Below are 72,089 nucleotides of genomic sequence, written 5' to 3' on the forward strand. Positions count from 1 at the left end.
GGAATAAAAAATAACAAGAAGGTAGAATTGAACACATGGGCCTCACCTTAATGTACGCATTGTATACCACATGACATCTATTTTACCATCTTATTTTAGAACATGGGCAATGGGTCACACCACAGAAAAATAGTAGTTATTAAACACCCACCATTAAAAACTCCCTAGGGTCCACCGCAAAGTTTATTTGCCATCCAAACCGCTTCTAAGGTTGCATGGACATATGAAAGGAAAATATAAATATGTTCTTAGTGACCAATCACAAATATTTTGATTTATATCTCTTTATTTTGCTGGCCCACAAGCTTGCATGGACATATGAAAGGAAAATATAAATATGTTCTTAGTGACCAATCACAAATATTTTGATTTATATCTCTTTATTTTGCTGGGCCCACAAGCTGGCAAAATGGATTGCTAAAGTGGGTATACAACACATACATCGAAGTAAGGCCGAAGGACTAACCCACCATGGTGTGACCCTTTTTAATTTTTTATTTTTTTTGTTAGCTTGTTAGTACACAAGCATGTCAGTACACAGACTCCGTGTTAGCCACCTCCACTAGAGATCGATACCAAGGCCTCAAGTGTTGAAACGAGGTATCTCCACTCAGTCTACCAGTTGAGCTATGGATCGGGGTGTACTATGATGTGACCCTAGACTCACCTAATATGCTCTAAGGGGAGAAGATTATGTGAGGCCAACTGATAAGGCCCCGATTTGGCCAACTTTGGTTGGGCCCACCCATTTCAGGGCAATAATAGTCCAAAATTACTTTCAAACATAAAGTCATTTCTAACAAGCAAGTGGCCTAATCATATGGCCCAATGTTAGGCTATTTTGGTGGGCAATGAATTAGGTATTACTTTGATAATGCCTTTGTGAGTGTTGCCATAACCATGGGGCCCATTTTGATACATATACCCCTGTGTATCCATGCCGTCCATCAGTTTTTGAATTCATTTAAGAGTGTAGTTCTAAAATTGATGCATATTCAAATCTTAAGTGGATCACATTATAGGAAATAGTAGTCATTGAACACCCACCGTTGAAAACTTCATAAGGTCAATAATGTTTATTTTCCATGTAATTGTTGATACGAGTAAACAAATATCAGTTCAATCCCAAAAGTTTTTTCAGTTCTCAGGGAGTTTTTAATGGCAGGCATTCGTTCCTTGCAGTGTGGTCCATTTGAGAATTGGAACCATTTCAATTTTTAGAAGCATGCCCTAGAATGATGTGGAAAAACTAATGGATGGCGTGGATAGATAACACATATATTAAGGTGGCCCCATGATCAGGGCAACACCCAGTAGGGCACAGGTTAGGTGAGTATGGGGTAAGAACTTCTTCGTTTCATCTGGGAGCCTACCTAGATGAATAGTTCATACATGCACGTCATCCATCCGTTTCCTTACTCATATAACGCCATGGGCTTAAAAAATGAGGTAGATCGAAATCTCAGGTGGCCCACGGTATAGAAAGTGTGGTGATTGTTCAATAAAAATGTTTTATGGGCCACAAAAGTTTTGGATCAAGTTGATACTCGTGTTTTCCCTTTATACAGTTCCGTGTGACCTCGTCAACAGATTGGATGGCAAATAAACATAGCCCTTGGGAAATTTTTCTGCGGTGGGCATTCAATGACCATTGTTTCTTGTTTTCCAACTGAGCTCTGTATCTGCTTTATTTTTGGAACCATGCGCTAAAATGAGCTGTAAAAACAGATGGACGGTGTGGATATACAACATATACATCAATGTGGGCTCCACGATCAGTGACTCACCTACTCAGCTGTTACCGGACTCACGTAATCCGCGGCCCACCCACTCACGTGTTACCCGAGTAACCACCTAATCGCAAAGGGCTTGGCTACTCCCTCTTCCACTTGGTCGTTAATCTGGGGGGCCTCACCATGATGTGTTTGTTTCATCCATACCATCCACCCATTCTTCAAGATCATTTTATGGTATGAGACCAAAAATGAGTTTGATCCAAATATCAAGTGGACCGCACAGTGTTAATTGAATTCCTACCATTAAAAACTTCTTGGGGGTCACAAAAGTTTTGGATCAAGCTGATATATATTTTTCCCTTCAACCAAGTCTGTATGACCTAATCAACAGGTTAGATGTCAAATAACCATTACAGTGCGCCCTAGGATGTTTTTAATGGTGGAAATTCAATCACTACTGTTTTCCCATGGTGTGGCCCACCTGAGATTTAGATCTATCTAATTTTTGGGATCAAGCCATAAAATTATCTTTAAAAATGGATGGACGGCGTGGATAAAATAAATACATGATGGTGGGGTCCACATAGCACCAACCACTAGCCACCTGGCTGGTGGCGACGTCACTGGCCAAACCGCGTCCCACATTCGCACCCGTGAGGGCCTGGCGTCAACGAGTCCCACCTCGAGTTGGTTGAATCAGCACGTGTACCACTGTCTACTCGCAGCTTAAGCTGTCACAGGTGTAATCTCCGCTATAAAATCCCGCCAGGCACTCCTCGCTACCGTGATTGAGTTCTATTCTTCTTCTCAGAGAATTAAAAAGACCTTTTTTCTCTTCAAAATCCTGAAAATCCCAACTCTCCTTCTGGCAGAGGTTTTCTCCCCAAAATCCTAAATCTCCCTCTCGCAGAGAAGAAGAAGAAACTTCCATGGCGGACGGAGCACGGAAAACTCTGCAGCCATGGAAACACCTCGACGGTAAGGTTGTGTTAGTGACGGGCGCTTCCTCCGGCCTCGGCCGTGAATTTTGCTTGGATCTTGCGAAGGCCGGATGCAAGATCGTTGCTGCCGCTCGAAGAATCGACCGATTGAAGTCTCTCTGCGAAGAAATCAACGGATTGACTTCTTCCTCTTCCGTCAGATGCGCTGCGGTGGAGCTCGATGTCACTGCAAAAGGCTCCGTCATCGGAGCGTCCGTGCAGAAGGCGTGGGATGCATTCGGCCGGATCGATGTCTTGGTTAATAATGCCGGAATTAGAGGTGATTTGGATTTGATTTTGTGTTTTTAGGGTTTTTTAAATGATTTTTGGATTCGTTTCGGTTCCGTGAAATTGTTTTGACATTTTGATGTTTTGGAAGTGAATTCGGTTGATTTTGAAGTATTCGAAGCCAGTTTGTTTGATTTTTGGAAGTGAATTCGGTTGATTTTGAAGTATTAGAAGCCAGTTTGTTTGATTTTTCTTGTGTTTGGACTTTGAACCCCTCCTCTCTAGGGATAATTGTAAAGGCCTCCTCTCTGGTTTCCGTTATTGCAATTAACTCCCCTCACGTCAGAAGAACCTGAGCAAAAGACAAAAATACCCACATTTGTTCGCGCACGTGGGAGTCACTGTTATGTATAAATGGTATCCAACCCGTCCATAAGGGTCCCTCCGCATTAAATATTGGACGCTAAAAGAATCAGGCTAATCCATTCATCGGCTGGGCCACGCCAACCCAAAAACCTTCAAATCTATGTGGTGAGCCACCTGATGGTTGGTTCAGCCTATATTTTGGGGTTTCCCATTTTCATGATGGAGTGACCACGATGAATGGGTTGGATGTCATACACTCACTATGGTAGGCCCACCCATCTACAATTGTTACCTTTGAGCGGGGGTAAAATGGTCAATTTTCATGGAGTGACCACGGTGAACGGGTTGGATGACATGCACTCACTATGGTAGGCCCACGCATCTACAATTGTTACTTTTGAGGGGAGGGTAAAATAATCAATTTTCATACACTCCTATGCTAGGCCCACGCATCTACCACTGTTACCTTTGAGAGGGGTAAAATGGTTGATTTTGAAAAAAATAGTGGCGCTAATATACCATTTGCAGAATATGTAACGGTTTTGTAAACCAGAGAGGAGGTATTTGTAATAATACAAACGAGAAGGGAGGTGTTTGCGACTGTCAGAAACTAGAGGGGGGGTCTTGTTGGGTAGTAACGAGTAGGTCCAACGATGCCTATTGCCGTATCTGTCATCTGGTTAGACTCCATAATCAGTTGAATTTCTTTCATCTTTTGAGTAAGATCTTCTTGAGTAGGTACCAATGATAACAATTTAGTAGGCAAATAGATACTCAATTTATTACACCTTTAATGTTGAAGTGACTACACTGATGGGTTGGATCTTGGATGACATACACTCACTATGGTAGACCCACACTTCTTAAACTAGTTTCCTTTGAGAGAGGGATAAATGGTCAATTTTGAAAGGATAGTGGTGCTAATAGACCATGTGGGGGAATCCGTAACAAATTTGTAAACCAAGGGAAATGTATTTTACAATAATCCAAATCAGAAGGGAGATGTTTGCAATTGTCAGAAACCAGAGGCGAGGTCGTGTTGAGTAGGTCCAAGGATATGTCATCTGGTTTGACCCCATTAGCAGCTGAATTTCTTTCATCCTTTTAGTAAGATGTGCTTGAGTAGGTATCGATGATAACAATTTAATAGGCAAACAGATATTCAATTGTGAAGATATGCCTTTCTATTGAGGTGAGCCGGTGAGCACATGATTGCATCTTGTTGTCTGCAAACCAGAGATGATTAGCAATGATTATGTACAGCATTAGAAAAAGAGAAGGTATGCTATTAAGTAACAGTCAACTCAGGAGTCTCACAACAATTAGATTAGGCCACATACTAAACTCATTTAGGGAGAGATTTATTATTTTAGAATCCAGTATGAGATTTTGTTTTTGAGGGAAGTCCCAGAGTGATGCAGGGAGATCATCCAGATCTCCTGAGATATTTTTTCCATATTTTTTTTCTTCTTTTTTCTTTTTCTATTGTTTTTCTATGAGTAAGTCTTCAAAGTTAGTACCGGATTTGATTTGATCAATGCCAAGTGTTGCAATGGATCATATGGGCTATGATTTACAGAAATAATTTAGGCCCTGTTTTAGTTAACACTAATTATTACTGTTAACAGTGATAATGAAATGTATCAGAGATCTTGATCTCTAATAGATAATTACTATTAAACTCATTATGTATTAGAGATCAAGATCTTCTGACAGGGCCTTGCAGTTATCTAAAATGAGATGTATAGGAGTCTACCAAACAGGGTCTCAGTGGTTGCTTAGCTTTGCTGTATTGATAGTGAATGGGGGATGATTAGGTTAAACTTACAGTGACTGACGGGGAATGACACAACTGGAAGTCAGATCTACTTTGATTGGCAACTAATGTTTCAATAGCGTGGCTGGATGTACTTAGATTGATGGTGAAGGGCACGGTATTGGGTTATATATGCTCTGGCTGATGACAAAGTTTGCAACAACAAATTGGATCTTCTCCGATACCAAGTGGCAAGGATTTTCATTGACAAAACACACCACACCTCTCACAAGGGAATTCTTTAAGAATCACCCGGAATAATCAGGATTTTTTTCTAAAGATTTCTGAAATCAAAAGCATGGAGAGATTGATATATATATATATATTTTTTTTGAAAAGGATGGAGAGATTGATGAAGGATATTTTAAACAGAATTCAAGCTGGGTGGATGAAGTTCTGAGTGTTGCATGACCACTAAATACCAATGAATTTGTGTTTGATGGCCATTCTTCCAAGATGTCATCATCATCATTTGTCAAGGTCTCCCGAGATTTAGGGGTAATTTTTATAATTTAGCTATTTGGACAGTGATGCTATATGTGGCAGAATATTGTTCAATTTGGAGACTGATAGAGAGATAAAATGATAGAGAGCCGATTGAGATGATTACAAAACTCGAGATAGCCCCGACAAAGAGGAGATCTTCAATTTTGGGTTGAAGGGCCCAAAAGGAATATGAAGGAACAACCTGAAAGCATGGTTCAAAATATCAGCTAATGTGTATTGTATCAGCCAATGAACATTGATATTTCTGACATGAGTTGGGCAAATGGCTTGGGTTGTGGGTTTGCTCTCCACAGACATGAGTTTGATTCCCCTCCCCGTGGATTACCCAATGCACGTGGTTGGCGGGTGATTGCCTGCATTTGCAGGGAATAGTCTCGCTCAAAAGCGGGTGGGGACACCCTGCCATCGTTAAAAAAAAAAAAAAAAAAAAACATTGGTATTTCTGAAAAAACGTACATGATGCATTTTAGTATGCATCTCTGATACATGACTAAATTGATAATTAAAAATAAAAAAATAAAAATAAATAAATAAATAAATAAAACTAATAGTGACACAGCTGGAATGTGGTACATATCAGGCAATACATACTGACACTTGCCAGTTTTGGAGCTCTCTGCTATGTGTTCCATTACTGATTTTCTGAACCTTGCTTTAAAGGACTTGGATAGCTCCTTAAACAAGAATGATTAGCGAAACATGATTCATAGAGCTGACCGAAAATAGCTTGGGCAAGGCATTAATGATTAATCATTATCATCTAAGCCTTATCCCAAGTACTCGGTGTTGGCTACATGAATCCTTTTCTGCCATTCCATTTGATGATGATGATATAATATACATTAAAAAAAAATTTCTAATATTTTCTAATTTACTGAAATGCACCAAAAGTTTCATAATTAGATACTAGAGATTATCAGTCGTTACCAAGGAACCAAGTTAGTTCATCACAACATTTTTTTAATATCTATTAGTTTTTTAAATATCAGTCACTAGGGTGTGTAATAAAGTTGTGAAATAACATAATGACATCCTTATCTCTAATGCTGTCATACAAGTAAAAGCATAAAATCTTATGTTCTTTACAATCAAATTTCATGCAACCAAGGTGCATTCGAGTAGATCTTATTGGGTAAGTTATCAAATACGCCCATTATTACATCTTCCAGGAGTGCAAAATCTTTAATCTTTGTTTATATAATTTCAACTATAACGATATCAAGATTTATTTATTTATTTTTTATTTTTCACTTTGCTTTTGTAAATTTATATATATATATATATATATATATATATATATATATATATATATATATATATATATATATATATATATATATATATATATATATATATATATATATATACCCACATTTGTTGTTCATGCATTGCATCTCACTCATGTCTTAATTTTTATTCCGGTGTTTGGCTAATTTATGAATTGTTTCACTGCCCTGTGGCTTGTAACTTTTATGCTCCAACATTAAACACGGAGCTCTAACTCCAATTCTGTGTGTATAGGCAGTGTGCATTCCCCACTGAGTTTGTCTGAGGAGGAGTGGAATAATATTATTACAACTAATCTCACAGGATCCTGGCTAGTATCCAAGTACATCTGTGAGCACATGCAGAAAGCAAATCAGAAAGGGTCAATAATCAATATTTCATCTATTGTGGGTCTTAACCGTGGACAGTTACCTGGAAGCCTTGCCTATGCTGTATCGAAAGCAGGTGTAAACACCATGACCAAGGTACCTAACACTCAACTGATTAACTGCTCTCATGCCCTACCAGATTGCTTTTACTTCAACATTATTTTTTAGAATATGGGAGTAATTTCAGTGAGGAATCATTGTTCTTGTGGTCATCATGCCTAGGCACTGTTAATTTTTTATAGAACGATTAAGGATTTCATTTGTGGTCATGCAGCATGGATGTGGCTATACTGTCTGAAATTCATTTTTTAGTTTATTTATGAAAATATGAAAAAAAATTAAAAAGAAAAAGAGTTGAAGTCTTTTTTACTATTATATACACAAAATAAGGCTTCAGTAATAAGCAGGGAGAATTTCTTTTGGTAAAGCTAAGTATATCTCTTGAACTTTGCATTACTGAGCGAATTGTCAAATACATAGGACCTAATTTGAATGCTGTGTTTCCATATCAGATCTAATTGAGTGCCAACCATTTCTCATTCCCATTTTGTCCGCAGCATGCCTGAATTTAGCTTTTGATTATTGGAGATGCTTATTCAATACCTCCCTTTAACGTATTTCTTAATGTTCTGCTTACATTGGTTATGGACATGAAGTGAATCTACTAGTGTATTGCCTGAGTGTTTGCTTCTGCTTCTTCTTCTTCTTTATAATTTTTTTTTTAAAAAAAAATTATTGCTCAAATGCTTCTGCTTAGTTTAAAATGGCACATTCTTACTAGTAGGGGTGCAAATCAGGTGGGTAGGGTCAGGTTGAAAGTCAACCCGAGCCTAACCTGACTTGAAATCGAAGTCCTCTATGCTTGACCCAACCCAACCCAACCCAAATACATGTGATTATTCCCAACCTGACATCAGTGTTCGAAATATTGGTATCGTGTTACGTATTGCATTCTTGGGATACAGATACGCATCAGTTATCACACGGGATATATCGTTTGTATCTAGTAATTTATCGCACTTTTTGGGAAACATGGGGAAATATTTGGAAATTATTGAATTTTTCAATGAAACTTCAGGGATTGTTAAAAAAAGTCCTTAATACCTACTTTTAAATCATTACATCTCTAAAAAGAAGTGCATATAATAGGTTTCCTTTGTATAGGGTCCTAAGCTCTACGCTCATTGACTGAACTAATGCAATTATATCCAAATTGAATGCATAACATTTAGAGTGTATGTGATGATCATTTCATCAAACACTCTTAAATACTTTGAAATTAGTTTCAATTGATAACTAGTTAAAGGAAAATTTCGAAAAAAATTAATATTTTAATAAATTTTAATTTTAATTTTAATTTTTCCCAAAAATAACAAGGAGTTAACAAATTAGTAAATCAGCCCTCATACATGCTTGATTTCATGTTTGGAGTGCAACGTTACAAGCAATTTGGGAGAAATTAAGAAAATTTTGAATTTTCTCCAAATTGGACCACCTACACTCAAATTTCGAAATTACATTATATGTGATGATCATTTCATCAAATACTCGTAAATACTTCAGAATTAGTCTCAATGAATCGGAAAGTGAAAATGCTCACCGGATCGAACATGCGGGATATATCGATACTAGTTGTGCGTTTCGTATCGCACAGGTGGGATACAAGCCATAACATGGGATATATCGGCTGATATCGTCGATATTTAAAACATTACCTGACATGACCCAACCCAAATTTGCTCAATCCAAACCCAATCTGAATTCAAAATGGTTTGGCATTTCCCAACCCGAACCTAACCCAAGGACCTTGAAAACCTGATCCAACCCGTCCTGAACTCGGATTGGGTTAAGGTTAGTCCTGGACCCAAGTTGCAGCCCTACTTACACGTTTTCAATCCATTCGCTGTGTGTGCCCTTTTATCAGTTTGTTGTGACCATTTAAATGCATTGAGTATCGATTGTTCTGTTTGCTATTTTGAATGGTGATTGAAGAAACCTGGTGTCGTTGGAACAACAGGTCATGGCTATGGAGTTGGGGGTGCATAATATCAGAGTCAACTCAATATCACCAGGAATATTCAAATCTGAGATCACTGAGGGCCTTATGCAGAAAGAATGGCTCAACACTGTCGTCGAAAGAACTGTCCCATTGAGAACATTCGGCACGTCGGATCCGGCACTGACATCACTTGTTCGTTACCTAATCCATGACTCGTCAGAGTATGTGACAGGCAATATGTTTGTTGTGGAAGCAGGCGCAACTCTTCCCGGTGTGCCTATTTTCTCGTCCCTTTGATCTCCATCTGTTCTCTTCTATACATTTACAGGCAGTTATGTTCTAGACTTGGGGATTCGAACGACAATGGCTGGTTCTCCAGCTTGATTTATGGCTTGGGTAGATTTCTCCGCAGAGAATTGTTTGATGTATTTAGCCCAAATATCCTGCATATGTATTATCGCCATATCTATTGATGAAGACGATCAAATTTAGGTGCTCTCAATATGCCTTTCCTTTGCCTGCTTTCTTACTGCAAACATTGAGAACACTTAGATTGCTAGGGACTCCCATTTACTGGTGCTAAGAGCCCATGAGGATGACGTTGATGATCATGATTCATCCATGAGATTTTGATTTTGGTGAACTGTAACCATGAAAGTTGTCCAAAGATCAAAAAGTGTTAAGGTAAGGTAAGGTGCATTCCCTTTTATCTGTTGACACTAACAATTCTTTCAGAAGCAACCGTAAGTTTATGGCCACCACTTATCACATTAAGGGCCCGTTTGGATCTTAAGTTGCTTAAGACAAGCTACTTATTCCACAAGTAGCTTACATTAGTTTCTACTTACTAAGAAAAGTATGTTTGGCAAACAACATATCAGCAACTTTTAAAAAAAGAGTAGAAAAGCTAAAAAAATTAACTGATGTGATTATTTACTTTTAAGTAAAAAAGTTACTTATAACTAATCATAAAGCAAACTTACTTATCTGAAATAAGTCACTTCTCTACTGCTGTAAGTAGAAAAAGTAACTTATTTGGTGGTATCCAAACGAGCCCCAAGAGAAGTTTGAAAGTGGCTGCTGCCGCAGGTAATTCATTTCTGCTCAAGGTAACACTCTTTAAAGGGTCCTTACTCTTGCTCGGGTGGTAGACTCTCAGGAGTTTCAACTCCCGGTCAAGGGTTCGAGTACCCATAGGTGGTGAAATTCCACTAGCGTGAGTGTGTGGGGTGTGTGTGCGTGTGTAAAAGAAGAAAAAAAAGAAGAAGAAAAGAAGGTAACACTCTTTAAAGGCCATGTCAAGATGGTTTGGGACATCCTGGGAATGGAGGGGAACTGATACTGCCCAAGTTCTGATTTGCTGTTCTTCTGTGCATTTGGAAAGCCTTGCAACTCCTTGTGCGGTCCGGTTGTTGAAACCGTCGTTCTCTTTGGGTGGTTCTTTCCATTAAGTTGGCTCGATCACACTCTCTGGTAATCTAGACCACTGGTCCTACTGTTGATAGACCATATGCCATCGACCTCTTTGAGAGGAAAATCTTAGCTGCTCTTAGTTTTAGCCCACAAATAGATGGTTGATGGGGGAGATAACAGGAAGTGTCAGTTCAACTAGAAAAAGTCCAAGGGATGGTGCATGGAAGTTCAATGCATTTTCCTCCTCACAGTACACGTTGTGGTCATGTCTAGTGATCAGGACTTGTTCTCGTGGGCCAGCATGTGGATGGAACGTATCACAGAAAGCGATAGGCCTTGAGCTGGGGTAGTCATCCGCTCAATGGCCTACAACAGGAATGGTTAAAGAAGTGGGCCACATTCAACTAGTAAATATATCACCAACTGGATGATCGGGCTTTCATACAGTCACTGTGATTTTTTTTTTTTTGGCCATTATAGCCCATCCATACGATGGTCCACCAGATGAACAGTCCGGATCAGCAATGGGTTCTTCTATGCTTCTGTACGGCTACATTAACATGCAAGAATAAGGTCCAGACAGTAGGTATTCTGGCGCAAAAACATGGTCAGTCCCTTCATAGGGTGGGCCTCACTGACTCATATTTTCAATTCTGATAGGTATGGGCATGAGTGAATAATCAAGACTATCAGTCCAAATGAGTAATATTCTAGACGACGTATTGCCTGAAGATAATTCAGACTGGCCCCAAAGCCTCGTTACTGGAAGAATTTAAAAAGTTCAAACGTGTAACCCGAATTTTATGCATTGTCTTGTGGTTTACGGTTGGCACTGAGGTGGACTGACTCAACGAGTCCCCTCGGGACTTGCCTGAGTCAACTCGTTTTGATAGCCCTACTGAGTCAAAAGTGGTGTTCACTCAGTAAGGGTTAAAATTGAATTGCATTTGGTCCATTGTAAATTCCATTTTGAAGTCAATGGAAAGGATTGGATTGATTATACAGTACGATCTCTGGTGGTTTTGAAATCCAATACATGTGGACCCCAGTGTTGATGCATATGTTTTATCATGCCGTCCAGTCATATCCATGACACTCAAAAGTTGTTTATGAATATAGATGACTGGCATCAGTTGCGGAATCTGGTACATTGATTATAATTCTACCGTCTTCCAAACACAATGGTTTCATTTAAAACAGAACTTTTCTTAAAGAAATAATTAGAGAAAATGAAAATACCATGGTCTTTCTAAATATGAAATTATTGTGTAGTAACGGGTTAATTCCATCTAACCACCCAATACTGTGTTTCAAACAGGCTTAGATGTGCGATTACATGTTAGGCCTGGGGCAAGAAATTCAGGCTGACCGGTGATTTAGGTGGACCATACTGAGTGAAATAGTGATGCCCACCCTTGATTTTTACAGAGCTCACAATGCTTATATAAAATCCACTCCATCCATTTGATGCCACACGAACACTTAGGCTGTAAGCCCAAAATTCAGGCCCATTTGTGGTTCAGGTGGACCACACCAGGGGATGGAGAGTGAGTGTTGCCAGTTTTTAATTGTGTGAGCTACCTTAATCATGGATGGAGCTGATTTTTTGGGCCATGATCCTTGCATGGTGTGATGCGCCTGGTGGTCTAGTTGGATTTCACATAAACACCAGGGTGGGGCTCATTCAAGCCAGCCAGGCCTTATCCCAAATTCCCAATAACGCTACTATGCGTAGGCATTTAATATCATTAATTAATAAGCTGGTTGGACGTACAACCGGTTGCACTTGAGAGCTTCTCCACAATAATTTTGATAATAATCATATAGAAAAAATTCTTTGGTAGAGTGTGATGGATGATAAACGAGCACTTATAATTTACTTAGAAATTGCAAAGGTGGTAGACAAGTCAAATTAAATAGCTTTCTAACCTATATATACCGGTTTAGATGTTTCAAAAATAAAACTTGCATCTATTTAATTATCTGAGTTGTCGATATTTATTGGAAGGAAAATCAAGTGTCCATGAATCATGGGTTAGAATTGTGCAACCAATCTAATTTTCAGACTCAAAACTAGGTGACACTGAGTTTCAAAATTTAGCCAGTTTGATATAAGTCAGCGCCTGCCACGCGTACCATTTGGAAGTGCCGCATATCAAGCATCATATGCAGTCCGTGTATCAAATAACTCCCCTTATGTCTTGATGCGGCCTGCGGGCTTTACATTTGTATAGATAGCATGGCTCGGCTAAGGATATGCGGCTCCATGTATTCCTTTATGGTATTAGTGCGGCTCTTTGGCAAGTTTTCATTTATTCTCACAATTTTGCTATGTTATAGGCAGTCACCGCTCTAGTGCAGACCTTCCTACCACATAAATCAAACTGCCATATCAACTTTCCATGCTCAAGATTCCCTTATAAACAACTAAATCTGGAATTCATTTCGAGCCTTGACTTTTTTGATAAAGTCTTCCTTCTCTCAGCTAGTGCACCATTTTCTCTAGTCAAGGGGACTACCGTGCCTACCCTTCAGCTGGCCCTTAGACAGCGTGAGGCTGTCTAAATGACTAGCACGGCCGCACTAACTGCTTGATAGCCCCGCAACTTACTATTCACTTGGCGGGCCTTACTATTCACTTAAGGTGGCTTACTATTCATCTAGTGCTGTCCCAATTCACTTATTGTGGGTTACTATTTATCTTGTGTGGGTCACTACTCATTTAATGCGCGCGGGTCACCATTCATTTAGTGCGTATTACTATTTATTTAGTGCAGGTCATTACTCATCTAGTGCGGGTCACCATTTATCTAGTGTGGCCCTGTAAACTCAGTTTGGAATTTCTTTATTACACTCGATTCTCTTCTAAGTAATTAATTCTTCTTTCATAGTATGAGTTATCCATTTAAAATGGCTAAATAGCTTCCTAAATAGCTTCTTCATTAGCTAAGTGATTCATTCATGACATCACTATCCAATTACTATAGTAGTAGTGACTTTATTTGACAGCATAGCTCTAATTGATATCAGTGCTTATCATTTCATACTCCTACGCATCATAATGCATCTCATATGTATCTCGAGGCTTTCTATTTCATTATGATATACCTATCAATGGAGGTTTTATAACCCGAAAAAATATATATATATATATATATATATATGTGTGTGTGTGTGTGTGTGTGTGTGTGTGTGTGTGTGTGCATGAATTTAAGATCTATTGATGGTTTAAACTTTTTCGTAAAGTAGGCATACTGCCAAATATGCAATATCATTGAGCCGTATAATTCTGTTGTTTGTTTTTTTTTTTTGTGGATTTCTTTTTTATTGGTCTTGTATTAAATAATTCCTTTCAATTGCATTTCAATGACTTCACTTGATATAGTCTTATTGACACTTGAGTCAAGGATTCTCTGCTCAAGTTTGAGTTAATCCCAATGAGTCCATTCCAATTTCTCCGAGTTTTTTAAAGTATATAACTGGAACTGTTTAATTGGGCTAATATATGTCAGGTGTACAATTTCAAAATTCTTGAGTCTCAAACATAATCCTCTGCCTGATTATGAAGTAACTCTTCATTTTCACTTTCTTATCAACTTCATTTGTTGGAAAATATTTCAAAATGATAGTTTGAATTTAAAAAAACAAAGAAAATCGATTCAATCAGGCTGAAGCCATGCGTTGGATATGTTGTCTTTAAAGAGTTTTTTTTTTTTTTTTTCCCCTTTTATCTAAGTTTGTTGATGGGACATGTGGTGAATCTCTTTTAAGAGTCAACAAGCCTAATAAGTTTTGCATGCAGCAATCATGAAGAAAGCAATTATGAAGAAACCTCAGTAGGAACTCGTTCAACATAGTCTTTCTAAAATATTTTAATTTGAAGTCCTAACTTGTTAGGAATGAGTAAGGAAAAGTTTTCACCGAGTTTATAAACTTACCAAGTTGGCTCATTGAGTCGTGAGCTGAACCACATGGTGAAATGTGTTTAAAGCCAGAGAGAAGAGGGAACGCGTTCGCTTCTGCTGCTGATGAAATGATTCTAGCAAGCGTTGCTTATATAAGTATTTGGGACTAGGGGTTATAACTTAGGTCATAAATAATATAAGCCTTTTAGCTTTGAAACAGTTAATAATTCATTTTTGCCTTCGCACCATCTCGCGATAGAACAACCACTCTTTCAACGTGATGTGCACTTGATAAATGCACCACTATAGCCACACTGCCCACACTCTCATCCTCGCATGCACGTGTGCTCTAGTACTCCCTCAGGTTTACTCAACTGGTAACTTACACTATAGCGTGCTTACATCCTTTCTTTTTATCTCTTCCCTAAATGAGGCGGGACAAAAAAAAATGTAATAATAATAATAAATCAAATCATTCTGAAAATATATATATATTTTTTTAAATCTTATATTTTATAAAACTAAATACAACATTTTTATGTCTACTCTTCCGTGCCCGCTGGATACCATGCCACATTGGTAATTAGCCTTGGGTTTGTCCCACATTGAGAAAATGCAAGGCCACACTAAGGTCTTGACATCGATTCCTTAGTGGGGTTGGCTAACAGTGAAGTATGAACTGAAATTGGGTGTACTAACAAGCAAAAAATAAAATAAAAACTCACGGGTTTTAAAATTTTTTGAACTCATACCTTAAAATGACCCATGGATATCACGGTGGGCCCCTTGGATCCGAACTAGGTACAGGCGATGGTTCTACCCACTCCGCGCCCAAGAGAAAGGGGAGCACTCACCTTTCCATGTGTTGCTCAGGTGTAATTAGCATTCTTTTAAGGTTATTTTGAAAAAGGTTTTGCAGAAACCACGGGATGGACAGAGTCAATTACACAGATCCATAGCTCAACTGGCAAATTGAGTGGAGATATTTCGTTTCAACACCTAAGCTCTTGGCATCGATCCCTAGTGGGGTGGCTAACATGGAGTGTTTGTACTGACAAGCTAACCAAAAAAAAAAGAGTCAATTACACACACATCACGGTGGGCGGACGCTTGATTGTTGTACACGTGTGAAACGAGTGTGGTACAGTCATACAACCCACGTGTTTGCGGACACCCGCACAGATAAACACTCCAAATTGATAGGAACCTAGTGGACGGCCAAAGTTCAAAGTCTGCTCTAATCTTAACCATGTGATTTCTTTGATGAATTGGAGCCTAATCTTTTTAAATTTAAACTATCCATTTGACGGATCCGTTTGAATCGTCCAATCAGTATCCTTTCGGATATAGTTCATAAATAATGAGCTCTGCGATTTGGACGGTATGGATTTGCGATGACATATGCTCCGCTATACATACGATGGATGAAATTTCACAAAAAGTTATCAAACTAATCACCACAGTTTTTTTTTTTTTTTTTTGCCGATGACGTTTCGATGCGAAGAACGACTTCTGAGTTCTAACGCTCTCGACTCAGCAGTTGCTATTTGGTACTCTTTAGCTGCTTGGTCGCTTGAGATGGATGGAGGGCATCGTGTCACACATGCCAACAAGGCATGCATGAGAAATATCAGGACCGTTCATCAAGTAAGTTGCATTACAAGAATGAACCATACCAAAATCAATCACGTCATCAGGTAGTCGATAGTTGTACATTAAACATGGACGGTTCCTTTTTTTTTTTCTCTAATTATTTGTTTTTAAAGCTTATTAACCTTATGAGCGGTCCTGTCTAAGAATTGCGTTAGGCATGCTTGGATTCGACCCATATGATGAATGGCTTAGTTCCACATCTAGACCGTTGATCTGAAGGTACATGCAATCGATGATTATAATCCTGGATTAGTAGCCTAAATAAATGGCTCCCCGCAAAACATTTTCAGTTTGATATGGTACGGTGGATCCGTACCTGTACGGTTGACGCAGATTGTGTGGTGACCCTTGCACCGCCCACGCGGATTGTATCGAGGCTCTCACCACCCTTTACTGGGAGTGAAGATTCTATGGTGCCCACCGTGATATATGTGTTTAATCCACTCCGTTCATCTGATTTTCCAGCTCATTTTAAGCATGAGACCAAAACTAGAATATATCCAAAGCTCAACTGGACCACACCACTGAGTGGATAAAACACACATTAAGATGGGACCACAGAGTCTTCACAACATGGTAGAGGGTGTTGGATGCTTAGCCACATTTAAATTAAAGAAAGCACGCAATTATGCCACTTTTCCATTGGACCATGGGATTCTCTTCCGATCCTGGGGGAAATTTGCGTCCACATATACAAGAATTGCATGTAACCTGTGTGGTTGGAGGGGATTTTAGTACCTTTTAAGCCTGGTAAAAGAGCATCTTGTGCATTTAGTAGACATAGAGCCCTGTTAAAAAGAATATAATCTTCATTTCACGTGATAATTAATTTCTGCTTTCCTTCGAGGCTCATCTGACAAACACACCTGACCCACGGTTGGTGGGTCATGTCAGCTCGTATTCCCTTCAAACCTCCCACTCACAGGCAATTCTCATACCTGTCTCCACCGTGAAAGGGTCGTGTCATCGTTACTTCCTCGTAAAAGTTGTAGCCTTATAATCATGGTTACGGGTAAAAATGGTATGATCACTCGTGGGATTAGCTTGGACTCACAAACACATTTATGGACCAAAGGGATCTTAAACAACCATATATTTCAGATCAATATGAAGGAGAGCAAATACGGAACTCCCGGGCCTTGACCTCGGCACAATACTTTTCAGATCTTCTACTAAGCTTATCTGGCCTCAGCTCGGCCTCAGCCTGATTGATCGAAAAACTTGGCTCAACTCGACCCCAACACTTATCTGATCAAGGGCTCGGCTCAGGACGGCCTTGACCATCCATTGCATGATCATATAGCCAACCACGTCAACACTTATCACCTACGCAAATCCTGTGTAACGGTTGAGGAACTTATGTAAAGACTATGCTTGAGATCGAGAATCGTCTCTAGCACATCTACACTATAAACAGGGATTCGTCTATACTAAAAGGTAAGTAGAATCTCTCAACTACAATCCCTCGATACTAATAAACTCAGATTCTTTGCCTAACTTCGGCATAAGAGGGTCCCTTACTCTAGCAAGGATTTTTTATTTTTTATTTTTTATTTTTTTTTATTTTTTTGTCTTCTTCCTATGTAGGTACTCAAAGGTCTAAAAAGAATGGATCAAATTTTTGCATCAACAATCATCATTAGAGATTTTAACAATTGAATGTTGGATTTGATTACGAGCCATCAAATATTATCACTCACTCGGAAAATGTTTCTTATGATTGCTTAGGCAGCACAAAATCAGGCCACAAATGATTCGAATCTTCATTTAAGATGCACCCAGGGGTGGAAACCGGCCGGCCACTCACTGGGCCATTTTTCCTGATGAGTCAATCCAGCCCTATATTTTCAACTGGCCTGGCTGGATCATGGAGCTGGGCTTACTCAAAATTTTTATATTCGTGGGCCCAAGCCAAATCATTGTGGTAGCCACATCACCGCACCATGGTAGGGGGCAGCATATCCTCTCAAAGCCCTTACAAAAGCAGTCATAATCGTTAGGCATGCACCCAAGTTAGCATGGACTGCCATAGGGAGCCCTTGCAACAAAAAAGTTATCTGACCTCATGAAATCCAATCCGTCCATCATTTTCTAGCTCTCAGGAAGTTTTTAATGGCAGGCATTCGATCCTTGCTGTGTGGTCCTTTGGAGAATTGAAACCATTTCAATTTTTGGAAGCATGCCCTAGAATGATTTGGAAAAACTAATGGATGGCGTGGATAGATAACACATATATTAAGGTGGGCCCCATGATCAGGGCAACACCCAGTACGGCATGGATTAGGTGAGTATGGGGTAAGAACTTCTTGGGTTAATCCCTCACCTACCTAGATTAATAGGTTATACATCCACGTCATCCATCCATTTTCCTACTCATATTAGGCCATGGGCCCAAAAAATGAAGTAGATCGAAATCTCAGGTGGCCCACACCATAGAAAGTGTGGTGATTATCCAATAAAAATGTTTTATTGTCTACAAAAGTTTTGAATCATGCTGATACTCTTCTTTTTCCTTCATTCAGGTATGTGTGACCTTGTCAATGGAATGGATGGCAAATAAACATAGCCCTTGGGAAGTTTTTTTTACCATGGGCATTCAATGACCATTGTTTCTTGTGCTCCACCTGAGATCTACATCTGCTTTATTTTTGGGACCATGCACTAAAATGAGCTGTAAAAAGAGATGAACGGTGTGGATATACAACATATACGTCGACGTGGGCCCCGTGATCAGTGACTCACCTACTTAGCTGTTATTAAGACCAGTTTTTTCCATGAGACACCCAAAAAGGAGAACTAATAAAACTTTGTAAACACTTCACAAAGGTTTATATAGAAAGATCATCATCCTCTTTATGAATGTAGGTCATAACCACAACAATATAACATGATAAATGATTCATTTATCTCGCATGGTCCAGTGATAGGGAGGAATAAAAAATAACAAGGAGGTAGAATTGAACACATAGGCCCCACCTTAATGTAGGCATTGTATACCACACGACATCCATTTTACCAACTTATTTTAGAACATGAGCAGTGGGTCACACCACAGAAAATAGTAGTTATTAAACACCCATCATTAAAAACTCCCTAGGGTCCACTGCAAGGTTTATTTGCCATTCAACCTGTTACTAGGGTGGCACGGACATTATGAAGGGAAAACATAAATATATTCTTAGTGACCAATCACCAATATTTTCCATGGTCTAGTCAACTAGAGATTTATATCTCTTTATTTTTCCGGCCCACAAGCTGGCAAAATCGATTGCCAACGTGGGTATACAACACATACATCCAAGTGGGTCCCAAGGACTAACCCACTATGTTGTGACACTAGACTCACCTAACATGCTCTAAGGGGAGCAGATTAGGTGAGGCCGGACGAGATAAGGCCTGATTTCGCTAATTAAGTTTGGTTGGGCCAACCCACGTTAGGTCAATCATAATAGACCAAAACTACTTTCAAACATACAAGTCATTTCTAACAACAACAAGTGGCCTAATCAAATGGCCCAATATTGGTGGGCAATGAATTACGTATTACTTTGATAATGCCTTTGTGAGTGTTGCCATAACCATGGGGCCCATTTTGATACATATACTCATGTGTATCCACGCCTTCCATCAGTGTTTCCAATTCATTTAAGAGTGTAGTTCTAAAATTGATGCATATCCAAATCTTAAGTGGACCACATTATAGGAAATAGTGGTCATTGAACACCCACCATTAAAAACTTCATAAGGTCAATAATGTTTATTTTCCATGTACTTGTTGATATGAGTAAACAAATATCAGCTCAATCCCAAAACCTTTTTTAGCTCTCAGGAAGTTTTTAATGGTGGCATTCAATCCTTGCTGTGTGGTCCATTTGAGAATTGGAACCATTTCAATTTTTAGAAGCATGCCCTAGAATGATGTGGAAAAACTAATGGATGGCCTGGATAGATAACACATATTAAGGTGGGCCCCATGATCAGGGCAAGGCAAAGATTAGGTGAGTATGAGGTAAGAACTTCTTGGGTTATTCCCTTACCATGGGAGCCTACCTAGATGAATAGGTTATACATGCACATCATCCATCCGTTGTCCTACTCATATTAGGCCATGGGCCCAAAAACTGAAGCAGATCGAAATCTCATGTGGACCACACCATAGAAAGGGTGGTGATTGTCCAATAAAAATGTTTTATGGGCCACAAAAGTTTTGGAACAATCTGATACTCGTGTTTTCCCTTCATTCAGGTCTGTGTGACCTTGTCAACAAATTGGATGGCAAATAAACATAGCCCTTGGGAAGTTTTTTACGATGGGCATTCAATGACCATTGTTTCTTGTGCTCCACCTGAGATCTATATATGTTTTATTTTTGAGACCATGCCCTAAAATAAGTTGTAAAAATAGATGGACTATGTGGATATACAACATATACATCGATGTGGGCCCCATGATCAGTGACTCAACTACTCAGCTGTTACCCAAACCAGTTCTTTCCATGAGACACCCAAAAAGGAGAACTAATAAAACTCTGTAAACACTTCACAAGGGTTTATATAGAAAGATCACTGTCCTCTTTATGAATTGTAGATCATAACCACAACAATATAACATGATAAATGATTCATCTGTCTCACATGGTCCAATGAAAGGGAGGAATAAAAAATAACAAGGAGTTACAATTGAACACATGGGCTCCACCTTAATGTACGCATTGTATGCACACGACATCCATTTTACCAACTTATTTTGGAACATGGGCAACGGGTCACACCACAGAAAATAGTAGTTATTAAACACCCACCATTAAAAACTCCCTAAGGTCCACTGCAAGGTTTATTTGCCATCCAACCTGTTACTAAGGTCACACGCACATTATGAAGGGAAAACATAAATATGTTCTTAGTGACCAATCACCAATATTTTCCATGGTCTAGTCCACTAGAGATTTATATCTCTTTATTTTTCTGGGCCCACAAGCTGGCAAAATGGATTGCCAACATGGGTATACAACACATACATCGAAGCGGGGCCCAAGGACTAACCCACTATGCTGTGACCCTAGACTCACCTAATATGCTCTAAGGGGAGCAGATTAGGTCAGGCGGACAAGATAAGGCCTGGATTTGGCTAAGTTTAGTTGGGTCAACCCATGTCAAGTCAATCATAATAGACCAAAATTGCTTTCAAACATACAAGTCATTTCTAACAACAGCCAGTGGCCTAATCAAATGGCCCAATATTAGGCCATGTTGGTGGGCAATGAATTAGGTATTACTTTGATAATGCCTTTGTGAGTGTTGCCATAACCATGGAGCTCATTTTAAAACATATACTTATGTGTATCCACGCTGTCCATCAGTGTTTCCAATTCATTTAAGAGTGTAGTTTCTAAAATTGAAGCATATCCAATTCTTAAGTGGACCACATTATAGGAAATAGTGGTCATTGAACACCCACCATTAAAAACTTCATAAGGCTAATAATGTTTATTTTCCATGTAATTGTTGATATGAGTAAACAAATATCAGCTCGATCCTAAAACTTTTTTAGCTCTCAGGAAGTTTTTAATGGCGGGCATTCGATCCTTGCTGTGTGGTCCATTGAAGAATTGGAACCATTTCAATTTTTGGAAGCACGCCCTATAATGATTTGGAAAACTAATGGATGGCGTGGATAGATAACACATATATTAAGGTGGGCCCCATGATCAGGGCAACACCCAGTACGGCACAGATTAGGTGAGTATGGGGTAAGAACTTCTTGGGTTAATCCCTTATCCTACCGAGATGAATAGGTTATACATCCACGTCATCCATCCGTTTTCCTACTCATAAAAAAATGAAGCAGATCGAAATCTCAAGTGGCCCACACCATAGAAAGTGTGGTGATTGTCCAATAAAAATGTTTTATGGGCCGCAAAAGTTTTGGATCAAGCTGATACTCATGTTGTCCCTTCATTCAGGTCTGTGTGACCTTGTCAACTGATTGGATGGCAAATAAACATAGCGCTTAGGAGGTTTTTTTTACGATGGGCATTCAATGACCATTGTTTCTTGTGCTCCACTTGAGATTTGTATCTGCTTTATTTTTGGGACCATGCCTTAAAATGAGTTGTAAAAAGAGATGGACAGTGTGGATATACAACATATACATCGATGTGGGCCCCATGATCAGTGACTCACCTACTCAACTGTTATCTGGACCAGTTTTTTGAGAACTAATAAAACTATGTAAAGACTTCACAAGGGTTTATATAGAAAGATCATCGCCCTCTTTATGAATAGTAGATCATAACCACAACAATATAACATGATAAAATTTTCATTTCTCTCGCATGGTCCAATGAAAGGGAGGAATAAAAAATAACAAAGAGGAGGTAGAATTAAACACATGGGCCCCACCTTAATGTATGCATTGTATACCACACGACATCCATTTTACCAGCTTATTTTAGAACATTGGCAGTGGGTCACACCATAGAAAATAGTAGTATTAAACACCTACTGTTAAAAACTCCCTAGGGTCCACTGCAAAGTTTATTTGCCATCTAAACCGATACTAAGGTTGCATGGACATTATGAAGGGAAAACATAAATATGTTCTTAGTGACCAATCACCAATATTTTCCATGGTCTAGTCCACTGGAGATTTATATCTCTTTATTTTGTTAGGCCTGCAAAATGGATTGCCAACGTGGGTATACAACACATACATCGAAGCGGGGCCCAAGGACTAACCCACTATGATGTGACCCTAGACTCACCTAATATGCTCTGAGGGGAGCAGATTAGGTGAGGCCGGACGAGATAAGGCCCTGATTTGGCTAAGTTTGGTTGGGCCAACCCAAGTCACGTCAATCATAATAGACCACAATTACTTTCAAACATACAAGTCATTTCTAACAAGCAAGTGGCCTAATCAAATGGCCCAATATTAGGCCATTTTGGTGGGCAATGAATTAGGTATTACTTTGATAATGCCTTTGTGAGTGTTGCCATAACCATGGGGCCCATTTTTATACATATACCCATGTGTATCCACGCCATCCATCAATGTTTCCAATTCATTTAAGAGTGTAGTTCTAAAATTGATGCATATCCAAATCTTAAGAGGACCACATTATGGGAAATAATGGTCATTGAACATCCACCGTTAAAAATTCATAAGGTCAATAATGTTTATTTTCCATGTAATTGTTGATATGAGTAAACAAATATCAACTCAATCCCAAAACCTTTTCAGCTCTCAGGAAGTTTTTAACGGCGGGCATTCGATCCTTGTTGTGTGGTCCATTTGAGAATCAGAACCATTTCAAATTTTGGAAGCATGCCCTAGTATGATGTGGAAAAACTAATGGATGTCATGGATAGATAACACATATATAAAGGTAGGCCCCGTGATCAGGGCAACACCCAGTAGAGCACGGATTAGGTGAGAATGGGGTAAGAACTTCTTGGGTTAATCCCTTACCATGGGAGCCCACCTAGATGAATAGGTTATACATCCGCATCATCCATCCATTTTCGTACTCATATTAGGCCATGGGCCAAAAAAATGAAGCAGATCGAAATCCTAAGTGGACCACACCATAAAAAGTGTGATGATTGTCCAATAAAAATGTTTTATGGGCCACAAAAGTTTTGGATCAAGCTGATACTCATGTTTTCCCTTCATTTAGGTTTGTGTGACCTTGTCAACAGATTGGATGGGAAATAAACATAGCCCTTGGGAAGTTTTTTTATGATGGGCATTCAATGACCATTGTTTCTTGTGCTCCACCTGAGATCTGTGTCTGCTTTATTTTTCGGACCATGCCCTAAAATGAGTTGTAAAAACAGATGAATGGTGTGGATATACAACATATACATCAATGTGGGCCCCACGATCAGTTACTCACCTACTTAGCTGTTACTCGGACTCACGTAATCCGCGGCCCACCCACTCACGTGTTACCCGAGTAACTCCTAATCGGAAAGGGATTGGCTACTCCTAGAGTTGGGCATCGGACCGAGTCGAATTGGATTGAGTCCAACTCGACTCGGTCCGAGTTTTGCATGGCCTAACTCGAACTCGGTCCGATCCGGGATTGAGTCCGGGTCATCTGACTCGATTTGATCCTAACACATGCTGGCCTGAACCGATCCGAGTCCGTCTCGGTCAGGAAAACCGAGTCGGATCGGATTTAGCCAGGTTCGGATCGGTTGTACTCTCGGCCTCACCCATTTCTTACGGAACTCAGCCATTTCCAACAAGAATTCACACGCACCAATCCATCTCTTCTCAAAAGTATGCCACCGTGGCATGTAGGTGCAATATCAAGAGTGTCCATCCGTGGGACACATGTTATGAGGGAAGAGACTTGATTCACATCTTCTACTAGGTTTACTGAAGATCTGTAAATAAAGCTCTCTAATGATGTAGCAAACACACATAGCCCATAGGAAAACGCTTCTACTGGATCAACAACTGCAATCAGAAACTTCTTTTCTTTTTTCTTCTTCTTCTTCTTCTTCTTCTTTATTTTTTGAAAGACACAAACTTCACAAACTCTATTTGAATTTAAATAAATAAATAAGTAAATACTAACCTGACTGAGACTGAAGCTCCCCCAAGATCTTCATCTCCTCAAGAAGAGCTCCACTAGTTCTCAAGCCACTGCTTTTAATACAGTTCTCTTGAACAGAAGACATACTTATCTATGTAAATAGTTACAAGCACCCTTCTCTACCGCACAACAGGATCCATCTCCATTTCCCCAAATAAAATGATAAAAAAAGGAAAAGACAAACAAAATCCACATTGCCAAATCCTCTAATTCTTTTCTCCCTCACTCCAAACCACTTCCCACCAAAAACCCACCTTTAAAAGCGAAAAACCCACTATCACAAGAAATGTTTTTCTCTCAATCAATCTCATACAAGCACTCTTCTCTATACAAAAGAGATGGAAATCGGATAGGAGAGGAAGAAGATCGGGAATCGGGATCTTCGGATCGAGCTTTCAAGAAGAATAGGAGAGGAAGAAGATCGAGATTCGGGCAGGCAACAGCGTTTGTTCGGTAGGGTAAGAAAAGAGGGTACATGTTTTAGGGTTTTTTAAAAAAAGGTATTTATACTACCCGACTAATCCGCTTCGGATCGGTCTGGATCCTTTCAGTTCAGGTTTTCGGATCAGATCGGTCTGGATAGACCACTATCCGAACCTGACCCAAAAACCAATCGGATCTAGATCGACGAACTCGATTCGCACCGATCCAGACCGTCGGTTCGGTTTGGAACGGCTCAGATCAGGCCTAATCAAGTCGGATCCACTGGATCAGACCCGACATGCCCACCTCTAGCTACTCCCCCCGCCACTAGCCAATGGCTATAGTCTTTAATCTGGGGGGCCCACCATGATGTATTTGTTTCATCTATACCGTCCACCCATTCTTCAAGATTTTTTTATGGTATGAAACCAAAAATGAGGTTGATCCAAATATCAAGTGGACCGCATAGTGTTGATTGAATTCCTACCATTAAAAACTTCTTGGGGGCCACAAAAGTTTTGGATCAAGCTGATATATATTTTTCCCTTCTTCCAAGTCCGTATGACCTAATCAACAGGTTAGATGTCAAATAACTATTACAGTGCGCCCTAGGATGTTTTTAATGTTGGAAATTCAATCAGTACTGTTTTCCCATGGTGTGGTCCACCTGAGAGTTAGGTCTACTCATTTGTCGGATCAAGCCATAAGATTATCTTTAAAAATGGATGGACGGCGTGGATAAAACACATACATCATGGTGGGGTCCACATAGCACCGACCACTAGCCACCTGGCTGGTGGCGACGTCACTAGCCAAACCGCGTCCCACCTAATCCGCACCCGTGAGGGCCCGGCCTCAACGAGTCCCACGTCGAGTTGGTTGAATCAGCACGTGTTCCACTGTCTACTCGCAGCTTAAGCTGTTACAGGTGTAATCTCCGCTATAAAATCCCGCCACCTACCGTAATTGAATTCTATTCTTCGTCTCAGAGAATTAAAAGGACCTTTTTTCTCTTCAAAATCCTGAAAATCCCAACTCTCCTTCTGGCAGAGATTTTCTCCCCAAAATCCTAAATCTCCCTCTCGCAGAGAAGAAGAAGAAACATCCATGGCGGACGGAGCACGGAAAACTCTGCAGCCATGGCAACACCTCGACGGTAAGGTTGTGTTAGTGACGGGCGCCTCTTCCGGCCTCGGCCGTGAATTTTGCTTGGATCTTGCGAAGGCCGGATGCAAGATCGTTGCTGCCGCTCGAAGAATCGACCGATTGAAGTCTCTCTGCGAAGAAATCAACGGATTGACTTCTTCCTCTTCCGTCAGATGCGCTGCGGTGGAGCTCGATGTCACAGCAAAAGGCTCCGTCATCGGAGCGTCCGTGCAGAAGGCGTGGGATGCATTCGGCCGGATCGATGCCTTGGTTAATAATGCCGGAATTAGAGGTGATTTGGATTTGTTTTTGTGTTTTTAAAATGATTTTTGGATTCGTTTCAGTTCCGTGAAATTATTTTAGAATCCACAAATAATAAATCTCTCCCTAAATGAGTTTAGTATGTGGCCTAATCTAATTGTTGTGCGACTCCTGAGTGGACTGTTGCTTAATAGCATACCTTCTCTTTTTCTAATGCTATACATAATCATTGCTAATCATCTCTGGTTTGCAGACAACAAGATGCGATGATGTGCTCACCGGCTCACCTCAATAGAAAGGCATATCTTCACAATTGAATATCTGTTTGCCTATTAAATTGTTATCATCGATACTTACTCAAGCACATCTTACTTAAAGGATGAAAGAAATTCAGCTGCTTATGTTTGAGGGAAGTTCCAGAGTGATGCAGGGAGATCATCCAGATCTCCTGAGATATTTTTTCCATTTTTTTTTTCTTTCTTCTTTTTGTCTTTTTCTATTGTTTCTCTACTAGTAAGTCTTCAAAGTTAGTACCGGATTTGATTTGATCAATGCCTAGTGTTGCAATGGATCATATGGGCTATGATTTACAGAAATAATTTAGGCCCTGTTTTAGTTAACACTAATTGTTACCGTTAACAGTGATAATGAAATGTATCAGAGATCTTGATCTCTAATACATAATTACTATTAAACTCATTATGTATTAGAGATCAAGATCTTCTGACACGTGATTGCAGTTATCTAAAATGAGATGAATAGGAGTCTACCAAACAGGGTCTTACTTCTTAGTGGTTGCTTAGCTTTGCTGTATTTACAGTGAATAGGGGATAATTAGGTCAAACTTACAGTGACTGATGGGGAATGGCACCACCGCAAGTCAGATCTACTTTGATTTTCAATAGCGTGGCTGGATGTACTTAGATTGATGGTGAAGGGCACGGTATTGGGTTATATATGCTCTGGCTGATGACAAAGTTCACAACCAGGGTGTCCTATATCGGTTACCGTTCTCCTTTTTTATACCCGTATCGGCCGATACGGGCGTAACGGCCGTTACTGACCCATAACAGCTGTGGCTGCGGCCGCAGCTTCTTCTTCTTCTTCTCTCTCTCTCTCTCTCTCTCTCTCTCTCTCTCTCTCTCTCTCTCTCTCTCTCCTTTCCCTCTTTTCTTTTCGGTTTCCCTGTCTCTTCTTTTTCATTTCCGGCATCGAAAACGGAAAGAACCGCGTGGCTGTGAGCTGCGGCTTCGGCCGCAGCTTCTTTCTTCTCCTCCTCCTCCTCCTCCTCCTCCTCCTCCTCTCTCTCTCTCTCTCTCTCTCTCTCTCTCTTCTTTTCGGTTTCCCTCTCTCTTCCTTTTCATTTCCAGCGTCGAAATCGGAATGGACTGCGTGGCACGCACTTATTAGTATTTTTTTTTTTTGTGTGTGTTCTGCGGTGCATGCTGAACAGTGCACTTGCACTGTTTTGTTACACGGTCCGCTATAATGTTTATTTTCCATCTAACCTGTTAATTAGGTTACACTGATGTGGATGAAGGGAAAACACACATGTCAGCTTGATCTAAAACTTTTGTAGCCCCCAATAAAATTTTAACGGTGGACGTTTAATTATTGTTGTTTCTTATGCTGCGGTCCACCTGAGCTTTGGATCTGCCTCATTTTTAGGGTCATGACCTAAAATTATTTGGCAAAATGGATGGACGGTGTGGATATAATACATTCATCACGGTGGGGCCCAAAAAACTTTGACACTCGTGTGCTACACTTCACAATCCGAGTCCCGCCTAATTCTGGCCCTTAAAAAATTGTACACAAGACATGTATTAACTTAAAATTTACCTATTAAATTATGAACTATAGATGCTAACTCACAATGCCAAAATCAAATTGTTTGAATAGTTATAATTGTTAATTTGTGGACGCTTATTTTTTAAAATAGAGCCTTTTGATTTTTTTCATGATTCACTATCCAATAAATGTCTACCAATTTATAAGTGGGATAATGCCAATAAATTGTATGAATTTGAGGCTGATTTGGGGCATGGATTGGTCCTCCAAGTCAGCCCCAAATTGGCAACGCCATCTACCTGAATTTAATTTCATTTTTAAAAAAAACTATTGGGAGAAACAATATCAAATTGTCAAGTATATAAATTATATATTTAGAAAACTAAATATATGAATTTTGTCGTCAAATTCAGGTTATCTAGTTCATAAATTCATCAGATAGTTTGATACAACTTCTCACCAAAGAGTGGACCGTTACACCACCATAAACATGTTCCAATTTATAAATGAATGCATATTTGGAATGCTTAGAAAATTTCGAATTTAATCCATATTTTTTCATATATTTTTGGCAAAAAAAAAAAAATTGCGCCATTATGGGCCGTTACGCCCCCGTATCCATATCGGTTTCGGTAGGCGTCATTACGCCAACCGATACCGATATGGGACACCTTGTTCACAACAACGAATTGGATCTTTTCCGATACCAAGTGGCATGGATTTTCATTGAGGAAACACCCCAAACCTCTCACAAGGGAATTCTTTAAGAATCACCTGGAATAATGAGGATATTTTACTAAAGATTTCTGAAATCAAAAGTGTAGAGATTGATTTTTTATTTTTTTTGAAAAGTAAGGATGGAGAGATTGATGAGGATATTTTAAACAGAATTCAAGCTGGGTGGATGAAGTTCTGAGTGTTGCATGACCGCTACATACCAATGAATTTGTGTTTGATTGCCATTCATCCAAGATGTCATCATCATCATTTGTCAAGGTCACCCAAGATTTAGGGGTAATTTTTAAAATTTAGCTATTTGGACAGTGATGCTATATGTGGCAGAATATTGTTCAATTTGGAGACTGATAGAGAGATAAAATGATAGAGAGCCGATTGAGATGATTACAAAACTCGAGATAGCCCCCTCAATGAGGAGATCTTCAATTTGGGTTGAAGGGCCCAAAAGGAATATGAAGGAACAACCTGAAAGCATGGTTCAAAATATCAGCTAATGCATATTGTATCAGCCAATGAACAATGGTATTTCTGACATGAGTTGGTCAAACGGCTTGGGTTGTGGGTTTGCTCCCCACAGACATGAGTTCGATTCCCCTCCCCGTGGATTACCGAATGCACGTAGTTGGCGGGGTGATTGCCTGCATCTGCAGGGAATAGTCTCGCCTCAAAAGCGGGTGGGGACATCCTGCCGTTGTTAAAAAGAAAAGAAAAGAAAAAAAAAACATTGGTATTTCTGGTGAAGTACATGATGCATTTTAGTATGCATCTCTGATACATGACTAAATTGTTAATTACAAAAAAAAAAAAAAAAAAACTCATAGTGACACAGCTGGAATGTGGTACATATCAGCCAAAACATACTGACACTTGCCAGTTTTGGAGCTCTCTGCCATGTGTTCCATTACTGATTTTCTGAACCTTGCTTTAAAGGACTTGGATAGCTCCTTAAACAAGAATGATTAGCGAAACATGATTCATAAAGCTGACTGAAAATAGCTTGGGCAAGGCATTAATGATTAATCATTATCATCTAAGCCCTATCCCAAGTACTCGGTGTTGGCTACATGAATCCTGTTCTGCCATTCCATTTGATGATGATGATATAATACACATAACAAAAAAAAAAATTCTAATATTTTCTAATTTACTGAAATGCACCAAAAGTTTCATAATTAGATACTAGAGATTATCAGTCGTTGCCAAGGAACCAAGTTAGTTCACCACAACATTTTTTAAGTATCTATTAGTTTTTTAAATATCAGTCACTAGGGTGTGTAATAAAGGTTCGAAATAACATAATGACATCCTTATCTCTAATGCTGTCATACAAGTAAAAGCATAAAATCTTATGCTCTTTACAATCAAATTTCATGCAACCAAGGTGCATTCAAGTAGATCTTATTGGGTAGGGTATCACATACGCCCATTATTACATCTTCCAGGAGTGCAAAATCTTTGATCTTTGTTTATATAATTTCAACTATAACGATATCAAGATTTTTATTTTTATTTCACTTTGCTTTTGTAAATTTATATAATATACCCACATTTGTTGTTCATGCATTGCATCTCACTCGTGTCTTAATTTTTATTCCGGTGTTTGGCTAATTTATGAATTGTTTCACTGCCTTGTGGCTTGTAGCTTTTATGCTTCAACATTAAACACGGAGCTCTAACTCCAATTCTGTGTGTATAGGCAGTGTGCATTCCCCGCTGAGTTTGTCTGAGGAGGAGTGGAATAATATCATTACAACTAATCTCACAGGATCCTGGCTAGTATCCAAGTACATTTGTGAGCACATGCAGAAAGCAAATCAGAAAGGGTCGATAATCAATATTTCATCTATTGCCGGTCTTAATCGTGGACAGTTACCTGGAAGCTTTGCCTATGCTGTATCGAAAGCAGGTGTAAACACCATGACCAGGGTACCTATCACTCAACCGATTAACTGGTCTCATGCCCTACTAGATTGCTTTTAGTTCAACATTATTTATTAGAATATGGGAGTAATTTCAGTGAGGAATCATTGTTCTTGTGGTCATCATGCCTAGGCACTGTTAATTTTTTTATAGAAGGAATAAGGATTTCATTTGTGGTCATGCAGCATGGACGTGGCTATGCTGTCTGAAATTCATTTTTTAGTTTATTTATGAAAATATGAAAAAAAAAAAAAAAAAAAGTTAAAGACTTTTTTACTATTATATACACAAAATAAGGCTCCAGTAATAAGCAGGGAGAATTTCTTTTGGTAAAGCTAAGTATATTTCTTGAACTTTGCATTACCGAGTGAATTGTCGAATACATAGGACCTAATTTGAATGCTGTGTTTCAGTATCAGATCTAATTGAGTGCCAACCATTTCTCATTACCATTTTGTTCGCAGCATGCCCGAATTTAGCTTTTGAATATTGGAGATGCATATTCAATACCTCCCTTTAATGTATTTCTTTGATGTTCTGCTTACATTGGTTATGGACGTGAAGTGAATCTACTAGTGTATTGCCCGAGTGTTTGCTTCTGCTCGTGCTCTTCTTCTTCTTTTAATTATTATTATTATTTTTTAAAATTATTGCTCAAATGCTTCTACTTAGTTTAAAATGGCACATGCTTACTAGTAGGGGTGCAAATCGGGTGGGTAGGGTCAGGTTGAAAGTCAACCCGAGCCTAACCCGACCTGAAATAGAAGTCCTCTATGCTCGACCCAACCCAACCCAAATACATGTGATTATTCCCAACCTGACATCAGTGTTTGAAATATTGGTATCGCGTTACATATCGCATTCTTGGGATAGAGATACGCATCGGTTATCGCACGGGATATATCGTTTGTATCTAGTAATTTATCGCACTTTTTGGGAAACATGGGAAATTGTTGAAATTTTCAATGAAACTTCAGGGATTGTTAAAAGAAGTCCTTAATACTTACTTTTAAATCATAACATATCTAAAAAGAAGTGCACATAATGGGTTTCCTTTGTATGGGGTCCTACGCTCTACGCTCTTTGACTGAACTAATGCAACTATATTCAAATTGAATGCATAACTTTTAGAGTGTATGCGATGATCATTTCATCAAATACTCTTAAATACTTCGAAATTAGTTTCAATTGTTAAAGGAAAATTTTGAAAAAAATTAATATTTTAATAATTTTTAATTTAAAATATTTTTTATTTTCCAAAAATAACAAGGACATAACAAATTAGTAAATCAACCCTCATACATGCTTGATTTCATGTTTGGAGTGCAACATTACAAGCAATTTGGGTGAAATTAAGAAAATTTTGAATTTTCTCCAAATCGGACCACCTGCACTCAAATTTCAAAATTACATTATATGTGATGATCATTTCATCAAATACTCACAAATACTTCGAAATTGGTCTCAATTGACAACTGGTTGAAAGAAAATTTCGAGGAAAAACATGGAGAATATGAAGAACCAATGGATATCGAAATCAAAGCTCCAACTCCATGATTTTTCATGCAAAACATGAAGAACCAATGGATTTGTAATCATTTGATACTGATTTAATATAATTTCAAAAAAGAAAAAAAAAAAAGAATCGGAAATTGAAAATGCTCACCGGATCGAACATGTGGGATATATCGATACTAGTTGTGCGTTTCGTATCGCACGGGTGGGATACAAGCTATATCTTGGGATATATCAGCTGATATTGTCGATATTTAAAACATTACCTGACATAACCCAACCCGAGTTTGCGCGATCCAAACCCAATCTGAATTCAAATTGGGTTGGCATTTCCCAACCCGAACCTAACCCGGGGACCTTGAAAACCTGATCCAACCCGACCTGAACTCGGATTGGGTTGAGGTTTATCCAGACCCAAGTTGCAGCCCTACTTACGTGTTTTCAATCCATTCACTGTATGTGCCCTTTTATCAGTTTGTTGCGACCATTTAAATGCATTGAGTATCGGTTGTTCTGTTTGCTATTTTGAATGGTGATTGAAGAAACCTGGTGTCGTTGGAACAACAGATCATGGCTATGGAGTTGGGGGTGCATAATATCAGAGTCAACTCAATATCACCAGGATTATTTAAATCTGAGATCACTGAGGGCCTTATGCAGAAAGAATGGCTCAACACTGTCGCCGAAAGAACTGTCCCATTGAGAACATTCGGCACGTCGGATCCAGCACTGACATCACTTGTTCGTTACCTAATCCATGACTCATCAGAGTATGTGACAGGCAATATGTTTGTTGTGGAAGCAGGCGCAACTCTTCCGGGTGTGCCTATTTTCTCGTCCCTTTGATCTCCATCTGTTCTCTTCTATACATTTACAGGCAGTTATGTTCTAGACTTGGGGATTCGAACGACAATGGTTGGTTCTCCAGCTTGATTTATGGCTTGGGTAGATTTCTCTGCAGAGAATTGTTTGATGTATTTAGCTCAAATATCCTGCATATGTATTATCGCCATATCTATTGATGAAGACAATCAAATTTAGGTGCTTTCAATATGCCTTTCCTTTGCCTGCTTTCTTACTGCAAACATGAGAACACTTAGATTGCTAGGGACTCCCATTTACTGGTGCTAAGAGCCCATGAGGATGACGTTGATGATCATGATTCATCCATGAGATTTTGATTTTGGTGAACTGTAACCATGAAAGGTAAGGTGCCTCCACTTTTCTCTGGCGACACTAACAATTCTTTCAGAAGCAACCGTAAGTTTATGGCCACCACTTATCACAGTAAGGGCCTGTTTGGGTTGTAAGTAGCTTAAGATAAGCTACTTATTCCACAAGTAGCTTACCTTAGTTTCTACCTATTAAGAAAAGTATGTTTGGCAAACAACATACTTATCAGCTTCTCCTCTCTTATGTCTCTCCTGATGCCTCTCTTCAGCAACTTACGAAAAATAGAAAAACTAAAAAAATTAATTGAAGTGATTAAGCACTTTTAAATAAAAAGGTTATTTATAAATAATCATAAACCAAACTTATCTGAAATAAGTCACTTATCTACTGCTGTAAGTAGAAAAAGTAACTTATTTGGTGGTATCCAAACGGGCCCTAAGAGAAGTTTGGAAGTGGCTGCTTCTGCAGGTAATTCATTTCTGCTTAAGGTAACACTCTTTAAAGGCCATATCGAGATGGTCTGGGACATCTTGGGTATGGAGGGGAACTGATACTTTCCAAGCTCTGATTTGCTGTTCTTCTGTGCATTTGGAAAGCCTTGCAACTCCTTGTGGGGTCCGGTTGTGAAACCGTCGTTCTCTTTGAGTGGTTCTTTCCGTTAAGTTGGCTAGATCAATCTAGACGACTGGTCCTACGGTTGATAGACCATTTGCCATCAACTTCCTTGAGAGGAAAATCTTAGCTTCTCTTAGTTTTAGCCCACAAATGGATGGTTGATGGGGGAGATACAGGAAGTGTCAGTTCAACTAGAAAAAGCCCAAGGATGGTGCATGGGAGTTCAATGCATTTTCCTCCTCACAGTACACGTTGTGGTCATGTCTGGTGATCAGGACTTGTTCTCGTGGGCCAGCATGTGGATGGAACGTATCACAGAAAGCAATAGGCCTTGAGCTAGGGTAGTCATCCGGTCAATGGCCTACAACAGGAATGGTTAAAGCAGTGGGCCACATTCTATTAGTAAATATATCACCCACTGGATGATCGAGCTTTCATACAGTCACTTTGATTTTTTATTTTTTAATTTTTTGGGCCATTATAGCCCATCCATACAATGGTCCACCAGATGAACAGTCCGGATCAGCAATGGGTTCTGCTATGCTTCTGTACGGCTACATTCACATGCAAAAATAAGGTCCAGACAGTAGGTATTCTGGAACAAAAAACACGGTCAGTCCCTTCATAAGGTGGGCCTCACTGACTCATATTTTCAAGTCTGATAGGTATGGCTATGAGTGAATAATCAAGACTCTCGGTCCAAATGAGTAATATTGTGGACGACGCATTGCCTAAAGATCATTCAGACTGGCCCCAAAGCCTAGTTGCTCGAAGAATTTAAAAAGTTCTAGAGCTTACCTAGATGGAATTTAAAAGGTTAGGAATAAAAACGTGGAACCCGAATGGTTTATAGTTGGCACTGAGTTTGGCTGACTCAACAAGTCCAATCGGGACTTGCCTGAGTCAACTCGTTTTGACAGCCCTACTGAGTCAAAAGTGGTGTTCACTCGGTGAGGGGTTAAAATTAAATTGCATTTGCTCCAATGTAAATTTCATTTTGAAGTCAAAGGAATGGATCAAAGTTGTATATGAATATACATGACTGGCATCAGTTATGAAATCTGGTACATTGATTACAATTCTACCATCTGCCAAACAATGGTTTCATTTAAATCAGAATTTTTTTCTTAAAGAAATAATTAGAGATGATGAAAATACCCTGGTCTTTCTAAATATGAAATTATTGTGTAGTAACGGGTTAATTCCATCTAAAGCAATTCATTGCCACCCAATACCGTGTTTCAAACAGGCTTAGATGTGTGATTACATGTTAGGCCTGTGGCCAAAAATTCAGGCTGACCGGTGATTTAGGTGGACCATACTAAGTGAAATAGTGATGCCACCCTTGATTTTTACAGAGCTCACGATGCTTATATAAAATCTACTCCATCCATTTGATGCCACACAAACACTTAGGCCTTAAGCCCAAAAATCAGGCCCATTCATGGTTCAGTGGTTCACACCAAGGGATACAATTTGGAGAGTGAAAGTTGCCTGTTTTAAATTATGTGACCTACCTTAATCATGGATGGAGCTGATTTTTTGGGCCATGGTCCCTGCATGGTGTGATGCGCCTGATGGTCTGGTTGGATTTCACATAAACACCAAGGTGGGGCTCATCCAAGGCAGCAAGGCCCTATCCCAAATTCCCAATAACTCTACTATGCCCAGGCATTTAATATCATTAATTAATAAGCTTGTTGGACGTACAACCGGTTGCACTTGAGAGCTTCTCCACCATAATTTTGATAATAATCATATAGAAAAAATTCTTTGGTAGAGTGTGATGGATGATAAACAAGCACTTATAAATTACTTAGAAATTGCAAAGGTTGGTAGACAAGTCAAGTTAATGTTTCAAAAATAAAACTTGCATCTATTTGATTATCTGAGTTATCGATATTTATTGGAAGGAAAATCAAAGTGTCCATGAATCATTGGTTAGAATTGTGCAGCCAACCTAATTTTCAGACTCAAAACTGGGTGACACAGTTTCAAAATTTAGCCAGTTTGATATAAGTCAACGCCAGCCACGCGTACCATTTTGAAGTGCCGCATATCAAGCATCATATGCAGTCGGTGTATCAAAATAACTACCCTTGTGTCTTGATGCGGCCTGCGGGCTTTACATTTGCATAGATAGTGCGGCTCCATGTATGCCTTTAATAGTATTAGTGCGGCTATTTGGCAAGTTCTCATTTATTCTCACAATTTTGCTATGTTATAGGTAGTCACCGCTCTAGTGCAGACCTTCCTACCACATAGATCAAACTGCCACATCATCATGCCATATCAACTTTCCATGCTCAGGATTCCCTTCTAAACTACTAAATTGGAATTCATTTCAAGACTTGGACCTTTTTTGAGAAAGTCTTTCTTCTCCCAGCTAGTACAGTGCACCATTTTCTCAAGCCTAGTTGAGGGGATTACCACCCCTACCCTTCAGCTGGCCCTTAGACACCGTGAGGCTGTCTAAATTACTAGCACCGCCGCCCTAACTCCTTGATAGCCCCGCAACTTACTATTCACTCAGCGGGCCTTACTATTCACTTAATGTGGCTTACTATTCATCTAGTGCTGTCTCAATTCACTTATTGTGGGTTACTATTTATCTTGTGTGGGTCACTACTCATTTAATGCGGGTCACTATTCATTTAGTGCGTGTTACAATTTACTTAGTGCAGGTCATTACTCATCTAGTGCGGGTCACCATTTATCTAGTGTGGCCCTGTAAACTCAGTTTGGAATTTCTTTATTACATTCGATTCTCTTCTATTTTCTTTCAAAAGGTCTCCTTATTAATTATTGTTAGAGAGATTAAACTCCTAAGTAATTAATTCTCCTTTCATAGAATGAGTTATCCATTTAAAATGGCTAAATAGCTTCCTAAATAACTTCTTCATTAGCTAAGTAATTCATTAATTACATCACTATCCAATTACTATAGTAGTAGTTACTTTATTTGACTGCATAGCTCTAATTGATATCAATGCTTATCATTTCATACTCGTACGCATCATAATGCATCTCATATATATCTCAAGGCTTTCTATTTCATTATGATATACCTATCAACGGAGGTTATATAACCTGAAAATATATATGTGCTTTATCTTAATATAAGCTCACTGCTTTCTTTTGTGGAGTTGGCGTACCGCGAAATATGCAATATCATTGAACCATATAATTCTGGTTTTTTATTTTTATTTTTTGGATTTCTTCTTTATTGGTCTTGTATTAAATAATTCCTCTCAATTGCATTTCAATGACTTCACTTGATATAGTTTCATTGACCCTTATGTATTTGGATTACTTCATTTTCCTTGCAAATTATAAGTTTATTTTAATTAGTTATTTATTTATTCCTTATATTTTACCTTAGAACAAATGTGATTCTCCTTGGAATGTAATTAAAGACTTTTGGTAGATCTCGGCCAGAAATGTAATAAGATCTAGATATCAATAAAAGCCTTCTAAATGCGTGTGCTCTTGTTTCTCTTATAAGAAAGTGATAATGTTGTTAGTATGTCTTATGAATGTTTTTATGAATAGATGACAATGAATGTGATGCCTGGAGCAATATTTATATAATATCTATCCTTGATCTAAATCACATTCAACAAAACCTTTTAATAAAATGAGATAGAGAATGGGGATTTTGTCCATTTTTATGCTTGAAATAGAGACAGCTAGGGTTTTGCCTACTTTCAGACTCAAAACTAGGGTTTTTCATGCAAATGAAAATGAAAAAAATATGAGGAAGAATATTTCCTTGCAAAAATTTTAAATACAATTTAGAATCGAGATTTTGTATCGAAATCTTCTCGTCAAATCTTTACAAGAGGTGAACAATTGTTTTAGTTTTATTTCAACAATCATAGTTTGAGAAGAAGATTTCTACTATTGGCTTTGATACCAATGAAATTCATGGAGGAGAATTTGCACAACCATTTAGGGATGAATTGCTGGTAGAAGTATTTCTCACCACAAAAGGAATAGCCTCTAATACTTATCCTGTTTATATGTGTTTGCATCCATCAAATCCATTAATAGCTATCCTCTTTCATGGAGTTTCGGATTGTAGCTTCTTTGAGATCTTACATTACTATTAGAAAAGTTATTTTTATGCGTTTATTGTATCCATTATGAGACGGGAGGGGAGGGTTTTCATTCGTTTTTGAATGAGAGAGCTATTATGGAGTGAGGCCATTGATAGCCATATGTTCCAACATATCAATCATTATACACACAATGCTCGAGTATTTTATAATTCATCTCTTCTCCATGCAGTGGTTATGGTAATGTAAGGGCCTATTTGTTTGCCCATTTGCCTAGTAATATTAAGTAATTATGTTATCATTACTATTTTATCAGTACCAAATCAAACAAAAGAATGGTCATTCAAATGCAAATAGATTCAGCAAATGAGTAATTTGTAACCATTGCACTTTTTATGTAAGTATTGTAAAAAAAAACTCTAATGTAAACACCAACATCAGCTTAATTTGATGGTAATATAGCATTTAAGTAATATAAAATTGTCATTATTATATATAATTTATGATAGATAAATCAATCAATGTAAAATTACCACAATTTCTTTCAAATGTAATTATTTTTAATAGACAAAAGTAATTTATAATTATTGCTCATTTTATTTATATTAATGTAATAATAGGATAAATAAACAGACCCTAAAGAAAATATGCAACAATTACAAATTACTTTACCCGTCTCCTGGCAGCATCTGCATTTGATCATCAATTCCTGTGTTTCATTTATTGGCGATAAAATCGTAATGATGGAATTTTTACATTATTCTAATGTAAAAATATTATAAAAAATACATGATGTGATGTTTGGATTTGATTTTTTTCGATAATGGCATGAAAAAGTGCAATGATTATGAATTTCTTTATCCGTTTCTGGAATACATTTGCATGTGACTGATGATTCCTACGTTTAGCTTGGTGGTAGTAAAATCGTAATGATGATATATTTCCTTTACATTCCCATTGTAACGGGTGAAATAAATAGGAATAAGCTCATGGTTGAGTGTAGGGCCCATTGTAGTGTATGTATGGCCAATTTACTGAAGACTTTATGGTTGTGATGGGATTTAAGGATATTCTACTCTTTTTTTTCTTTCTTTTTTTAAATGTTTATTAAAATAAATGATTAATATTACAAGTAATTGATTATTAGGATCATATGTGCATTTCTTGGCTTTCTAGAAAGGCATATAAATATATAAATACTCTTTCACAAACAACTATGAGGATTGAATATTGATTGTTTTGAAAATTATAAGAGGCCTTATTTATCTACAAGGAGTTCTATGAATGTATTAAAGGATTATAATATAGTCCTATAAAAAAATTAAAACTATCTCCTTTTTTACACTACCTATTTATTCTATGGCAGTTTTGATGGACATTACCTGTTCATTTATACTGCATAGCGAAAACTTCGATTTTTTAGCAGTGTGATTGATGATACATAGGCACTTATAAATTACTTAGAAATTGCATAGTGGCATATGCAAAATTTAAATTAGACTATCCAATTTATGTATACAGGTTTATAAGTTTCATAAACTAAAACATGCATTTACTTAATTATTTGAGTTGTCGATATGTATTTGATGGAAAATCAAGTGTCCATGGATTAGGATTGTGCAACCAATCTAATTTTTGGACTTGAACTTGGGGACACTAAAGTTTTAAAATTTAGTCCATGTGAATGCCACCTTGTGCATGCATGCACTTTTCCGGTGTGATGCCCGATGTGTGAATGGTTAGTTTGGCTTATTTTTATTTCCTTGGTTGTATGATGCATTTCCAAGGTAGGTAGAATGGCACACTTGGATATTTGGAGTGTTTTAGAGTTTCCACTAGCCAAAAAAGGCCTTCGGTCTGCAGAATTTGTTAGAAAAACAAATTTTTTGTAGAATTCTCGATTTAAGTGACTCATATGTGGTATATACTGTGGAATCTAGGTAAAAGGCCTCGGTTATGGAAAATGAATGGGTTAGGTGCCATTTTCTGTTCATGTAATGCACAACCTCTACTTTATGGGGGTATGCGATTTTTTATTTTAATTATTTTTTAAAAGGATTTAGGGAACTTCCGTTATTACGTGAGCCATACTACGCTAGGTGACGCAGGGATGAACGTGATGAGGTCGAGCACCATCTTTCTCAAGGGGATAACAATTCCAAATCCACGGAATTTCTCTAGACTCCTCACAGAGGCTTCTCGAATCCACGAGAAAGAAAGTAAGCAAAATAAAAAATAAATTCTATAAAATTTGAAATTGATTAATGAATGAAATAAATGAGTTCACAAGCCTTTAAATAGGGATACTAAACAATGAGAGAGAAATCAAAAGCAAACTACAACTAAAACTCATAGAATTCACCTCCTATAAATAGTAAACTTAATATCTATAGACAGTCGTGATGTCTACTAATGCGCAAGGTTTTCGGCTAAAATAGTAAGTGTCTTATTTGGCTTCACCCGACCGTTCTCCTAATTATTTTAAGCGCTTTTCACGTTGGTAACAACTCCTATAGCCCGATGGATGAAGAGTTATAATCAAACTAAAACTTATTATTTATAGTAAAAACGGATTTAAAATAGGGAAACGACCGTCAATCCAGGGGTATTTCGCAAATCCGGCTTACGCAACCCAGCATAGCTAGGTTAGTTGGCTAAAGTAGCTCGTTCTACCCCAAAATCATATACTTTACATCTAAGGTCCGACGGTCCAGATCACTTCAGTCGTCGACCGGGCCTTTTCTGATCCATCTTGTCCATGAAATTGTCGATAACCCGCTCTACATTACTAGGTTACAGGGCTAGGGTAGGCAAAGTAAGTACAAGAACACAACAATACCAAAGTAAAGGAAATATACAAGTTAAGCCATATTCGCAGGCTTTTTTAGGGCCTGAGTATGCGAGATGCTAAAACAACTAAAGAAAAAAAAAAAAAACAAAAAACATGAGTGACATAAATGTTCTTAGTGTGTAGGGAATGGGTAAAGTTAAATACAATTTGATTCCAGATAAGAGAGAGAAAAGAAAATATCTACCCTCTTCTTCTTCTTTTAATAAAAGAGATGGTCGCATGTCTGTAGTTTGGACCTTATTCATTGACTTGGGTCTTACTCCACTTTTAACTTCTCAATTAAAGGAGTATAGGGAAGACTTCCCCAGGGATAACAGAGAGAATTTGGATCGAACTCACTGCAGAGTCAACTTCAAATCGAACGCAGAGTCGATTTCAGTTCGAACGCATCTCCTACAATATTTCCCTTTTTCTGAATTCTTTAGTGTCTTTGGACTGCTTGTACTCGCTGCTCCCATCGTATGATTGCCCCCCTTCTATGATCGCAATGGGGCCTTTTAAATGGATGCTAGGGCGAATCGGTTGCAGAGCCGGTGAATCAACTCCAGGCCAGAAATATAGTCTGCTAGGCCCGTCATTGGGCCAGCACACTTTTGAGTGAAACCGGTCAGCCTGAGATCAGTTCCCTGCGGAACCGGTTCCTAGAACTGCCCTTGCGGCAATGGTTTTGCTAATCCAGGTGCTGCTCCATGGGACGTTTGCCGCAGTGTATTAGATGGGATTAAGTGGAATAGAATTGCATTTGATCCATGCAAATTTCATTCATATTTAGGGAGGATGAAAAAGGTTGGGATTAGGTGGAATAGAATTGCATTTGGTCCCATGGAATTGCAATTGTCCCATGCAAGATTTCTGTGGATTTTGAAATCCACTACACATGTGGATCCCACATTGATACATAAGTTTATCCATGCCATCCATCCATATACTCTGTTTACACGTGACATTCTGATTAAATATGTGTACAAGTGAACGACATCTATTGTGAATTTAGCACGTTGATTACAATTCCATTGCCTTCCATGTTCCCTTGCAATGGTCAATGTGAGTGGCTTGGCCTGTCAGGGGTGCATGCAATGCACTACCGTGCTTGCCTTCCATGTTCCCTTGCAATGGTCAATGTGAGTGGATAGTATCATATGGATACTAATGTAGAGCGGGTTGCGGACAGTTTCATTGCCAAGATGGATCGAGGAAGGCCCGGTCGACGACAAAAGTGATCCGAACCATTGGACCTTAGATCGGGCCTATCTCGCAATCCGGAATGAGTTATCTGACGTAAAATATATGATTTTGGGGTAGAACGAGCTACTTTAGCCAACCAACCCCGCTACGCCAGGTTGCGCAGCCCGGAATTGCGAAAAACCCCTGGATCGACGGTCGTTTTCCTGTTTTAATTTTGTTTTTACTATAAATAGTAAGTTTTAGTTTGATTATAACTCTTCATCCATCGGGCTTTAGGAGTTGCGCCCAACGTGAAAAGAGCTTAGAATAATTAGGAGAACGGTTTGGTGAAGCCAAATAGGACACTTACTATTTTTGGCCGAAAACCTTGCGCACTAGTAGACATCACGACCGTCTATAAATAGTAAGTTTACTATTTATAGTAAGTTGCGGATTCTAGGAGTTTGAGTTGTAGTTTGATTCTAATTTCTTTCCCATTGCTTGGTACCTTTATTTAAAGGGTTGTGAACTCGTTTTTAATTATTCATTAATCAACTTCGAATTTATTAGAATTTATTTCTATTTTCTGCTTTCTTTCCTCATGGATTCGAGAAGTCTCTGTGAGGAGTTCAGAGAAGCTCCATGGATTCGGAGTAGTTATCGTCATCACGTTCATCCCTGCGTCAGAATATCATATTATGTTCGCTCGATTTAATGTTTGCCCGGCTCAATATCATGCTATGCTCACTCGAAATATCGTTTGTCCAGCTCAATATCATGCTACGCTCACTTGATTTAATGTTTGCTTGCATAGCTGAATTTATAGTTTGTCCCGCTCAATTTTCAGTTTGCCCCGTTCAATTTCATGCTTGTCGCGCTAATGTTTCAGACCTTTTTTACACTACCTATTTATTCTATGGCAGTTTTGATGGACATTACCTGTTCATTTATACTGCATAGCGAAAACTTCGATTTTTTAGCAGTGTGATTGATGATACATAGGCACTTATAAATTACTTAGAAATTGCATAGTGGCATATGCAAAATTTAAATTAGACTATCCAATTTATGTATACAGGTTTATAAGTTTCATAAACTAAAACTTGCATTTACTTAATTATTTGAGTTGTCGATATGTATTTGATGGAAAATCAAGTGTCCATGGATTAGGATTGTGCAACCAATCTAATTTTTGGACTTGAACTTGGGGACACTAAAGTTTTAAAATTTAGTCCATGTGAATGCCACCTTGTGCGTGCATGCACTTTTCCGGTGTGATGCCCGATGTGTGAATGGTTAGTTTGGCTTATTTTTATTTCCTTGGTTGTATGATGCATTTCCAAGGTAGGTAGAATGGCACACTTGGATATTTGGAGTGTTTTAGAGTTTCCACTAGCCAAAACAAGGCCTTTGGTCTTCAGAATTTGTTAGAAAAACAAATTTTTTGTAGAATTCTCGATTTAAGTGACTCATATGTGGTATATACTGTGGAATCTCGGTAAAAGGCCTCGGTTATGGAAAATGAGTGGGTTAGGTGCCATTTTCTGTTCATGTAATGCACAACCTCTACTTTATGGGGGTATGCGATTTTTTATTTTAATTATTTTTTTAAAGGATTTAGGGAACTTCCGTTATTACGTGAGCCATACTACGCTAGGTGACACAGGGATGAACGTGATGAGGTCGAGCACCATCTTTCTCAAGGGGATAACAATTCCAAATCCACGGAATTTCTCTAGACTCCTCACAGAGGCTTCTCGAATCCACGAGAAAGAAAGTAAGCAAAATAAAAAATAAATTCTATAAAATTTGAAATTGATTAATGAATGAAATAAACGAGTTCACAACCCTTTAAATAGGGATAGTAAACAATGAGAGAGAAATCAAAAGCAAACTACAACTAAAACTTCTAGAATTCGCAACTAACTATAATTAATCGTGAACTTACTATTTATAGACGGTCATAATGTCTACAAGTACACAAGGTTTTTGGCCAAAAATAGTAAGTGTCCTATTTGGCTTCACCAAACCGTTCTCCTAATTATTCTAAGCTCTTTTCACATTGGATGCAACTCCTAAAGCCCGACGGATGAAGAGTTATAATTAGACTAAAACTTACCATTTATAGTAAAAATGAAATTAAAATAGGGAAACGACCGTCAATCCAAGGGTATTTTGCAAATCCGGCTAAAGTAGCTCATTCTACCCCAAAATCATGTATTTTGTGCCCCATAACTCATTTTGGATTGTGAGATATGCCCAATCTAAGGTCCGACAATCCAGATCACTTCAGTCGTCGACCAGGCCTTTTCTGATCCATCTTGTCCATGAAATTGTCGATAACCCGCTCTACATTACTAGGTTACAGGGCTAGGGTAGGCAAAGTAAGTACAAGAACACAACAATACCAAAGTAAAGGAAATATACAAGTTAAGCCATATTCGCAGGCTTTTTTAGGGCCCGAGTATGCGAGATGCTAAAACAACTAAAGAAAAAAAAAAAAAAAAACATGAGTGACATAAATGTTCTTAGTGTGTAGGGAATGGGTAAAGTTAAATACAATTTGATTCCAGATAAGAGAGAGAAAAGAAAATATCTACCCTCTTCTTCTTCTTTTAATAAAAGAGATGGTCGCATGTCTCTAGTTTGGACCTTATTCATTGACTTGGGTCTTACTCCACTTTTAACTTCTCAATTAAAGGAGTATAAGGAAGACTTCCCCAGGGATAACAGAGAGAATTTGGATCGAACTCACTGCAGAGTCAACTTCAAATCGAACGCAGAGTCGATTTCAGTTCGAACGCATCTCCTACAATATTTCCCTTTTTCTGAATTCTTTAGTGTCTTTGGACTGCTTGTACTCGCTGCTCCCATCGTATGATTGCCCCCCTTCTATGATCGCAATGGGGCCTTTTAAATAGATGCTGGGGCAAATTGGTCGCAGAGCTGGTGAATCAACGCCAGGCTCGAAATATAGCCCGCCAGGCCTGTGATTGGACCAGCACACTTTTGAGTGAAACCGGTCAGCCTGAGATCGGTTCCCTGCTATGTGGACCCTACCATGATGTATGTTTTTTATCCACACCATCCATCCATTTTGAAAGATAATTTTAGAGCTTGATCCCAAAAGTGAGGTAGATCTAAATCAGGTAGACCGCATCATGGGAAAATAGTAGTGAATTGAATGTCCGTCATGAAAAACCTCCTGATGCCCACTGTAATGGTTATTTTACATCTAACCTGTTGATTAGGTTTTATAGACTTGGATGAGGAGGAAAATATATATCAGCTTGATCCAAAACTTTTGTGGCCCCTAGAAGTTTTTAATGGTGGGCGTTCAATCTACACTGTGCGGTCCACTTGAGATTTAGAGTAACCTCATTTTTTGGGCTCATACTATAAAATGATTTGGAAGAATGGGTGAATGAAATGGATGAAACACATACATCATGGTAGGGGCACTGACCAATAGCTATCGGCTAGTGGCAGAGTCCGTAGCCAATCCTTTCCATTATAGGACATGCAGCTAAAAATGAGGTGTATCCAAAACTCAAGTGAAGTGGGACATACGAGAGGGAAAACTAGGGAAAGAGCTTTCTACCGTTGAAACATTCCTGTGTGGGGTGTCTACAACCAATTTGATATAAGTCATCGCATGCTAAAACACAGCATATCAACCATCATAAGCAGCCAGAGTATCAAATAACTTCCCCAGGGTCTAGTGTTGTCAACCGCAGGGCCCGGGGAAGCGGATTGCGTACTAACTAACTTAGTACCCTAGCATACTGAGCAAACTCTGTGGGGTCTACCTTTATTTATTTATTTTATCCACTCTGTTCATCCATTTTAAAAGATAATTTTAAAGCTTGAGCTCACAACAGAAGCATATCCAAAGCTTAAATGGACCACACCACAGGAAATAGTGTGATTAAACTTCTACCATTAAAAAAATTCTTGAAGATCACAGAAGTTTTGGATCAAGTTGATGTTTGTGTTTTCTCTTCATCCATGCCTTTATGATCTTATGAACAAATTGGATGATAAATAAACATCAGTGTAGACCATAGGAAGGTTTCATAGGTGGAAATCATTATTCTACACTATTTCACGTGGTATGGTCACTTGAGCTTTGGGTAGGTCTTTGATGTAGAGCGGGTCGTAGACAGTTTCATGGCCAAGATGGATCAGAAAAGGCCCGGTCGACGATAGAAGTGATCCGGACCGTCAGACCTTAGATCGGGCATATCTCGCAATCCGGAATGAGTTACCTGATATAAAATATATGATTTTGGGGTAGAACGAGCTACTTTAGCTAACCAATCCTGCTATGCCAGGTTGCGCGCGCAGCCCGGAATTGCGAAAAATCCCTGGATCGACGGACATTTCTCTGCTTTAATTTCATTTTTACTATAAATAGTAAGTTTTAGTTTGATTATAACTCTTCATCCGTCAGGCTTTAAGAGTTGCGTCCAACGTGAAAAGAGCTTAGAATAATTAAGGGAACGGTTTGGTGGAGCTAAATAGGACACTTACTATTTTTGGCCGAAAACCTTGTGCACTAGTAGACATCACGACCGTCTATAAATAGTAAGTGTACTATTTATAGTAAGTCGCAGATTCTAGGAGTTTTAGTTGTAGTTTGATTCTGATTTCTTTCTCATTGCTTGGTACCCCTATTTAAAGGGTTGTGAACTCTTTTTTAGTCATCAATTAATCAATTTCGAATTTCTTAGAATTTATTTCTATTTTTCTGTTTTCTTTTCTCGTGGATTTGAGAAGTCTCTGTGAGGAGTCTAGAGAAGCTCCGTGGATTCGGAGTAGTTATCCTCATCACGTTCATCCCTGCGTCAGTCTTGCTTAGGGCTATACATGAACCGGTTTAGCTTGGTTAGCTCAGTCGACTTGACTCGAAAAAGCTTGATTTGACTCAATTTGAAATCGAGTTCGAGCTAATTTTTTGAGCTAGAAAAAATTTCGAACCAGGTGTAAGCTTGGCAAAGCTCAGCTCGACTCGAATTGAACCCCAGCTCGAATTGAACTTGGATCGAACCAGTTAGTGACTCGTTTACTTTGATATTAATGTTGCTCACCAAGTTTTTGATGAAATGATTCAACGAAGTGTCAGCTTGCGCGTGCACACACATACACACACACATATATGTAAAACCTTGATCCATAGCTCAAGTGGTAGACTGAGTGAAAGATACCTCTGAGGTCTTGGCATCGATTCCCTAGTGGGGGTGGCTAACACTGAAGTGTGAGCACACAGTGGTGTGTGTACTAACAAGCTAACAATATATATATATATATATATATATATATATATATATATATATATATATATATATATATATATATATATGAAACAAATATGTTTTTTTATTTATTTTAATGTTACCTACAAGGTGTTTGATGAAATACCTGCAAAACTGTTGCTGCCATTTTACATAGTGAGATTTTGAAGGTGCAGTTTATGTGCTTGTGGAAATGCTACACAGGTGAACTTGGCTCGATCTTGACTCGATCTCGGCTCGAACTTGAGCTGCTGACCGAATCGAGCCGAGCTTGCCAATCAGGCTCAAGGATCGAGTTGCGCTGAGTTCAAGCTTGGGTCAATTAGTGGCCAATCCAAGTCCAGCGACTCGATCTACTCGTGTACACCTCTGGGGAGAAATGAGTAGTGTCTAATAGAGGGAAGTGGATTAGGTGCGCCATGGCCTCATTAAAGACAATTTAAGGCTTAGGGTTTAGGGTTTATGGTTTAGAGTTTAGGGCACCGCCCTTACCTCGGGCCAACCTCGATGTATGTATTATACGTCCACGCCTTCCATCTATTTTACGGGATCAGTTTTTTAATTCAAAGATCCACATCTTACGTGGAGATAATATAGGAAACAGTGTTGATGGAACGCCCCACCTTCTATAATATTTCCTTAATGTTTATTTAATGGTCAATCGCCAAAGTTTCCCATGGTTTGGTCCACTGGAGATTTTGAGCCCATATATCTATTTTGATATATGTATTCTATATCGATGCCGTCCATCCCTTATCAGGTGAACCATATGATATGAAACAGTGGTGATTGTCCATTGATGGGCCACAAAAGCTTTGGATGAAGCTGATATTTGTTTTTTTTTAAAAAAAAAAAAAAACTTTCATCAAGTATCATGTCACCTTATCAACAAGCTTGATGCGACTAAACGTTACCGAAACGTTACATTGGGCCCTAGGAAGTTTTTAACGGTAGAGCATTCAATCGACCACCGTTTCCTGGGGTATAGTCTACGTGAGATTTGGATCTGCTTCACTTTTTAGGTCAAGGCCTAAAATGATCCGGAAAAATGGGTGGACTGCGTGGATATGGAATATATGCATCAAGGTGGGCCCACGTAAGAACCGTGCCATGTTGGGTGTGGCCGGAGCCGCACCTAATCCGCTCCCTTAAATAAGACAATCACACTACTAAAACTTTATTCATTAAAAAAGAAAAGAAAAAAAAAAAGAGAGAGATTAAAGGACAGAAATGCCCTTAAATATTCTAAAACAAGTGCAGGCACGACTGAATGGTCGCACGTACACGCACATGTATCATATACACACGTACAACCCCTATACCACAGAATCCTCCGATCTTTCTCTTATCTCATTGCTCATAATCCAAGGAGGAAGAAGAGGCTTTTAGCTATATAACTATATATCTTTGGATACTTTGATCAGAGCCTTTCCACCGACGCTCGAATCCAACTTCCCATTCGACAGAGGTAGCTTCTTCTTCCAGCAATTACCGTTTCTGAAAATAGCAACCGCGCAGAAACAATCACTCAAGCAGAACTCACCACACTTCTCTTCGCTTATCGGACTATACAGTTCGAAGTCAGACAACGGCCAATCCGTATCAACCATCTCCCTCAATTCGAACCGAGCTTCCGCACCCAAACTGCAGCTTTGCGAAACGAAGTCCTGTTTACATCCACTGAATGTGTTATTCGGATCCAAGAAAGAATACCCGGGCGGGCATAAACAAATAGGCCTCTCTTCATCATCCATCTTGCAATAGCTGTTAAACCCGCAAGCTCCACTGCCTAGATCCGATGTAATGGCGGTGCAAAGGTTGCGAGGTTCAAAAGACACCGCAGACCAGGACCCGGACCCGGACCCGGTCTTTGGGTAGACGTATTGCCTAAGAACACCGTCGAAATCGAATGTTGTCCTTTGGTAGAAATCATTTGTCTGGGCGATGTTTGGATTGTGGAAGGAGAGTTTGAAACCCAGCTGAGAATCGCTGACCCAGTAAGCATTGTAACGGTATTCAGTGGGAAGATTTACAAGATAAAATACAAGATTTCCGTCTGCCCGTAAAAGAAGCCGGAATCTTCCTTTCGAGTACTCTGTCTTCGTTAGACGAGAAGAAAGCTCGCTGCGGAAACGCAATTTCTGCGAAGGTAAGATGGTGTCGGTGGGCACGTCGAAGCTCTGCCATAAAATGGCAGAGTCTTTGCTCGTAAGGACGAAATTCCCAGTGTCAAGCATGGCAGCAGAGGTTACAGAACCGTTGGTGGGTTCTGCTCTCCATATCACACGGCCTTGAGAGTCAGTGAGAACGAGCTGGCCGTCGGTTGTCAGCTCGACCTTCGATCCTCCCTGCACTGGAGAATCTCCATTCGCTGTCCAAACTATAGTTTTTTCGGGTATTTTATCGAACCAGATTGAGAGCAAGAAGCGGTCTGTGCTTGGGAGGCGGTAGAATCCGAATGCGAATTCCCCAGAAGGTGAAACCCATGAACGATTTTCGTCGTTGGTGGAGAGAGAAGAGCCCAAGCTTATGTTACCGGGAGTTTGGGCGGTGACGGTGGAAAGCGGGAGAAGTACAAGCAAGAGGCAGAGAGAATGAGAAGCAGAAGCCATTGATAGAATTATGGGTTTTTCACTTACTTTTTTTCTCACTAGAATCAGAGGCAGAATGCCGAACTGAAATCTTTTTTACAAGAAGAGACGAAGATTTCATAGAAAAGATGAGATTGAGAGCTCCAGCTGCATTTGGGAACTGAAAGAGCTTGCCACTTGCCAGACATCATCTCAATTTACACTGCTTGTTTTATAGCAGCAGGTAAGTAAGGTTGTTAATGGGCCGGGCCTGGGGTACGACTCGACCCCGGGTTATGAACTTTTCGGGCTGGGCCTTCGAGCCGCTCTTTCAAACCCGAGCCTGGGCCATTGACACTGAACTCTTGCTCTTGTATTTTTACCGTTTCGGCCAGGCCTGCAATATGACCTGATTATTCAGGCGCGAGCCCGGCCCACTGACAACGCTGGTCCCGTAGCCGCTGGGCACAACGAGTAATGGAACGGATTCCCGTCCACATCGACAGTCTGGGGTCAAAGATAATTTTCGGATTAAAACGGACCGGAATCCTGTACAACTCATGTTGTGGTCGGGAATACCATACGACAACATTGCTCTGTAGGCCAACGTACTGTGTTGTGACATCTACACCGTACATCTGGTGCGCCCATCCATTTGAGTTCTTTCTGTCAAAATTCATCGGAACAAACTATAGATGTGGGCCACACTACAGGAACAAGAGAGAGGAGATGTGTCAACCGTGGGTTCTCCACCCGGCACTCCTTGGATTGTATATTTTATCCAATCCATCCATCAGGTGTGCCTCACCAGGATGAACAGCTAGTGAAAATTTGAGCCTGATCCAACACTAACGTGGGCCATACTGCATGAACTTAGAGGTTTAAATATTGATTTTACAATTTTCTATGATGTGGTCTACCTGAGTCTTTTACAGAGTTGATTCTTAAATAAACATGGTAAGGAAAACTTGATGGACGGTGTGGATTTCACACGCAGAGCAGGACGGCTGTTTTACGATCTGCGGACAAGTGTTGTAGAGACTTTGGTCCGATTAAAATGTCTGTAGTCGGTGGTTTCTCTAGAACCGCGCAACTTTCAAAAACACGTGGGTATTTGCGGTCAAGATTTAGGTTGGATTTGGATTGAATGGATCATATAATCATCCGGGCCTTGGACACAATTGAATGCATGTGCTAGGTGGGTCCCACCGCCTTACGAAAGCAGCGGAATCCTCTGCACCACGTGTTTCACGCAACGAGTACAACAATCAAGTTCTGTGTGCCCACCATATTGTCTGTATGTAATCCACTCCGTCCATCAGATGAACTCCTTTATGCTAGGCCCTGGGGCGAAAAATTATCCAAAAGCACAACTAATGTGGGGCACACCACAGGGAACAATAGGGATGGAGACGACAACCATAGGACTGCATGTGTGGCCACCATACTCTATCATCACGAAACCCGTTCATCACGTGTAACTCACGAGGATGAAATCAGTATATAAAAATCAGCCAGATCCAAAACTCTGCAGGCCCCCATGAACTTGGAGGTCTTAGGAGCAATTTTACAAGTGGCATGTCTGAGTTTTTTTTTTTTTTTTTTTATGAGGCTGATCTCTTCCACGCAGTGTAAACATAAGGTTTCTCACCTGATTGACGGAGTGGATTCCACATATACATTTTGTGGGCCCATTAGGGGCTTTAGGTACTGTACACTTTCGGTCCCAGACTAAAACTCTGGAATGTCTCTTCCACTGCATGATACTAATTTCCATCCATTCATAGGCCTCAAAAGTTCCTATTTGGCCGAGCGGCCTCTTTGGACAGTATTCGTGTAGCGCAGTGAACCCCCACTAGATTGTGGTCCACTAGAGCCTTGGGTCTGGCTCATTTTGAGGCTCATACCCAAAAGCACCCTAAAATGATACGAAAAAAGACTGAATAAGCAACGTGGAAGAAACCCATACATCAAGGTGACCCCACACGGCCTGGCCTTGGACTGATTTCTGTCTTGGCAGGGTCAGGATGCAATCAGCTTTTTCAAGAGAAGCTCATCATTTAAGTTGTAATCTAATAGTTAAAAGCCACCTTTTTACATATAGTGACGATACTGTGGTCATTCTTGTTCACCTTGTGTATGCAATGGGTAAGCAAGTCTGCTAGAATTGAAATTGCGGTTTAAATTTGAACTGAACAACAATGACCCTAGGCGCTAAGATAGTCATGTGTAGTGTATGACTAAGATCTAAAGAGATCAGTTATCTATTTCATCAATTACTCAATACATAAACTAAATTAAGAGATATTTAGAGGATGTAGTTCGTCCTCATATGATTATACAAATGAAATGAAATGAAAAAAAATCCTTCGAAAGACAGCTGAAGAACTCTAATTTGATGGATGAACTAAGCGGGGCATGCGAGTGTAAACTCGGAGTACAACTGAAATTACTGGCAAGCTGGGAAAATACAAATTACATTAAGAAATATGATTTGCTTGACAAATAAAATAAAAAAGGGTTAAAATAAACAGCACCACGTAATACGTCTTCTATCCCTCTATCTGGTTATCCAAAAATCTTATCCAAACATATCTGTAAGTGCAGCCGCCAAAATTGCCATAAAACGACAAGGATGCGGCCATCTCGTAGCTTCCTGCGGGGTTTCACGGGGTGTAGTGGTAGTCGGGTACACTGCCATAGGTTCAGGGACAATTTTTCATCCACGAGTGCATCTTAAATGATGATCTGTACCATTCATATTTTGGACCGTCTGCTACGGAGCGATCGTAAGAAGCATTTGTTGAACTGGGGACTTTGCATGAAAATGGATATTTAATGGCTCGTATTCAAATTCAAGATTCAAAGGTCAGATCATCATTGAACCATGATTTTAAGAATATAAATTCTAAATGGTAGTCATGAGACCGTGAACGGTCCATATCATTTTAGGATGAAACCAGGGGTGGAAACCGGCCACCGGATGGTAATGTGATAGGGCGGCTCAAATACAATCAAAACCCTTGCCCGCGATAAGGTCTTTTCAACCTTTCATGTAGTCAAAGGTCAAATATTTGAAATTAGATAGCAGATATGGAATCCAGAAACATAAGGAAAGATTTGCAACTCTGTAATAGTGTAAGGGATCATACGCAGGCACTTGCAAAATGTAAGTGCTTAACCATCTAAGTTGTAAGGGCCATGAAAATTTACTACTAATAATAATAACAATAAAAATAAAAGATATTTTATCTTATCTTTATTTTATATTTATTTTTAAATTAATTTTATCTCTCATCTTAAACCGTATACTTTAAATATACCTCTAACCCTTTCCGCATCTCTCAAGATTCAAACACTCCGTCGTACAAAAAGTTGTAGTCAAATTTAACTATTAACAAAAAGGCTACCTGCAATAACAGAAAAAGGGAGAAAAAGAATTTTAGAGTGCTCAGATCGGGTATGTATATCATCTTCCTTTTAGTATTTTTTATATATTTAATATAATTTGATTCGGAGTATGCAATGAATGGTGTGGATTGTTCACATGTTCATTGTATTAAATTATGGGTAGAAGGTGAGGGAAATCTAAAATTATATAATTGTAGTTGGTGTGCATTTGATCAAATTAGATTAGATCTATACGAATCATATGATCCTTAAGGTTAAAATTCAGATCAATCTAATTATCAGATGGGCTACATTAGTTAGATCTAGAAGTGTTTAATAAAGGAATCTTAGATATTTTGTACAAGTGTTGGTATCACTTGGCATAGAAGGTCGAGATGAGCCATTGGTGTATGTGTGCTTAGATCCACACCATTCATCCAATGCATAAAGACAAAACATGACAAGACCTCAAGAATTTAAATGATCTGACCATCCAATAGGCCACCCTGATCAAGTAATTTTCATTAAATTTTATAATCTTAAAAAAGAGATAAAAGATAGAATAAAAATTTTAATTATTTGATTATTTTGGATTTGACCACCTAGGATGTTAATTAAAGGTGAGCCTCATCATGTAATATAAATAAATGAATAATAATCTCGTTGATATAATTGATAGGACCTCGGAATTCAAATCAACCTAATTATATTGCAGAGTCAATACTACCAAACTTAGGTGAGTGACCCAACTTGTCTCATAATTCATTAAAATTAAAATAAATCTTTTGAAATTGTTGGATTAATTTACTGGTTTGAGTATTTTGATATGATAATTGTACGCTAAATTCATATGTGAATATTCTGATCAAGACAACTATGCCAAATATGAAAAATATGTATTTACATATCATTCATCATTCATTGCATTGCATAATGTATGGTCGATCTTAGGGGCCCTCCTTGGAAGAAATATCGATCCTGGTAGAGCATTACCAGATGCGGGCTATGCCCAAGCCTACCGAAAGGTGAAAGCCTACCTAACGAGTGGATGCGGTTTGACGACCTCTAACCCAAGCAGATGGACGATCATCCCATCTGATGCGTTCATACACCATTTTACATTTATATCATTGTACATGTATTGTTGTATTATGTTAATTACTATGCTTATGAAATATGTTAGGTTATATCATTAAGCCTGACCAACTTACATTTCTATTGATGGAAAAACCGTACAAAGGAGTCATTAGCAGATGATGTGGCGTAAGAACCGAAAGGATCTACCATACCTGAACACGACTCATGTGAAACGTGGCCATACTTATCTGAAGATGAAGTGACAGCATTAGATCATTTCTAATTATGTGGCTTATTTGTTAGCATAGTTTGATTAACGTATAATGCATATTGGTATTTATTTTGAAATTTTAAGAAATTACTTAAATTTATTTCTTTGAAAAAATGTTAGTATGGAATAAACATCATTATAGTATAATGGTATAATAAATGAATGATTTTAAGGTTTATTTTATTTTAAGGGTTGTCAAGATTTATACATGCTTAGTTGATTGATGCTAAGTATTATGTATGTGTGATTGAGATTATGGTGGACCTTATATTGAATGTAATTATCATATGCGATTAAACTGATTAAAGAATTAAATTAGTACACTTTGTGTATAAGTTACGAACCGAAACTCGGGTCTAAGGGTACACACTTTGTACCCGAATTTTGGGACGTGACACAAGTCATGCAACACCATAGGTAGGTTATAAACATAAATAATACTAATTCAATAGTTTTGATCAGCGTTTACGAAAAATTCTAATGTTGAGTTGAAGAAGAAAGAGTCAGAACTGTTTTTGGCCATCCATTGGATATCGAGCCGTGAAGATATTCGTTCATTATGAATTATATTTTCTAGATCATATGAAGTGAAGAATGCAATTTCTCAGTGCTTGTGCATCATTCATCATGCCCGGCAAGAATATCAAAGCTCAACGTCTATTTATAGAATGATGGAGAAAGCAGGGGAAAAAACTGCCTCACCTCTTGGTGAATCATTTAGAGTTGTACACAAGTGTAACCCTATCGAGCTTGGCACAACCAGACTCAGCTCAGCCACTAGATGACCCCAGCTTGAACTTGGCTTGACTTGGTCTTTGAGCCTGACTGGATAGCTCGGGTCAGTTTGGTCAACAGCTCGGCCCAGTTCAAGCCAAGTTCAAGCCAAGATCTAACTTCAGCGGCATTTTTTCAAACACATGAAGTGCACTTACAATTTCTCACGGAATGTAAAACTACAGCATCGATTCACAGGTATTTCATTGAACACTTAGTAGTCAACATAAAAATCAAAATACGAAGTATTTGTTTTATATCTATACTTTCTTTGTTATCAGCCGACACTTCATTGAATTATTTGATCAAACACTTGCTGACTAACAGGTATATCAAAATAAGGGAGTCACCAAACTGGTTCAATCTAAGTTCAATTTGAGTTGGGGTTCAATCCAAGTCAAGTCAAGCTTGGGCAAACTCAAACTGGGCTCGAATTTTTTTCAAGCTAAAAAAATCAGCTCGACTTGGCTCGAACTCAGTTTTGAACCAAGTAGACTCGAGCTTTTTTGAGTCGAGCCAAGTCGAGCGAGCTAACTCGGTTTGTGTACAGCTCTAGGTGTCAATGGGCTAGGCTCAGATTTGAAAGAGCGGCCCCGGCCTGAAAAGTTCATAACCCGGGGTCGAGTCGTACCCCAGGCCCGGCCCATTAACAACCCTACTTACATGCTGCTATAAAACAAGCAGTGTAAATTGAGATGATGTCTGGCAAGTGGCAAGCTCTTTCAGTTCCCAAATGCAGCTGGAGCTCTCAATCTCATCTTTTCCATGAAATCTTCGTCTCTTCTTGTAAAAAAGATTTCAGTTCGGCATTCTGCCTCTGATTCTAGTGAGAAAAAAAGTAAGTGAAAAACCCATAATTCTATCAATGGCTTCTGCTTCTCATTCTCTCTGCCTCTTGCTTGTACTTCTCCCGCTTTCCACCGTCACCGCCCAAACTCCCGGTAACATAAGCTTGGGCTCTTCTCTCTCCACCAACGAAGAAAATCCTTCATGGGTTTCACCTTCTGGGGAATTCGCATTCGGATTCTACCGCCTCCCAAGCAGAGACCGCTTCTTGCTCTCAATCTGGTTCGATAAAATACCCGAAAAAACTATAGTTTGGACAGCGAATGGAGATTCTCCAGTGCAGGGAGGATCGAAGGTCGAGCTGACAACCGACGGACAGCTCGTTCTCACTGACTCTCAAGGCCGTGTGATATGGAGAGCAGAACCCACCAACGGTTCTGTAACCTCTGCTGCCATGCTTGACACTGGGAATTTCGTCCTCACGAGCAAAGACTCTGCCATTTTATGGCAGAGCTTCGACGTGCCCACCGACACCATCTTACCTTCGCAGAAATTGCGTTTCCGCAGCGAGCTTTCTTCTCGTCTAACGAAGACAGAGTACTCGAAAGGAAGATTCCGGCTTCTTTTACGGGCAGACGGAAATCTTGTGTTTTATCTTGTAAATCTTCCCACTGAATACCGTTACAATGCTTACTGGGTCAGCGATTCTCAGCTGGGTTTCAAACTCTCCTTCCACAATCCAAACATCGCACAGACAAATGATTTCTACGAAAGGGCAACACTCGATTTCGACGGTGTTCTTAGGCAATACGTCTACCCAAAGACCGGGTCCGGGTCCGGGTCCTGGTCTGCGGTGTCTTTTGAACCTCGCAACCTTTGCACCGCCATTACATCGGATCTAGGCAGTGGAGCTTGCGGGTTTAACAGCTATTGCAAGATGGATGATGAAGAGAGGCCTATTTGTTTATGCCCGCCCGGGTATTCTTTCTTGGATCCGAATAACACATTCAGTGGATGTAAACAGGACTTCGTTTCGCAAAGCTGCAGTTTGGGTGCGGAAGCTCGGTTCGAATTGAGGGAGATGGTTGATACGGATTGGCCGTTGTCTGACTTCGAACTGTATAGTCCGATAAGCGAAGAGAAGTGTGGTGAGTTCTGCTTGAGTGATTGTTTCTGCGCGGTTGCTATTTTCAGAAACGGTAATTGCTGGAAGAAGAAGCTACCTCTGTCGAATGGGAGGTTGGATTCGAGCGTCGGTGGAAAGGCTCTTATCAAAGTATCCAAAGATATATAGTTATATAGCTAAAAGCCTCTTCTTCCTCCTTGGATTATGAGCACTGAGATAAGAGAAAGATCGGAGGATTCTGTGGTATAGGGGTTGTACGTGTGTATATGATACATGTGCGTGTACGTGCGACCATTCAGTCGTGCCTGCACTTGTTCTAGAATATTTAAGGGCATTTCTGTCCTTTACTTTTTCTTCTTTTTTTTTTTTTTTTTTTTTAATTTTTATAATGAATAAAGTTTGAGTTGTGATTGTCTCATTTTAAGGGAGTGGATTAGGTGCGGCCTCAACCAAGGGCGTGGGGCTCTGTGGGGCCCACCGTGATGTAAGTATTTTATCCAGGCCGTTCATTGCTTTTCTCATATCATTTTAAATCATGAGACAGAAAATGAAGCATATCCACAGCTCCCGTGGACCACATCAAAGGAAGCTGCAGTGATAATGACACACACAGTTGAAACCTTTTTAAGGGCCACCGTGATGATTTTTTACCATCCAACCTATTAATAAGGTCATGCAGACGTGGATGAAGCGAAAATACAAATATCAGCTTATAACTTCTCCAGCTCCCGAGAAGTTTTTAATGGTGGATGTTCAATACCTACTTTGTGGCTCACTTACGCCCTGAACCTGACTCCATTTTTGGTTCATGCTTTAAAATGATATAAGAAAAACGATGAATGGCGTGGATAAAACATTTACATCACGGCGGGCCCCATAGAGCCCGGACGGGCGGGTGTATGACGCAATCGGCGTCCCCCGGCCACACCCAACATGGTGCGGTCCTTACGTGGGCCCACCTTGATGCATATATTCTATATCCACGCCGTCCACCCGTTTTCCGGATCATTTTAGGGCATGAGCTAAACAATGAAGCAGATCCAAATCTGACGTGGACCATACAATAGTAAACAGTGGTCGATTGAATTCTCTACCGTTAAAAACTTCCTAGGGTACATTTTAACGTTTAGGTAATATTGTTTATTTGCATCAAACCGGTTGATAAGGTCACAAACCATAATGAAAGGAAAAAAAAAAAAAAAAACAAATATCAGCTTGATCCAAAGCTTTTGTGGCCCATTAATGGACAATCACCACTGTTTCATATGATATGGTTCACCTGGTAAAAGATGGACAGCATGGATATATAATACATATATCAAAGTGGACCCAAAGTCTCAAGTGGACCATACCACGAGAAACTGTGGTGATTGACCATTGAATAAACATTATGGATGGTGGGGTGTTCCATCAACACTGTTTCCTATATTATGTCCACGTAGGATCTTTGAATTGAAAAATGATACCGTAAAATTGATGGACGGCGTGGATGTATAATAAATACATCAAGGGGGCACTAGAAGAAGAGATTCCTCTATCCCTGTCAATTTCTGAACAGAACATGGCTACATGTGTGTCACGTTGCTCGACTAACTTTCAAAAATAGCGCTGTCACATGAGAACAACGTCTAGCCTCCAAGGCATCCTTCTTTCTCCGTGTGTTCTACGTGATGGAGTCCAAGTCCAAGCCACAGCAACTTTAGTTCATATGAGCGTGCTCACAAGATTGTTAGTCTAATTGGGCCACTATTGAAATCAAGGGTCCAATTGAACCGATAAAGTTACATAAGCCATATACTAAAAACAAACTATATAATCAGTCCAAAACCAATAACTTGATTTGACTAATATTAAAGATGAATGGTTTAATTAAGTTGAAATTGGAGATGAATGGTCCAATTGGACAGATATTGAAAATAAATCATCCAATTGGACTAATGCCAAAACCAATGACTCAATTCAAATGAAACTAAAAATCAATGATCTAATTGGACCCTATTCAAAATCAATGACCCAATTGGATAGATGTCTAAAAGATGAATGGATTACTTCAGATGATACTAAAGAGGATCTGGCCGATATCAAACATGAATGGTCCAGTTATTCTAAAAATGAAGATCTATAGTGTGATTGTGTTGTAATTGGAGATGAATGATCTGATTAGACCAAATTGAATATCAAATAGCCTAAAAATGAAGATAAACAATCCAATTTTGTCAAAATTTGGAATCTAATATTGAAAATAAATGGCTCAATTGGACCAATTTCGGATCTATAGATGGTCTAACATGAGTGATCTTAAAGATGAACGACCCTGATCACGGTTAGACTAATATCAAAGATGACCAGGCTGAGTAGCCAATATTGATGATTAGTGGTTCGGTTAGACTGATATTAAGGATGGAAAATCTAATTGGATCTGTGTTAGATATATATGAATAGTTGGATTGGGTTGACATTGATGATCAACAGTTTGATATTGAATACGAGCGGTTGGATTGGGTCCAATTGACTGTTCATCTTTAATATCAGACATTGATCATCAATACCCAATAATGTCATGTTGATCATCGGCTCAATTAGGTCATTCACCTATGATTTCAGTCTAAAGACTGTTCATCTTTGACATTGGTTAAATCTAATTGTTGAAGCTTAATATTGACTGAAACAAACTGCTGATCTTCAATATTAGACCAATCCCATAATAATTTATCTTTTGACCAAATTAACTGTTCTTCTTTGATACATATCTAATTAAATTATTAATCTCTAATATCCACCATTCAAATTGTTCATCATCAGCATTATTCCAATCCAATTGTTGATCTTCAATTGTAGACTAATAAGGTCTCCCATCTTTAATGTTGTCCGATTGGTCAATTCAACTTTAATATAGTTTGTATTGACCATTTTCCTTTGACATCAGCCAATGGCCAATAGTTTTTTGATTTTTAACATCAACCGCCTGTAGACACCCCACCCAACGCTAATAAGCTGACCAGACTCAACCCATTCAAATCAAACTCAGTCAATGCAACTCAATCAACTCAAAACATTCAACTCAAATCCAATAAACTCAACCTAGGTAACTCAGCCAAGCCCAACCAATTCAACCCAAATACCTGCCCAAAATTAGACCCAATCGTAGTGCCAAACCAAGCCCAAGATAAGTCTAAACCTAGGCCCGTTCACATGTAGGACTACCGCAAAGCAAGCACACCGGACCCAAAGACCTATACACCACCTACGAACCCCCCCTATGAACGCAAGAGGCACTCCATGTGGTACCACCAACCATGTGACAGCTCTCCTGCTTTGGCAAAAGGGGGTGTAAAGCATGTAGGGTTTCTCTAAGTGCAACCATAAATGTGTGGGAGAGGGTTATCCTTTTACCTACAAATCCAATCTTCAAAATTTCGGTACATGGCGATTTCAAATCTTAGCCTTAGGAGACTTTTCATCCTTGAGTTCCTGACAATTATTAGAAAATCGGCCCGGAGGCTATAAATAACCCCATCCTCTCCCATTCTAAGCATCAAGAGATCTCGCAATCCCATCTCCTCTAGTAATCATCCACACATCGCCTTCACATCTCCCCTTCCATTCCTCCACCAAGGAGAAAAAGAGTAGCAGGAAATGAGTTCCAATCCAAGTCCACTTAGCCAAGCCTAGCCTTTAGACATCTGAGCCACTGAAATACCAATCTAATGATGCAAGTTTACCCTTGTGACAAACTCATCCACCCAATCACCAAACTCTAATCCACCTCATCCAAACTCGCATTAGCATTGTGCCACATCCATTTCCTTTTCAACCCCCTACCTGCTTCGCATAATAAAATTGCATGGCATCAACTGCATTCAAGCTATAATAACTTGGATTTTTCATATTAAGATCTAGAAAAGTCCATATTATTATGTAGAAAATTTTCAATTAAATGGACTATAGGATATTTTCACTCCCGTCAATATGAAAAATGGCCTACATGTAGCTCCTTATAAATAGATTATCTACTAGAGTAGGTAGAGAGAGCCTAGTACATTCAGCCTCCCTTGGCATCATCACTAAGAGAGCAAGGGAAAAAAGAGAATGAACAGAAAAAGAAGAGAGAAATCATCTCCTCTCATCCTCCTTCCATCTACACTTTCACATGTGAGGTCCACGTTTGATACTTGTGGAGACTGATCAAGCAAAGCATTGGTCAAGTTAATGTGGAGGTTCATCACATTTACAGGCCAAGAAATTAAGTTGTGGACTGTCTGGTTCGATTGGAGAGCTATAATTATCCCAACCAGATTTTTACAAAACCGGTGGACTTTTCGAGAAGGGTGAAAGGAAAACTCTCTGTAGATAAGTTGGGTGTTGTGAATTTCCACTCAGCAGAGCAAAGAGCATAGGCATGCATGTATAGATTATACTTGTCCAGGGTTTTAGGGTCTGGGCTATGGTTCTTGGAAGGTTTGGCAGATGTTCTCCCTTGAGCCATGTGTATCTTTCGGTCTTGGTTCAGTGAAATCTCTCCTGCTTTGTATAAAAATAATAATGATGGTGCTGATCGAGGAGGATGATGAACTTAAAAGTCAAGGAAATTAAAGATTTGTCATATAAATACTTTTTTTTTGTCTGAACTATAGATGATAAACTTCTAATCATGCATCAACAATCCAACATATTTATATGATGGAAAATCCAAAAAGTTCTTCAAAATCGAAAGATCCTATCAATGTCCCACAAAACAATGGTAAAAACAATCAGTCTACCTCAAAAGGAAATGAATTGAATAACCTCAGGGTTGAAAATTCCAACAAGAGAAATCTTTGAATAACCTCAGGGTTGAAAATTCCAACAAGAGAAATCTTTGAATAACCTCAGGGTTGAAAATTCCAACAAGAGAAATCTTATTTAATCTCCCAAACCATGATAAATCTCATCGCATAAAACGGGCTAGACCATTACAAAATGACCCGCAACCTCAGCAGAGAACAGGGTCGTTATCGAGGAAACGGGGAGGTAGCTTCGAGCAACAGACAAACTCGTTGAAGTAAAGACGAATAGTATAACAGGTGGTCCGTAGAGCATTATCAATTTAAGGTAGTGGGGCCCACATAGTCATGTAAACTAGACCATTGCCCTGTTATTCCCACTAGGAATGAAGCACACCCTAAGATTATAGCCCATCTACGGTGGGAAACAACACACCAATGGCCTGGATTAACCAAACCAAGGACCCACTTTTCAATGAAAACTCATGCATACGGTAGGAAAGATGGACTGGAATGGTCTACAGCACTTGTTTTGAGCAGCGTGCGTACAACACCAAAGCTTTCTGTCGTACAACATGTTGTACATATAAAATCCACTCTGTTCAGCAGGTGAGAAATATTATTTTCACTGTAAATACAAAAATATAAGACAGATTAAAAACTTATTCGGACCACACCTTGTGAAAAATGTAAAAGTGCTCTCAAAGTCCCTAAGTTCACATGGTGTGGCCAACCTGAGTTTTGCATCAGTCTGATTTTTGTTCCTTCTCTTCATCCTGTTGAGTTACACCAAATCAACGGCTTTGATTAAAGATATAGAAGCAGATTGTGTAAACTCTGTGAGGCCCACCGTGATGTATGTTTCGTCTTATCCACCCGTCCATTCATTTTCCCACTCCATTTTCGGGCATGACCCTCAAAACTGAAGCATATCAAAGGCTCAAGTGGACCACACCATGAGAAAAGGTTGGGATATTGACCATCCACTGTTGAAATTTTTTTGGGTTATTTGTCATCCAACCTGTTCATAAGGTCACACCGACAAGAATTAAGTTTTCAGCCGTGGATGTTCAATTCACGCTGTATACGTGGCATGTTCTACTTGAGCTTATACGTGCTTTAATTTCAGTCTCATGCCTTAAAAAGATCTGGAAAAACAGATAGAGAGCGTGGATAAAACACATGTATCACTGTGGGCTTGCGTAGTTTACTTACCACCTAAGCCTCCTATCATGGTTCCCCACACACAAATCTATCGTTAGCATCTCATCCCATTTATTCCATGTGGTGTAGCCCACATTAGCTGCGCATCTAGCTGATTTTTGGTCTCATCGTCTACCATCATGGAGGGAACCGGATGGATGGAGTGGATTTTACATATACAACATGCTGGGCTATTAAATGAGTTAGGCACGGTGTAGGTGAGCTCCACAGTCAGGGTAGCATCCCCATGGATGGTTCCGGGGTCCCAGCCAAGTCACGCCCCGTTCGATGGGAGCATAGACTTCGGTCTTCACGCACTGCGTAAAACTGGGGTTGCAGAGGAAGCCGGTCCACAGACGGACCCGACCCGAAAGAAGGGCTTTCGTAGACTACAAGGTCCACCTAACAAAGATCATGCGAAGCCTTATTCCCATCGTTGGATTGCACGCATGCCAGAGATTAGGGCCATTAAGTTGTGTTTACTGTGACCAGCCAGATTGCACTTGCATGAGAAAAGTCGTTAGTTAGAGTTGAAATCCAACGGTCCAGATTTAGAATACATTTGTTGTGGCCCACTTGATGAGAGGCCCGTTCTAACAAAAGCAGGACCGTCCATCGATTTATGCAGAGAGGTGGAAGGCAGTTAGAGCTGGAATTCTCTCCTCCCTCCAATGGCTTCCTCTCTTTTTAATTTTCTATGCTTGTTACTTCTCCTTCTCCCACTTCCCGCTATCTCCCAAGCTTACAGGAATATCAGCTCGGGTGATTCTATTTCCGCCACCGAAGACGAAAACCCTTCATGGGTTTCTCCGTCAGGCGAATTCGCCTTCGGATTCTACCTCCTCCCCAACAGAAACCTCTTCTTGCTTGCCATCTGGTTCAACAAACTCCCCGAGAAAACTCTCGTTTGGTCCGCCGATAGAAACACGCCAGTGCAGAAAGGATCAAAGGTGGAGCTGACGGAAGACGGCCGTCTTATTCTCAATGATCATCGAGGCGAAGAGATATGGAAAGCTGAAGTTGTTAGTGGTATTGTCACATCCGCCGCGATGCTCGACAATGGGAACTTTGTGCTGACAAGCACAGATTCTGGTATTAGATGGGAGAGCTTCAGCCAACCAACCGACACCATTCTGCCTTCTCAGACACTGAATCGAGGTAGCGTGCTTTCTTCTCGCCTAGCAGATGCCGACTACTCGAAAGGAAGGTTTCAGCTTCGTTTGGAGGGGGATGGGGATCTCGTTCTTTATCAGGTAAATCTCATGACTGATTTTGTTTATGGCTCTTATTGGCCACGCGACACTAAATATTCCGGTTCTCAGCTCATCTTCAACAATTCCGGCGACATTTACTTCATGCAAACAAATGGTACCATGTTGCATCTTTATCAAGGGAATGAATTCCCAACTAGTGAATTCTATCACAGATCCACGCTTGATTTTGATGGAGTTTTCCGGCAATATGTTTACCCGAAAAACCAATCGGTGAATGAAAATCGGACTGGATCATGGTCTATCATCTGGTATGAGCCTCGTGAAGTTTGCAAGGCGATTGAATCGGATAAAGGAAGTGGTGCTTGTGGGTTTAATAGCTATTGTAAACAGCTATATGAGGATCAGATGCCTAGCTGCGAATGCCCACCTGGGTATTCTTACTTCGATCCAAATAACAAGTCCGGTGGGTGCAAGCAAGATTTCATTCCTCAGAGCTGCGAAGCATATGGATCGAAAGAAGCAGATCAGTTTGAAATGAAGGAGTTGGATCAAGCAGATTGGCCGCTGTCGGACTTCGAACAATATTATCCCATCAACATAAGCAAGTGTGAAGAAGCTTGCTTGGGTGATTGTCTCTGCGCTGTTGCCATTTTCATCGATGGGTGGTGTTGGAAAAAGAAGCTCCCGCTCTCTAATGGGAAGATGTATGAAGGCATCAACAGAGTAGCTCTCATCAAAGTTCGGAGGCGTAATTCAACTTCGTTGGCTCCTCTTACTCCTCCAGGCTCCGCCACTGGGAAGAGGAGAAATCCGCCGAATCTCGTCCTCATCCTGTCTCTGATTCTAGGAGGCTCTGTATTTCTCCTCCTGTCGGCAATCTCATCATTTGTTTTCTGCTCTTTCCGTAAGAAGAGATCCACCATACAGCCAGATTCTACGACCATGTTCACGATGAATCTGCGATCCTTCACTTATAACGAGCTTCATGAAATCACAGACGGATTCAAAGAAGAACTGGGTAGTGGTGGTTTTGGGACAGTTTACAAGGGGGTTTTTGCATCTGAGTATGGAAATTTCGTCGCAGTGAAGAAGTTGAATACTGTGGAAATTGAAGCCGAGAAAGAGTTTGAAACCGAAGTGAAAGCGATTGGCCGGACCCATCATAAGAATCTTGTCCAATTGATCGGATTCTGCAACGAGGGTCTGCACCGGCTTCTTGTCTATGAGTACATGCGCAATGGCTCTTTGGCAAGGTTCCTCTTTGGAAGCTCAAAACCCGATTGGAACCTACGGAAGAAGATCGCGAAAGGGATCGCAAAAGGGCTCAGTTACTTGCATGAAGAGTGCAGAACCCAAATCATACATTGCGATATAAAGCCGCAGAATATACTCCTGGACGATTGTTTTATAGCGAAGATATCCGATTTTGGGATATCAAAGCTTCTGAAGACGGATCAGACCCGAACCAGAACGGGCATCCGAGGAACTAAAGGGTACCTTGCACCCGAATGGTTCAAGACCCGAGCAGTCAGCGTGAAGGTGGATGTCTACAGCTTTGGCGTTGTGCTACTGGAGATTATATGTTGTAGGAAAAACATCGAGGTGGAGATCGGGAATGAAGAGGAGATAATATTAACGGACTGGGCTTATGATTGCTATAAAGAGAGGAGATTGGAGTTGTTAGTGGAGGAGGAAGAGGCATTGAAAGATGGGTTGTGGGTGGAGAGGTTGGTTAAGGTGGCCGTTTGGTGCATTCAAGAAGATCCATGTATGAGGCCATCCATGAGTAGGGTTACACAAATGATAGATGGTTCAGTTGAAGTAAATGACCCACCTGACCCTTCTTACTACGTTAGATAGCTTGGTTGAAGCCCTATTACAGTTCATTATTATTTTTATTTTTTTTTAATTTTTTTTTTCATTACCGTTAATGTAGATGCATGTATGCTTGTGTGTATGTTGGAATATCTTGTATTTGACGTTCAGATGTTTGGGTGGAAATGGAATTTCTTGTATTTCTTCTCCTCCAACTATAATTAATTAGAGAAATGATCGGTTAGAGTCCATCTGTGATCGAAATCTCCACCTGGTAGTCTGGCATTCTATAAACGACGTCATCGGGTCTACAGACCTTTGTTTCTTATAATCGGCCTTTATGAAAAACAATGTAGAATTGTGTAAGTTCACTCCTTGTGTGGCCTGCCTGCATAAGCTCTTTTATTATTATTATGAGTGCCGATCGTCTGTGTAGGCCACACTACAAGAAAACAGTGGTGACGGAAGGAAAAAGAAAACGTCTCAGCTTCATGGTACCCACTTGAATGTTTATTTGCCATCTAACCTGTTGATACCTGGAGGGAAAATACAAATATCAGCTTCATCACACATACCTGGATGAAGGGAAAATACACTTCTGTCGTCGACTGGGCCTTTTCTAATCCATCTTGGCCATGTAATTGTCCGCGACCCGCTCTACATCAACATGAGATTTGGATGTCTCATTTTTTTGGGCTTATGCCCTAAAATGATCTTGGAAAAATGGATGGCCGGCCTGGATAAAACACATACATCACGATGGGCCCACAGAGCACCGTCCAGTGGCTATTGGCTACTGATAATTAACGTCCGTAGGCAACTGGCATCATACGCCACGTCCGAGGGACTCGGGTTGGGCGCCTTGGGACCATTTAGGGACCTGGCTAGAGGCCGACGATCCTGGCTAGGACTATGTAGAGCCAACCGTAACATACGCATTTTATCCATGGAGTTCATTTATTTTCATAGATCATTTTAGAGCATTACCCAAAAAAGGAGGTAGATCGTATGCTCTAGTGGGCCACACCATAGGAAACAATAGGGCTAATGAAGTCTATTGTTGAAACTTTCCTACAAACACAGTGACGTTTATTTGTCATCCAACCTACTCGAAAGGTCACACAGACTTCGATGAAGGAAAAGCACAAAGATCATATTCGACAAGGGCTTTTGTGGCTCCTGAGAAGTTTTCAATGGCAAGCAGTCAATTCTCACTTTTGATTTTTAAAATTTAGTTTGCTTGAGCCTTCAATTGCTTCCTTCTTTTTAAGTTTGGTTTACTTGATCCTTCGATTGCTTCCTTATTGGACTCATCACATAAAATAATCTTTCAGAATAAATAAACGGCATAGATAAAACACATACATCATGATGAACTCTAGAGGGCAACCATTCGTCCGGTGGGATAGTACCCAATCTGTGTCCGTCCATAGGGAGGGCCTGGCTGCCTAATTGGCGTCCCATCCTGAAGAGCCGATATACTCACCCAAGACAATGCTACCCTTATCATGGGGTTACCTTGATGTATGTATTTTCCATCCATACCGTCTGTTCATTTTTTTATATCATTTTAAAATGAGGCTTATTCAATTATCAAGTGGGTAATTGAACACCCTACCATTAAAATTTTCTGAAGGGGCACTTTAATGTCTCCACCATCTAATTGGTTGATAAGGTCACACAAGGCTGGATAATGGGAAAAAACAAATATTAGCTTGATCCAAAACTTTTGTGGCTCATTAATGGTCAATCACCATTGTTTCCCATGTTATGGTCCACCTTATAATTGGATTAGTTATCTGATTCATTTTTTGTGTGATCTAACTCTTTCCTATAGTGTGGCCTACCTAAAGATGAGTGCTCCCATCCTAACTCTTTCCTATAGTGTGGCATACCTAAAGATGAGTGCTCCCATCCTAACTCTTTCCTATAGTGTGACCCACCTAAGTTCTAGACATCCCAAATTTTTCGTTTCTAGGGTGAGCACGAGGAAGTACACCTGATGGACGGCATGGATCTTGGAATCATATTAGTTGAAACCAAGGAAACACTTTGGTGAGGCCTTGATGCAATCCGCGTCTACATATAGGTGGTGAGAGGATCACCTCGCAATCGGCTTCCAGAGGAGATGCGACAATTACTTAATAGGAGGCAGATCGGCACTGAGGTGGGATTTGATTGGACATGTCATCATTGTAAATGAGCCCGTTTGAATATATCACAACTGAATGTCTCTCAAACAAATTGGAAATTATTGCTGCCCCTTCCTCCACGGTAAAGAGAATTGAATGGACGGGCCATAAGAAATAGGCCAGGGTCAGTATGCAACTGATTAACTTTTAAATATGCCTTATGTGGGTTTCACTTTCAACGACAGGTAGTCAGCTTACTATCCAATTAAATCCAGCCACATTATATCTGCACTCTCCATCATATGTAAAAGGGAAATGATTTGGCATTAACGTGACAAGATTTAGTTGATCGAACCACTTTCGAATGGGGTGGCCCAATCAAAATCTTGTCTGCGGAAGTGGGTTTTAATCTGGGGATGATGTATGTGTCTTGTATCCACGCCGCTCATACATTTTACCAGTTCATTTTAGGGCTTAAAAATGTGCCAGATACAAATCTCAGTTATACCACACCATATGAAGGAGTGGTGATTGAACGGACTATTGAGGGTCGAATATTGCATATTAGACCCCAATTACTACCTGAATTTATGAACATAACACCGCTTAACGGTTTATTTTAATCGTGTTTGTGATGCAAGGTGAATCTAGGAGCGTGGACTGGAAAGGATGCTAAAAGCATGGACCTAACGCTCAGGCATCACCAAGGCATTGGAAGGGGCTCCATGGGACCAAGATCGAGGATTTACACGTCAGAGATCAGAGAAATTCCAGCCACTCATCTTAAACAGGCCTAAAAGACGTCCAGAATGCAAGATCATGGGGTTCCCACCATCTGATCGGCTCGAAAATCCATACGTGGCCTGAGGACCATAAATGAATCGTACACGTCAAATTTCAACCCTCGGATCCCTGTGGAAGTGGCCTAACAGACAGATCAGCCACCAAAACAGTGATATGGGGCCCACTTGCTATTAGGATACGTTTCAAATTTGGTCCCCACGGTTAAAATGAGATGACAAAACGGATGGATGGAGCAGATGTCTCAAAAAGATCATAATGGACCCCACATGTACACATGCGTGTACATATTACACTTTCACCGGCCACGCACCGGATCTCCCAAAGTCGGTCAGCGCACGCTGACTGACTCAAATCTCTTTCCTGCGCAAAGGCACCAGCGGACGGACAGAGTCCGTCCGGGTTTTGATTGTGGGCCCCACCCATCATGTATTTTGATAATCTGGACCATCCATTCGCTCAACAGGTGGGGCGTAACCCTCACTTAGGTGTCCTTCTGTTCTCATTGTGCACACATGTGTAAATCGCGATCAAACGCAGGATGGACGGCGGAAGCAAAACATCAATGGGCCACACTCAACCCAATCCAAAATCAATCATCTCAAAACGGTTTTCTGAGGAGAAACTAATGGACGCAGTGGATTTTCTAAGATACCAAGTATGTGAACCTCACCGACTCTCATTAAAAAAACAGAGCTTTCCGTTTCAGTCTCTGCTGCGAAGTCTTGAACAGGGAGATGCGAACTAACGTCGGTGGGCCATCACTTCGATCCGAAAGCATGATCCAAACCGTCCAACATATCTACACAATGATCAAGACCAAGATATAGGTGAGATTGGTTAGTGACACGACAAGGATCGCACTCCACCTTGCTCGGCGTCGGGACAATCTCCGCGCAATCCACTTGGTGGGCCGCCTCAGCTACTAGCCAAAACGGTCAATCTCAGACCGAAATCCCACCATGAAGCTGATGGACAGTGTTGATTCTTCACGCAACACTGATCATGGCCCCCACCAACATCACAGCTCAGTCCGCAGGCCCTGCTTGTGCACGCTGCTGCGTAAGAAGCCCACCAACAGCAGCAACGTGAGGCTCCTTCTAGCCGACTTCTCCAGGGCCCTTCATGGCTATAAGAAAGAAGGAGAGAGAACATGAAGAAGGGGGGGAACGGGAGGTGATCAGGAGGCCGTGAACGTGGAGCCGAGAAGGAAGTGGAGCACGGGCAAGCTTCAAAGAGTTCTTTTCCTTCTCTTTTTTTAGTTTCTGTTTATGTTTAGTTGAGATGTTTAGCCTCGCCATGTTCATGAGTAGCTAAACCTCTTAGCTAGGGCTAAGAGGTGAAGCTTGTAGCGTGATGGGGGACTTTTAGCTAGTGCTTTTTATTTTACACTGAATTGAATTTGATATTAGTTTGATTTTAATAAAATGTTTTTAGTTTTTAATGGTCTGTTGTGACTAAAATTACAATAGGTCTGCGATAGCTTTAAGCATGTTCCTTTCCTTTTTATATTTATGATGTCAGGAAGCCTTATTGTTCACCATCGTCTCCTGGGCATGGTCGGATGATGTTACCCTTCTTAACCTTCATATGTCAATGATTGGTTGCAAATTAGTTTAATTTTATTGGTTGTCTTGTCTCCTGGGCATGGTTTGGTGATGGAATCCATTCTGATTCATACACCTTTCATCTCTTGAAAACTATATCAAAGGAAGTTCAGTTTTGATTTTTATGGTTACACCCTTCAACTGGATGAAAATAGACTCTAAGTCCAGATGAGTTTTTGATGCAGATATAAGATCTCCCTGATCTCTACAAGTGAATCCTCTGAATCCCTAGTTTCCTACCTTTGAATCTACATATTTTAGTTTACTATTTCATCATTATTCCTCAAATCCACCTAATTTAGATTTTATCTTATTCTAGTTCTAGTTATTTTCAGATTACGTACAGGTTTCAATCCCTTGGGATTCGACCTCGGTCTCACCGAGTTTATTACTACATCACAACCCTATACTTGGGGAGTGAACACGGACACCACTATAAAAACTTCTTGAGGGGTAAAAAAGTTTTTCATGAAGTTGATATTTATGTGGTCCCTTCAACCATATCTATGTGATCTTATTAAGAGGTTGGATAGAAGATAAGCATTCTTGTGGGGCCCATGAAGTTTTTAATAGTAGGCGATCAATCAACATTGTTTTCTATGTGTGGTCCACATAAGATTTAAATTTGCTTCATTTTTTGAATCATCTCCTAAAATGAGCTGTCAAAACACATACATCAAGGTGGCCCCACAGTCAGGGATCCATTGAAGCTGCGTCCGTCTGTTTTCTACGTAAGGCAGTGGCGATT

The 72,089-nt window shown here is 39.7% G+C and overlaps 5 protein-coding genes across 5 annotated transcripts; 4 read left to right on the forward strand and 1 right to left on the reverse strand.

Annotated features, from left to right (window-relative positions):
- The first annotated feature begins 2,483 nt into the window (after nt 1-2,483).
- On the forward strand, nt 2,484-9,789 carry LOC131219928 (uncharacterized). The gene is made up of 3 exons (XM_058214917.1): nt 2,484-2,996; nt 7,155-7,384; nt 9,306-9,789. Exons 1-3 carry the CDS (start codon nt 2,666-2,668, stop codon nt 9,582-9,584), a joined length of 840 nt encoding a protein of 279 aa, XP_058070900.1. The 5' UTR covers nt 2,484-2,665; the 3' UTR covers nt 9,585-9,789.
- A 16,446-nt stretch (nt 9,790-26,235) lies between these two features.
- On the forward strand, nt 26,236-33,708 carry LOC131219911 (uncharacterized). Its single transcript, XM_058214900.1, has 3 exons — nt 26,236-26,724; nt 30,919-31,148; nt 33,225-33,708. The coding sequence occupies exons 1-3, from the start codon at nt 26,394-26,396 to the stop codon at nt 33,501-33,503; spliced, it is 840 nt and encodes a 279-aa protein (XP_058070883.1). The 5' UTR covers nt 26,236-26,393; the 3' UTR covers nt 33,504-33,708.
- A 15,501-nt stretch (nt 33,709-49,209) lies between these two features.
- On the reverse strand, nt 49,210-50,424 carry LOC131249684 (G-type lectin S-receptor-like serine/threonine-protein kinase LECRK1). Its single transcript, XM_058250463.1, has one exon. It carries the CDS (start codon nt 50,422-50,424, stop codon nt 49,210-49,212), a length of 1,215 nt encoding a protein of 404 aa, XP_058106446.1.
- Nucleotides 50,425-56,759: 6,335 nt separating this feature from the next.
- LOC131249694 (G-type lectin S-receptor-like serine/threonine-protein kinase LECRK1) lies at nt 56,760-57,974 on the forward strand. The gene has a single exon (XM_058250472.1). It carries the CDS (start codon nt 56,760-56,762, stop codon nt 57,972-57,974), a length of 1,215 nt encoding a protein of 404 aa, XP_058106455.1.
- Nucleotides 57,975-64,083: 6,109 nt separating this feature from the next.
- On the forward strand, nt 64,084-66,884 carry LOC131219937 (G-type lectin S-receptor-like serine/threonine-protein kinase LECRK3). The gene has a single exon (XM_058214926.1). It carries the CDS (start codon nt 64,444-64,446, stop codon nt 66,844-66,846), a length of 2,403 nt encoding a protein of 800 aa, XP_058070909.1. The 5' UTR covers nt 64,084-64,443; the 3' UTR covers nt 66,847-66,884.
- The last annotated feature ends 5,205 nt before the right edge of the window (nt 66,885-72,089 follow it).

Source organism: Magnolia sinica, chromosome 1, assembly GCF_029962835.1.
Source record: "Magnolia sinica isolate HGM2019 chromosome 1, MsV1, whole genome shotgun sequence".
In the NCBI taxonomy this organism is placed as follows: domain Eukaryota; kingdom Viridiplantae; phylum Streptophyta; class Magnoliopsida; order Magnoliales; family Magnoliaceae; genus Magnolia; species Magnolia sinica.

Bases quoted from the DNA above. Each gene is read 5' to 3' on its own strand.
- LOC131219911 (XM_058214900.1), top strand. From the start codon at position 26,394: ATGGCGGACGGAGCACGGAAAACTCTGCAGCCATGGCAACACCTCGAC. The intron at 26,725-30,918 runs GTGATTTGGATT...CTGTGTGTATAG, and splicing joins TAATAATGCCGGAATTAGAG to GCAGTGTGCATTCCCCGCTG. The intron at 31,149-33,224 runs GTACCTATCACT...TTGGAACAACAG, and splicing joins GTGTAAACACCATGACCAGG to ATCATGGCTATGGAGTTGGG.
- LOC131249694 (XM_058250472.1), top strand. From the start codon at position 56,760: ATGGCTTCTGCTTCTCATTCTCTCTGCCTCTTGCTTGTACTTCTCCCG.
- LOC131249684 (XM_058250463.1), bottom strand. From the start codon at position 50,424: ATGGCTTCTGCTTCTCATTCTCTCTGCCTCTTGCTTGTACTTCTCCCG.
- LOC131219937 (XM_058214926.1), top strand. From the start codon at position 64,444: ATGGCTTCCTCTCTTTTTAATTTTCTATGCTTGTTACTTCTCCTTCTC.
- LOC131219928 (XM_058214917.1), top strand. From the start codon at position 2,666: ATGGCGGACGGAGCACGGAAAACTCTGCAGCCATGGAAACACCTCGAC. The intron at 2,997-7,154 runs GTGATTTGGATT...CTGTGTGTATAG, and splicing joins TAATAATGCCGGAATTAGAG to GCAGTGTGCATTCCCCACTG. The intron at 7,385-9,305 runs GTACCTAACACT...TTGGAACAACAG, and splicing joins GTGTAAACACCATGACCAAG to GTCATGGCTATGGAGTTGGG.